At 50.7% G+C, this 62,890-nt stretch overlaps 3 protein-coding genes across 5 annotated transcripts; all 3 read right to left on the bottom strand.

Moving 5' to 3' along the window:
• Positions 1–5,187: 5,187 nt before the first annotated feature.
• CCL17 (C-C motif chemokine ligand 17) lies at positions 5,188–7,767 on the bottom strand. The gene is made up of 3 exons (XM_036835064.1): positions 7,698–7,767; positions 5,972–6,089; positions 5,188–5,339 (listed from the first exon to the last, which is right to left on the bottom strand). Exons 1-3 carry the CDS (start codon positions 7,765–7,767, stop codon positions 5,219–5,221), a joined length of 309 nt encoding a protein of 102 aa, XP_036690959.1. The 3' UTR covers positions 5,188–5,218.
• An 18,437-nt stretch (positions 7,768–26,204) lies between these two features.
• On the bottom strand, positions 26,205–38,292 carry CX3CL1 (C-X3-C motif chemokine ligand 1). Of its 3 annotated transcripts, XM_036834682.1 has the most exons (4): positions 37,894–38,292; positions 37,259–37,522; positions 31,279–31,399; positions 26,205–29,324 (listed from the first exon to the last, which is right to left on the bottom strand). In XM_036834682.1, exons 1-4 carry the CDS (start codon positions 38,066–38,068, stop codon positions 28,214–28,216), a joined length of 1,671 nt encoding a protein of 556 aa, XP_036690577.1. In that variant the 5' UTR covers positions 38,069–38,292; the 3' UTR covers positions 26,205–28,213. The 3 variants fall into 3 exon arrangements, with proteins under 3 accessions (XP_036690577.1, XP_036690578.1, XP_036690579.1); XM_036834683.1 differs by lacking the exon at positions 37,894–38,292 and having other exon boundaries at positions 37,259–37,726; XM_036834684.1 differs by lacking the exons at positions 31,279–31,399; positions 37,894–38,292 and having other exon boundaries at positions 37,259–37,360.
• Positions 38,293–46,415: 8,123 nt separating this feature from the next.
• Positions 46,416–50,313, bottom strand: CCL22 (C-C motif chemokine ligand 22). Its single transcript, XM_036832181.1, has 3 exons — positions 50,241–50,313; positions 48,899–49,022; positions 46,416–46,592 (listed from the first exon to the last, which is right to left on the bottom strand). Exons 1-3 carry the CDS (start codon positions 50,311–50,313, stop codon positions 46,508–46,510), a joined length of 282 nt encoding a protein of 93 aa, XP_036688076.1. The 3' UTR covers positions 46,416–46,507.
• Between the last annotated feature and the right edge of the window lie 12,577 nt (positions 50,314–62,890).

Here is a 62,890-nt window from a genome sequence, read left to right as displayed (position 1 = left end):
TTTTTTTTAAACTTTGGGTTTATTTATTTATTTATTTATTTATGGCTGTGTTGGGTCTTCATTTCTGTGTGAGGGCTTTCTCTAGTTGTGGCAAGCGGGGGCCACTCTTCATCGCGGTGCGTGGGCCTCTCACTATCGCGGCCTCTCTTGTTGCGGAGCACAGGCTCCAGACGCGCAGGCTCAGTAATTGTGGCTCACAGGCCCAATTGCTCCGCGGCATGTGGGATCTTCCCAGACCAGGGTTCGAACCCGTGTCCCCTGCATTGGCAGGCAGACTCTCAACCACTGCGCCACCAGGGAAGCCCCTGAACACGTCCTTTTAAGGCTTACTTCTCAACAAGGCCCCAGCCTCTTTGCTTGTCTGAGTGTCTCATCCCTGCAGTGTGCATGGTGGTTTTGGAGAAGGGGTCATGGCAATTCAACTATGGGGAAACTGCAGGTTTTCAAAGACTCTGCTCCCCTAAGGGCAATGTGAGAGGCAGGACGGCAGCAGACTAAGCCCCATTCTCTTGACTGGCTAAACCCTAAAGCCGGTTAGAGAAGGGCTCGATTTCATCATTCCATGGAGAAACAGGCCCAGGAAGGTGAAGAGATCGTGTCAAAAACCCACAGCCAGTCAGTGGCAAAGCAGAGACAGAATAGGTCCCTGACCCTCTTCTGTTAAAATGTACCCATGGTGCAGCCACTATGGAAAACAGTATGGAGGCTCCTCAGAAAACTGAAAATAGAATTACCGTATGATCCAGCAATCCTACTCCTGGGCATGTATCTGGAAAAAACTATAATTCAAAAAGGTACATGCACCCCTATGTTCATAGCAGCCCTATTTACAATAGCTAAGACATGGAAACAACCTAAATGTCCATCAACAGATGAATGGGTAAAGAAGATGTGGTACATATATACAATGGAATACTACTCAGCCCCAAAAAAAGAATGAAATAAGGGGTTTCCCTGGTGGCGCAGTGGTTAAGAATCCACCTGCCAATGCAGGGGACACAGGTTCGAGCCCGGGTCTGGGAAGATCCCACATGCCACGGAGCAACTAAGCCCGTGCGTTACAACTACTGAGCCTGCGCTCTAGAGCCTGCGAGCCACAACTACTGAGCCCACGTGCCACATCTATTGAAGCCCACGCGCCTAGAGCCTGTGCTCTGCAACAAGAGAAGCCACCGCAATGAGGAGCCCATGCACCGCAATGAAGAGCAGCCCCCGCTCGCCACAACTAGAGAAAGCCCGTGCGCGCAACAAAGTCCCAACACAGCCAAAATTAAATAAATAGATTAATTTTTTAAAAAAATGAAATAAGGCCACTTGCAGCAACATGGATGCAACTAGAGATTATCATACTAAGTGAAGTAAGCCAGACAAATACCACGATGTCACTTATATGTGGAATCTAAAATATGACAAAAATGAACCTATCTACGAAGCAGAAACAGGCATAGAGGACAGACTTGTGGTTGCCAAGGGAGAGGGGGCATTGGGGGAGGGATGGATTGCGAGTTTGGGGTTAGTAGATACAAACTATTACATAAAGAATGGATGGACAACAAGGTCCTACTGTATAGCACAGGGAACTATATTCAATGTCCTGGGATAAACCATAATGGAAAAGAATATAAAAAAGAATGTACGTATATGTATAACTGAGTCACTTTGCTGTACAGCAGAAATTAACTCAACATTGTAAATCAACTGTACGTCAATAAAAATAAATAAATAAATAAAATGTACCCATGGGATTTAAATGTATGTAGGTGACTGAATGCCATTAAAGAAGAATTTATTACTTACATTTCCTAAGAGAAGGGGTCATGCCACACCACGCAGGGCAGAAGGAGAAGCGAGGGGAAAGCCAAGGCCACAACCCTTATTGGGTTTCCATGGAAAAAGCAAGGCAGGGCAGGGTCAGCAGTTGAGGACTGCCTGTGGGAGTCATTCCAGCGGGCTTCAGGGCGTGGGCGCTGTCCCTCATTGTCTGGTACCCGGCCCTGGGTGATTTGGGGAAATATTCATTTGGGGAGTGAGTTATATAAAGGAAGTGGTTGGGGGATTCAGGATTGGTTGGAGAGTTTGCAATATGATTTTTGCATGCCTTCGAAAGCTGGATCACAGGGGAGGTGTAACTTGTGATGAATGGATGCCAAATAGACAAATACAGAATCTAAGAAAACACGGTGAGAACACCCCTGGCGCACTGCTCTCAGCACTGCCCACGTTGCATCTGGAATTAGTGGCCCTGCAATTCCCAGCAGTGGTTTTCCTTCTTCCTCTTCATCTCGTTAACCCCTGGCAGCGTCGTTTGTGGTTTCCTTGCCTCTGCTCCCTTAGGAGAAGGACTGGCCAACCGCAGACACCCTGACCCGAGGCCCTGAGCAGCTACAGTCGGATGTAGGTGACCCCAGCCCCTGGGGACAGCACTGAGGCCAGGGCCCTGGTGGTCAGGGACGTCAATCAGGCTCAATCTTTATTGGGAGCTGGAGCGCCCTCTGGTGGGAAACCAAAGAGCAGCGCAATTCAAAATTCCACTTCAAGGCCGGGCTTGAAGCCCAGTTATGTTATCAGGGCACCGCTCCTCTGAGGGCTTCTTTCTTGACGTGCCCCTCATGGGATTCACCCGGGGGCTTGTTGATGAAAATATATATGTCAAATGTCCACTATGCACAAAGCACTTTTCCCCCCTTATAAATGAGTCAGTAAGTACCGAGTTGCCTGACTCAAATACCTGCCCCAAGGAGCTCATCAGTGAGTCAAACATGCAAGTATCTATATTTACAGGGGACAATGTGGTAAAGCTGAGGTGAGAGCAGGGAGCTGGTGGAGGACACGGAGTGGGGCATCAACTGCAACCAAGGAGACCAGGGAGGGCTTCTTGAGGGAGGCAGCATTTGAGCTGAGCTCTGAAGGGAGACTGGATTTCAGACGTGGAGGAGGCAAAGCTCTTTTCAGGTGGAAGGAACAATGAGAGACCAGCGCCCCTCCCTACCGTTCTGTGTTCTCTGGTTCCTGCCCTGTCCTCTTTCTTCCTACCTCCCTACTAGCCTGTCATGGGAAGTCTCCCAGTCACGAGTCCTTAAAATGGCTTCTTCCCAGGGGAACATGGTGGCTGGTCCCATCTCCTGCATCTTGCCCCACCCACATTGCACCCTGACTCTGCTAGTAGACACTTGGATTCTGAATCCCGCATTTTGTTGCCAGCCCTGGCTCCACCTCTCCCCCACTGAGGGACCTTTAAGCCACCCCCCGGCTCGGTCACTCTCAGGGCCTCCCCCCGGGTAACCCCTTACCTCCTCATAGTCCTTCACTTATCCGAGTTCACAACATGGGCCTCTGAGGAATATTTCACTAGGAAAAAAAGGTTTTGATTCTTTTAAGGCAAGTTTTCAATGCAGTGGATTACATGCATGTTCTCTGAGTGTCTTTCTGGCAGGGCGAGGGATCTGGGCCCCAGCCCTTGTTCTCCTTTGCTGTCCCAGGGGCTCCTCCTTGCCTCCCCCTATTTTGAGATCATCTTTTTCTCACCCCTTACCCCATGTATCCAGATGACATTTTTCCACAAAGAATTCAGACTGGGCTGCCCCAAGGACTCTGGATCCAAGGCAGCTGTTCAAGGGATACTCCTTGGGACCAGGGCAGGGAAAGAGCCCACCTGTGGCTGAGGAGACCCTGGGTTCACAGAGAAGTTCACAGTTCATCACCATCATCAGCCTTATTAGTAGTAGTAGTAGTACTGTTGCTGTTTTATTCTTGTCCCTCTTCGAAAGTGGGCTTGGCTCTGACATCTGCCCTGCAATAAGACAACTGGCCACAGGGGGGCAGCAGAAGGCATAAGCTTTGCCTGAAAATAACTCAATTGCAGCCCCGCCAAACAACACAGGTCACAGAATCCCAGGAGAGAAGGACCCATTGCGCCTGCTCCTAGGCTTCGTCCCAGAGAGAGAAGCCACAGCCTACAGCTGGTCAGGAGAGTGAGGCAGAACTAGAATCCGAAGACCCTAACTTCCCCCACCCCACAAGGCTCCAGTCCTGAGCTGGGCCTCGACAGAGGGGTCTGGGGATGGGTCCTGGTCCACATCCTTCTGAGCACTATGGGGTCCCCAGGGAGACTCACTGAGCTCCCAGCCTAACGGAGGAGTCAGGACTACAGACCCACCCAGGAGTCGACGGGAGAACAACCCCCTCGGGCTGCCCCAGAGTCCCTGAAAGCTGGAGGAATCAGAGCAAGAGAGAGAATCGGGGGTAGCTGTTCTCAGGGACAGCTTCCTGGAGGCTGGCTTGGGCTGAGGCTGGGTGAGATGTCACCTGGTAGGGCGGGGCTCACACTTCAGGTCGGCAGGAACCACGGGGCCGGGCTGGGGCGGGAGACGAGGGCTGGGGGCAGCGGGGATGAGCGGGCGGCGCGGGGGTCTGGCTCAGGACGCGGTGGAGCAGCTCCGGCCCTGGGAGCCGGCCTGGGGGTGGAGCCGGGAGAGGGAGCTGGGCGCAGGTGGAGCTGGACTTGCAAAGACCGACCGGGGCTGGCTGGGCTGCGGGGTTTGGTGGGGGCTGGGAGGTGGGCGAGATGGGGAAGGGGCTGCGGGAGACCCTGGGCCAGGGAGCTCCCCAGCACTTGACAGAACCCTGGCCTGCGGAAGAATTCTAGAACCATTTGTGGAATTGGATCAAATGCTTAAGGCGAAGGGTGTCCTCAGCTCCGCATCAGCTGGGGTGTCACGGAGGAGAATGGGGCAGGCCTGGGAGGACTCCATGGGCAGATAAGATGGGAGAGAATCCAGACGGTCCTTCCCAGGTCCCCCTTCTGCCTGCGTGCAGCAGAGGGGAGGACCTGCTGGCCTCTTGTCACCCCTGCCCTGCTCATCCCACAGACCCCCTCAGCCCTACCCCTGCTCGGGCCTCCCCTCATTAAGGTGGTCTGCACACTCGAAGCCTCAGTTTCGGCTCGGGCCTCCCCTCATTAAGGTGGTCTGCACACTCGAAGCCTCAGTTTCCCTCTCCAACCTGGACAGGGCGAGACTACATGTTCTCTGCGGGCCCTTCCAGGGCGACAGGCCAGAGTGGACAGAACACGCTGACCCAGACTGGGGGAGAAAAACTTTAATCAGAGAAGGGGACAAGGGGCCTCTTTGTCCTCGTAAGGCCTCCACCAGACCCAGGGAGCTCGGGGCTGGGATAGTGAACGTGGAGGCGGAAAGACTCCAGATGGTCCAGGGAGCAGTCAGGACCGCTGCGCGGCCAGGTCACGTGGCTTTGTGGTGTTTTGCAAGTGCTTGACTGCCTTTTTCACCTGCACGTCCTTGGGGTCTGAACAGATGGATCTGCCGCGGAGAGTCACCAGCCTACACAGAGGGAGAAAACCGTGCGGGCGCTCAGGGCAGGAAGGCCTTCCAGAGGCCCAGGACCAGCCTCGCCCTGCACTGACGAGGACCCTGAGCCCGCAAGAGGGGCAGGAACTTGCCTGAAGTCACCCAGGGCATCAGCGGCAGCTCTGAGACTCCTGGCTCTGTCCTCGGTGATTCCTGACCCCCCCGGGGTCCCTGCCAGGCCTGGCCCTCCCAGGGAGCTGGGGCTGCATGACTTTGCCCCCCCCTCCTCAGACCGCCTGCACCCACCTAGGCCTGGGAACGAGGGGTGCCCGGGAGGGGCCCAGTGCTCAGGGCTCAAGCCCAGGGCCTGGGAAGTGACCACATGGGCCGCTGACCGCCCTGTGATATGGGGCTGTCCCATCTCTCTCAGGGCCTCAGTTTCCCCATAAATCAATGAAGAGCTTAGACCTCACAGCCTGGGGCCCTTTGGGGGCTCGCAGTGTGGGGTACGGGGGCTGCCCTGAGGAGCAGGGCCAGGGGGTCAAGGGACAAAGGCCCTGCTCTCTCCTCTCCTCTCCCCAGTGGCCCTTCTGGGAGCTCCAGGCTCTGCCTTCTCCCACACTCAGCTTCCAGGACAGGGGCAGGGTGGGGACAGGCAGACTCACACGATGGCATCCCTGGGACAGTCCCCTGGGGTCCGGTACCACCTCACCAGCTTCCTGAGAGGAATGGCCCCTTTGAAGTACTGCAGGCAGCACTCTCGGCCCACATTGGCTCCTCGAGCTGCGGGGAAAACAAAGCAGGAGCAGCTGTGTCTGCGGGTGTCTGCGTGGGGAGGGCATGTGCATGGCTATGGCTGTGGTTGTGGAGGAGGCGCTGTGAGGGTCTGCACGTGTGTGTGTGTGTGTCTGGAGTGGAGTCTGTGTGTGCATATCTGCATGTGTGTTGGTGTGCCTGTGTGTGTCGGTGGTATCGGGGTGGATCCGTGTGTGTGTATTTCTGCATGTGTGTGTCTGTGTGGTTGGGAGGGGTCTCTTGTGGGGGGGGGTCTGTAATTGTATTTCTGTGTAGGGCGTATGTGAGGGGTCTGCACATGTGTATCTGTGTGTGTCTGTGTGTGTCAATGCGTGCACGATTGTGTGCATGAGGTCCTGTGTGTGCTTTGGGGGGCCCTTTGAGTTTGTGTGTCTGTCTGTTCACGTATCTGTGTATGGGAGGGTTTGTGTATGCATGTCTGTGTGTGTGCCTGTGAGTGTGTGTCTGTATGTGTGCATATTTGTGTGTGTGAGATCTCTTTGTGTGTGCATGTGTGTATCTGTGTGTGTTTGGGGAGTCTGTGCATATATGTGTGTTTCTGCATGTGTGTGCATCCGTGTGTGCTCACACTCAGACCAGCCCCGAATCACCAAATGTTGACTCTGGGCCAGGCTCTGGGCTGAGCCTTTGCTACCGCTGCCCCTTCAGCCCTCAAGCACATCTGGAGACAGGTGCTGTCACTACCCCATTCTACAGATGAGAAAGTGGAGGTCCGAGGTGTGAACACACTTTCCTGGGACTCAGGGTCCTCATCTTTGCACAAGAAAAAATATCCAACACTTGCTAACTGGCAAGCTGGTAATCTGTGACTTCAATTAAGGCCGTGACAGAGTGTTTTCTAGGAAGCCTCTGACTGTCCTCTGACCACTTTGGAGGTGGAACTTGGTTTGACTAACACGGAGCTGACCAGGCCCAGCGTTTTACGAAGTGAGAGTGAACGTGCAGCCAACTCTGAAGATCACCCCATTAAGATAACCCCGAAGACTGCAGCTGTGTCACCATGTCACCACGCAGGGCGCTAACCAGCTTTATTTCTAAAGTAACAATCTTATCTCAGTCTTCCTTTCCCAACTGAGTATAAAAATCTCTCTTTTCACCTGCTCTGGGAACCAATTCTCCTGCCTTAATGCTGATCCTCTCATTGTATATAAGACCCATTAATAAAATAGACTCTAACAAATACTTGTGAGAATTCTTCCTTTTCCACTGTCAAAACACAACCACAGTCACTGCCTCACAACATTTGCAGTGTGAGACATGCAAGTACTTTGTTCCTCGGAAGCTGAGCCCCAAGTCCTGGGGCATCCTCCTCCTCGTCCTCATCTCCATCCTCTTCCTCCTCCTCCTCCTGCTCCTCGTCCTCATCTCCATCCTCTTCCTCCTCCTCCTCCTTCTCATCATCATCATTTTCCTTTGAATGCCTCCCTCAAAATCCTATTGCTGCCGGCCTCTCGCATCTTTGTAGGAATAAGTGGGGTGTAGGAATAATGTGTGTGTGCAGCTGCTGTAGCCTCAGTGCCCCCACTCCTCCTTGCCCTGTGTCCCTTCCTCCTGCTGCCTCTGATCTGCCCTCACCTGCGTGGGTGTCCTGCAGGGAAGCCCCCAGGAGGAGGGCGGCCAGGAGCAGCATCTTCAGGGAGGTCATGGTGCCGGGAGCCCAGGAGAAGGTCTCTGTGTGTGGGTCTCTTTGCTCAGGGGAGACCAGGATGAGCACCAAGTGCGGAGGTGACCTATTTAACGTCTTTGGGGATCTTGCCCCGCCTCCTGTCACCTCCCCCCACATCCTTCCCTAGACCCATGGAGTTCGACGCATTTGAGGTGATTCGGCAGAAGCCCAGTCTTGGAATATTTGCGGCTTTCCAGAGAATAGACACTCAGCTGGGGACAGAGGTGGGTTATGTGTGTCCGGGGGCCGTGACACACTTCTCCTTTCACAGGAGACATTTCTTGGTTCCTCAATTAGCAGAACCAAAAAGCCTCCATCCTAAGCTGCGTGCACCCCTGCTCTGAGGCTGGCGAGCCTCCTTCACGCACGGCGCCCTGGGCTGGAGGACGGCCAGGCAGGGGCCAAGAGGGGCTGCTTAACCTGGGCCCGGAGGGGCTTCAGGGTGCCAGGAAGGCCTCCTCAGGCGGTCGGCAGGCTGCACGGGCACACGGCGTCTCTCTGCAGGGAGAGCTCCGTCTCATTCTGAGAAAGGTCTGACGCCCAGACAGACTTGGTTGTGGGTCCTTCCCTAAGCTGGGCCCTGGACCACAGAAGGCCAGAGCCCAGCAGGTTTGAATCACCATGTAGTCCCAATCTGTAGAGACTGGGAAGCCAAGTTCCCTCTGGCTCCTAGCAGAGCCAAGTCTGCACTGGGCATGTGGTCAGGGTCCAGTCCCAGCCAGGCCCTGAGCAGAATTTCCACGAACCCCATGGGCTACAGCATCCCTGCATCAGGTCAGTCTCCTGGCCACCAGAGAAAATGGCCAACAGTCTGCTCAGGGCTTCCCCCGAACCAGATTATGGGAGTCCCTTAGCTAGAAGGAGAGTCCCATGCCCACCTCCACAGGCTGCATCTCACCAGGGCCACCCTGGACTTTGATTCTGACACGTGGGGTCTAGGCCTGACTCCACCCCGTCCCTGAGCAACCAGAGGCAGCTCAGAATGACACCCACCCACCCCTGCAACAGGGTGTCTGGTGCATCTGACCCTCTCAGGGTCAGCTCTGTGTTAATCACTGAGCCATTATTACCATTTCATTACCAGTGATGAAAACAACAGCAGGTGCTGTTGTTTTTGTTTTGTTTTGATTTTGTTTCTGTTTCTAATTGAAGTATAATTGACCTGTAACACTGTTAGTTCCAATAGTACAACATAGCGTTTCAATATTTCTATACATTACAAAATCACCAAAGTTATTACAATACTATTGACTATATTCCCTATGCTGCACATTTCATCCCAGTGACTCATTTATTTTGCAAACTGGAAGTTTGTACCTCTTAATCTCCCTCACCTATTTCACTCATCCCCCTGCGCCTCTCCCCTCTAGCATTCACCTGTTTGTTCTCTGTGTCTATGAGTCTGTTTCTGTTTTATTATGTTTGTTCATTTGTTTTTTGGATTCCACATGTGAGTGAAATCATATGGTATTTGTCTTTCGCTATCTGATTTATTTCACTTGGTATAATACCTTCTAGGTGCATCCATGTTGTCACAAATGGCAAGATTTCATTCTTTTTTATTTCATTCTTTTTTATATGTATATATATATACCACATCTTCCTTATCCATTCATCTATTGATGGGCACTTAGGTTGCTTCCATATCTTGACTGTTATGAATAAACATAGGGGTGCATATATCTTTTCAAATTAGTGTTTTTGTTTTCTTTAGATAAATACCCAGGGGTAGAATTGTTGGATTCCATGGTAGTTTTATTTTTAATTATTTGAAGAACCTCCATAATGTTTTCCACAGTAGCTGCACCAACTTACATTCCCACCAACAGTGCACAAGGGTTCCCTTTCCTCCACACCCTCACCAACACATGTTACTTGTTGTCTTGTTGATTATAACCGTTCTGAGGTGTGAGGTGATAGCTCATGTGGTTTTGATTTCTATTTCCCTGATGATTAGTGAAGATGAGCATCGTTTTCACGTGCCGGTTGGCCATTTGTATGTCTCCTTTGGAAAAATGTCTATTCAGTTCCTCTACCCATTTTTTAATCAGGTTGGTTTTTGTTTGTTTGTTTGATGTTGAGTTGTATGAGTTCTTTGTATATTTTGGGTGTTAACCCCTTATCAGATATATCATTTGAAAATATAATCTCCCATTCAGTAGGCTGCCTTTTTGTTTTGTTGATAGTTTCCTTTGCTGTGCCAAAACTTTTCAGTTTGATGTAGTTCCATTTGTTTATTTTTGATTTTGTTTCCCTCGCCTGAGGAGACCTATCCAAAAAAAATATTACTGAGACCAAAGTCAAAGAGTGTACTACCTATGTTCTCTTTTTTATGTTTTTTAAACAGCATATATGGTATATTTTATAAAACTGTACATTAAAAATGTAATCTATGCACACAGATAAAAAGTACAGGTTATATGCCAATACTGGTTATTTCTCAGTTCATGAGAGCATGAACTGAGCCTATGTTCTCTCCTAGGAGCTTTATGGTTTTAAGTCTTACATTTAAGTCGTTAATCCATTTTGAGCTTATTTTTGTATAGGGTGTGAGAAAGTAGTCCAGTTTGATTTTTTTGCACGTAGTCATTCAGCTTTCCCAACACCATTTATTGAAGAGGCTGTCTTTTCCTCATTGTGTATTCTTACCTCCTTTGTTGCAGATTAATTGCCCATATAAGTGTGGGCTTATTTCTGGGCTCTCTATTCTGTTCTATTGATCTATGTGTTTTTGTGCAGTACCATACTGTTTTGATTACTTCAGCTTTGTAGGGTAGTTTAAAATCAGGCACTGTTTGTTGAAACCCAACTCTACCAGGAACAGATCTCAGACTATAACCTCATCAGCCCTCATGGCTCACCTGTGAAAGGAAACCATGACACTGGACTAGATCATAGGAGGAGGTCATGTGCTCTTCCTCCTCCCCCAGGGCCACCTCCCCCAGGCTGGGCTGCTTCATTTCCTCGTTGGGGGAGTCCTCCTGTCCATGGTAGAACCACCCTGTGGGTGGGATGCTCTCTCGTGGCCTTGCTGTGTGACCTTAGGAAGCTCACAGACCCTCTCTGGGCCTCAGTTTCATTTCCTGTAGGGGGACTCAGGAGGCCCCACCAAGACTGTAGGTCTGAGAAAGATGGGGTCCTCCCTTAGTGGAGGACAATTTGTCTGCTTCTCTTTTTTTTTTTTTTTTGCAAAAGCGTTCTAATATTTCCAAATCTTTGCCAACACTTGTCACTTGTTATTTTTCTTTTTTATTTATTTATTTATTTTTCGCTGTGTTGGGTCTTCGGTTCGTGCGAGGGCTTTCTCTAGTTGCGGCAAGCGGGGGCCACTCTTCATTGCGGTGCGGGGACCACTCTTCATCGCGGTGCGCGGGCCTTTCACTATCACGGCCCCTCCCGTTGTGGGGCACAGGCTCCAGACGTGCAGGCTCAGTAGTTGTGGCTCACGGGCCCAGCTGCTCCGTGGCATGTGGGATCTTCCCAGACCAGGGCTCGAACCCGTGTCCCCTGCATTAGCAGGCAGATTCTCAACCACTGCGCCACCAGGGAAGCCCTGTCTGCTTCTCTTAAGGTCACATCGCCTGCCAGAGACCCCTATCCCCACCCACTCCTCAAGCCACAGCCCAGAGGGTTTTCTGCCCCCAGCCTGTCCCGCTGGCCGTTCCTCCTATCCCCGGGGCAGGTTTCCATTTGCACATGCAGTGGAGCAGAGGGGAGGATAGTGGCATCTTCCTGTCTGTGCACATCTTTGGCACCAGCTTCCTACAGATGAGGGGGCAACCTGTACCCCCCACAGAGGAGTCCAGCAGCCCCCCTCCTGCTGAGTCAGAAGAGAACAGGCCCAGCTGGGGAAGGGGTGCTGGTGCCCTCAGCCACCCTGGCTGAGGAGGGGAAGCTCTGGCCTGGAGACAGAAAGGAAACACAAAAGCCCAGAGGTGCTCGGGGAGGGCCTGTGTCCTGGAGGGCGCAGAGGGGGCATGTCTGCTGATGCAGCCCCTCCTGGATGGAAGTCTCTGCATCCTCTCTGCTCCCCATGCCCTCTGCCTAGTGGCTTCTGCCCCCCGTCTTGTGGACACTCCACCTCCCACTGGTGTGGTGGCCCCCAAGCTGTAAGCTTATTCAGCTTTCAGCTTTCTGGAGAACTGCTTGTCTCTTTCTTGGTATGCACTCCTGACACTGCGGTATTGAGTGTAAAAAAGGAAAATGGCTTGCGGCCAGTTTCGTTCCAGGTGCCTGCTCTGGATCTAAGAGCCCCTGGTTGTTCCCCAGAAGAAGGACGTGCTGCCCTGAGGGGGAAGTCTGTATCTCCAGAGAATGGCCCATAAGGCATGCTGATGCATAGATAGTGGCGCATAGATAGTGGCGACAGAATTATGTGGAAATACAAGGTTTACTGATTTATTGTCTAATATTCGTTCCATACTAAACCTATATATACATTCATGCTCTTTGAATAAACTTGCCTTGCAACCATCAGTTGTCTTGGCCCTTCTGACCCCATACTGGTGCTTTTCAGTTCCTTACCCCTCACCGCCAGGAACTTCTAGCTTTCTGCAGCCGGTCTGCGGCACACTGGGGCTCTTCTCTGTTGGACAACAGTAAACAGTTATGATGATGATTAGCAGCTTTATTAACAGTGAGGCCGCCCCAGCACCCACTGCTGGGGAACCCCCTGAGTGGGTTTCGAGTTTCCCTTGTTTCGCCACAGACTCAGAACTTTTCTCTGGAAGAACCCAAGTTGCCCTGTCCCTTCTAGGGAACAGGTTACAGGAGCAGGAGCAGAGGGTTCCGGACTGGCTGTGGGCGGGCGCAGCCTGCCTAGCCAGGGACGGGGAACAGAGCAGCAAGTGTGTCAGGGAGCCCCTGCCACGTGCCCAGCACTGTGCCAGGGCTATGGGGCGGGCAGAGGCCAGATGGCACCCATGCCCTTGGGGGAGTTCGCAGGAAGTGAGCATGGAGAAACAAGGCCTGGCCTCACAGGGGAATGTGCAGGTGAGGTAAAGGGCTGCAGGGCCTGGGTGCGGGGAGAGGTTGGCCACGTTGGAGGCCCCAAGGAGGCTGCAGCCAGTGAGCTGGGCCGGGCGGGTGGGAGGACTCATACCAAGAGGAGGGGTGGGCATTTCACATGAGGGGAGCACGGAGCAAAGGTGCAGAGATAAATGGGGGAAACAGCACGGAACCCTAGTGGGGAAGGTGGCCTGGATGTGACACCGAGACAGTAAACTCCGTGGTGACAGGAGCGTGTCTGCTTTCTTTACCACCGTGTGTGTCCCCAGCGCCAAGCACAGTGCCTGCCATACAGCGGGCTCGCAACGAGCCTTGACTCAGTGAGTACAGGACGGAAAGGCAAGCTGGTGACACGGCGTAGGAACCGGGGTGTGGGGAGAGGGCCTGGAGGGATGAGTGCATCTCTCAGCCTAACTTGCGAGAGACAGAGGTGACCAGGGACATTTTTGAGGTGGTTTCCTCACCAGGGATTAACCCACTTATTCCCCTTTGGTTCTCCCAGCTGTGAAACAAACTCCAAGGGACCTTCCAGATGAGTGTCCTGGAGGGTGGGCCTGTGATAAGGGTCTCAAAAGGCCTTTATGGTGCTATGTGGCCTCGAAGGTCTGTCAGGGGGATCAGGAATGCGCCCTGGAAGAGGGAGAGGGAGGGAGGCCGAGAGGGGCCGCAGGGGAGGGGGTGCTCCAGATGGAGGAAGGGGGCGGGCACAGGCAGGGAAGCAGGCCGGATACAGGCCTGCTAAGAGAACAGCATCACAGGGGAATTGCATTGGAGCGGGAGGAAGTGGCGAAGCTTCCAGAGGTCTCAACACCTCTGCCTCAAGCCGCCCAGACACCTGCCTATTCACCTGCCACCCCTCCTGCCCCAGCCCTGACACCGCTGCCACCCTATTCACCTGCCACCCCTCCTGCCCCAGCCCTGACACCGCTGCCACGGGCAGTCCCTCGAGGGTAAAACCAGCTAGCGGGGTCAACATGCCCCGCCCCAGATCTAGCTTGAAGGAGCCGGACCAGCCTGATTCCGGCTTCCTTTCAGGTGAAGGAGGGAGGGAGGGTTCCTGGCCCACCCCTGGCTCTACCACGGGCTGGGCGGGAACCAGGGATGCTGCTGTCACACCCCCCAAAACTTAGCCCCAAGCCACCGAGCAGGGACCGGGTTGCTGGGGTGTGGAAGCTCTTTATCATCTTCAAATTGCACAGTTGTCGCTGGGGCAGCAAAGTTGTCACTGTGGGTCACACCCATGTCAGCTGAGGCCCAGGGTCTCCTGCAGGAGATGGAGCGTTTTGTCTACTCAGTTCCATCCTCTGGCAGCTGAAGCTAGATTCGTCCTGCCCTGCCCTGCCCATGGGGGCCGAGGTGTGCAGGTCCCCAAAGTTATCTCCATCCTCCAGTCCCAAGATATGTCCCACTCCCCTGCCCTGAGGGCCTGATGTACTCACTGATGCACTGATGTCCGTTGTTCCTGACAGGTTGCGGGTCTGCTTGGTTCCTCGGGTCAGAAACGCAAGGGTCATCCCTGCCCTGGGGTCTTCCCCCACTCCCCTCCTACTGAGTCGGCCACCTAGACATGTCTTGAATCCATCTCCTTCTCACCATCCACATGGCCACCCCTGCATCTCTCTGCTGGACCACGGCCCCACACTCATCTCCCCGCTCCCAGCCTTGCCCTCCGGTCCATCCTCTCTAAAGCCCAGTGATCTTCCCTAAACACAAATGTCAGCAAGGCTCTCCCCTTGCAAAATCCTTCATTACCCTCAGGATGAGGTCCGGATTCCCCCCGACTTCTCAGCCTCAACTTTTGTGCCCAGCCCTGCCACCTACCATGTCACTTTTTTCCAGCCACATCGATGATTTTTCAGTTCCTTGAAAATGCCAGGCTCTCACTGACACTACTCAAGCCTTTGCACAGCCTGTCCCCTGCTTCCCATCTAGAACACTCTCTCTGCTCCCCACACCCCACCACCTTTCATTCCTACCCTCCTTCAGATCACAGCTTAAACTCTCACTTCCTTCCTTCAGCTCCAATTTTCCTTTGTGTCATCATAAGTCACTGACTTCCCCATTATGCTCTCTTTCCATTGCATTGTGATGGCTGGTTTATTGCTGTGAACTCCTTGAAAACAGGATCTCTCTCTCTTTTTTTTTTTTTTAACATCTTTATTGGAGTATAATTGCTTTACATTGTTGTGTTAGTTTCTGCTGTATAATAAAGTGAATCAGCTATATGTGTACATATATCCCCATATCCCCTCCCTCTTTCATCTCCCTTCCACCCTCCCTATCCCACCCCTCTAGGTGGTCACAAAGCACCGAGCTGATCTCCCTGTGCTATGGGGCTTCTTTCAGCTTGTACCTCCAGGACTAGCACCCAGTAAGTACTCCATAAAATATGCTTATTGAATGGATGAAGAGGTGGGTGGTTGGATGGATGGGTGAATGGATGGACGAATGAGGGATGGATGGATGGATGGATGGCTGGGTGAGTGGATGCATGGATGGGTGAATTGACGCATGGATGTGTGGATGGATGGATGGATGGATGGACACTTACACATTTCTGAAGTACAGCTTGGGCCCAGCTTCCATTCTATCTAGTGGTTCCTTCACCCCAGAACAAGTGACTTTTTAAATTTTTTTTTGGCTGTGTTGGGTCTCTGTCGCTGCGTGTGGGCTTTTTTCTCTAGTTGCAGCGAGCGGGGGCTACTCTTCGTTGCGGTGCGCGGGCTTCCTATTGTGGTGCGCGGGCTTCTCATTGCGGTGGCTTCTCTTGTTGCGGAGCACGGGCTCTAGGCACATGGGCTTCAGTAGTTGTGGCTCACGGGCTCTAGAGCGCAGGCTCAGTAGTTGTGGCACATGGGCTTAGTTGCTCCGTGGCATGTGGGATCTTCCCGGACCAGGGCTTGAACCCGTGTCCCCTGCATTGGCAGGCGGATTCTTAACCACTGCACCACCAGGGAAGTCCCAAGGACAAGTGATTTTTGATCTAGTGTGTCCCACCGGTTCATGAGATACACCTGAATCCTTCTGTCATGGATGAGGTGGAGGAACCCAACCAAGGCACTCTTTGACTCTTTTTCCATCTAGTTCACAGCTTCCTTGTGGGTTGTGGCCATTTCCTGCCTCTTGCCAAACCTAAATTGATTCAACTGTGGCTTTGATCTCATCCCTTCTTCGTTCCAGAAGGTCCTTCTTCGTTCCATTACACTCCCACCTCCTGGCTCCTCACAATCTCCCACCCCACGGTCCCCTTCCCCTCTGCTGATGACATGATCCCATTTCTCTGCTTCCATAAAACCTCTCCTTGCCCCCAACTCCCCTCCCTCCTAACCCCCAGCACACTGTCCTCCTAGTTCCCCTTTTATTCAGGACCAAACTTCTCCTATGTGTGGTCTACATCTCCCACTACCAATTTCCTCTCGACCCACGTGTGATTTAATTCTTAGACTGTGGCTTCTGGCACTGACACTCTGGGGAAGTGACTCTCTCTAGGCCTCTCAACATCACCCCCTCCATGGCCACTCCTTGAACTTCCCATCCCCTCACAGAGGGCAGTGTGGGGCAGTGGTTACCAGCAGGTGCTCTGGAAGCATTACCTACAGCCCCAGTCCTTCATCTATCTGTCCCTGGTTGTGTGACCCAAGAACAAGACTATGAACCTCACTGTCCCCATCTGTAAAATGGACATGTTGGTAGACTCTCCCTCATGGTATTGCTGGGAAAATGAACTGAGATGATATTTGTAAAGTTCTTCATCCCCAGCTGGTTTGATGAGTCTCCTTGTCATCACCGAGAACCCGCTTCCCTTCTTGACATTCCTCCCCATGGGATTCGACACATGGCTCCTGCCTGAGCTCTTTGTGGGCTCCTCTCCTCAGTAACATCCCTGAGCTCTCACCCCAGGTTGGGCGAGATTCTTAGCAGTTACGTTTATGGGTGAGTGGATGCATGGATGCATGGATGGGTTTACTTTGTCCTCACAACAGCCCTAGGAGGTAAGAGCTATTATTATCTACATTTTACAGATGAGGAAACTGGGGGCCAACCACGTTGGTTAAGAAATTGGTCCACTTCAGAAAGAGAAAATCAAATACCGTATGCTAACAAGTATATATATAGAATCTAAAAAAAAAAAAAAAGGTTCTGAAGAACCTAGGGGCAGTACAGGAATAAAGACGCAGACATAGAGAATGAACTTGAGGACATGGGGGGGGCGGGGAAGGGTAAGCTGGGACGAAGTGAGAAGTGGCATTGGCATGGACATATATACACTACCAAATGTAAAATAGATAGCTAGTGGGAAGCAGCTGCATAGCACAGGGAGATCAGCTCAGTGCTTTGTGTCCACCTAGAGGGGTAGGATAGGGAGGGTGGGAGGGAGATGCAAGAGGGAGGAGATATGGGGATATATGTTTATGTATAGCTGATTCACTTTGTTATACAGCAGAAACCAACACACCATTGTAAAGCAATTATACTCCAATAAAGATGTTAAAAGAAATTAATTAATTTAAAAAAAAAAAAAGAAAAAGAAACTGTTCCAAGGGTACAGAGCTAGCCTGTGGCAGAAGCATGCCCGGGGCTCTGTCCTAGGGTGTGTTTTCACCTCAAGCAACCCTTTCTCCCTCCCTGATGTCTCCACTCAGGTCTTTGATCTTGGGATGGATGCTTCCTAAATCTCTGTCCCCAGCCTCTGCCGGTGACAGATCAAACACACCCCCCTGGACTCCACCCCATCCTCTGGCCTCCTCTTGCCGGCACTGTCAGCTGCCTTAGCTCTCTCTGCCTTGCGATCTAGCCGGCTCTGTGCACGTCTGTCACCCACACTGACTGTGAGCCCCAGAGAGGAAGAAAGCTGTCCACTCACGGCTCACTCAGCCTCAAGAACCAGAAAGGCAGAACCAAGTTCCCTTTCCACCAACTTCCCTCTTTTCTGTTCAAGCCAATATCATTCCCTACCTCCCCATCTGCCTCACTGGTCTGAAACTTTGCCCTTGACTCATTCCTCGCCTCCAGCCCCCACATTGCATCAGGCACAGACTCTGCTCAGCGATGTCGTCAGGCAACGCTCAGCTTTCTCACTTCCTCTCATTCCCACTGGCTCAACATGAATCCTTCACGCCCAGACTGTATCAACGATTTCCAATCCTATTTCCTCCTCTCTGGTCTTCTAGACACCACCCACCTGCATGCTTATGTCTGATAGGTCTTTCTCAAGCGCTGCTCTGACGACATACTGCCCCCCCTCAAGAACCATCGATGGCTCCCTGCTTCCTTCTGCCTCCACTAGAAACTCTTCAGGCCAGTCTTTAAGCCCTACTGTCAATCTGATCCATCCCTCCCTAGTCAGTCTCATCTCACGGATCCCCAGGGTTCACCTTATACTCTGTGCCTGGGTTTGCGGCTCCTGTCCTCTGCTTTTCTAGATTACCCATCCCCTTCTCCGCAAACCAAATTCTACCCATTTCTCATATATGGCATGCCATAACGGATTAAGCAAGGGGGTCACTGTGGAGCCGAGGGGCTGGGAACAAAGACTCACAGTCAGGTAACCCGGGTTTGAATTTAGCTCTGCCATCGGCAAGTTGGGGGATTTCAGGCAAGTCATTTCCCTCTGAGCCTAGGTTCCACATATATAAAATGAAAATAATAATAGTAACTGCATTAGAAGGTTTGAGTTCGCATCAACTGCCTTAGTGCCTATATCTGGCAAATAGTACGTGTTCCTGACTTTAAATATCATCTCTATGCCAATGACTCCCAAATTCCTCCCGCCACCTCCAGACTTGTATATCAGCTGCCTACTCAACGTGTCAAACAGATGTCGCAAACCACCAAGTCCAAAACTGAATTCCCCATTCCCGTTCACTCCCACACCTGCTCCTCCTCTGTTCTTTGCCAGCCCCTTCCGTCCGGTTACTTGGCCAGAAACCTGGGTGCCATCCTTGACGCCTCTTTCTCTCACCCCCCACTTCCCATCTGTCCGGTGATCGCCTGGCTCTGACTCCAGAATCCATCCAGAGCCTATCATCTCTCCCCTGGATTCCTACACTGCCTCCTGGCCGTCTCCCCACCTCCATCCTTGCTCCCTACAGTCTATTGTCAGCACAGCTGCCACAGGGAACGTGAGTGTCCTCTGATCAGAGCATCTCCATGGCTTTCCATCGCACTCAGAGGAAAAACCAAGGACCCCACGGCAGCTACAAGGCCCTGCGTGCTCTGCACCCATCCCTACCCTGCTAACTTTGGCATGTTCTTCCCCTGGATACCTGTGTGCCTCGCTCCTTCACCTCCTTCAAATTTTACTTAAATGTCACTTTTCAGTGAGGTCTACCCTATTTAAAACTGCAACCCACCCCCACCTCTTCCTCTGCTCTATTTTTTCTTTTTCTTTTTGCTGTAATACTTACCACCCTCAAACATACTATACCACTGACTTACTTATTCTGCCTGCTGTTCATTGCCTGTCTCCTACCCGTATCCCCCTACCCCCATCCCCACTGGAATGTAAGTTCCACGGGACAAAGGCCTTTCAGTGAAGCATATCCCCTGGCACATAGTGGGCCATATTCTACATACTGGTAGAATTCAGTGAGTGGATGAATAATGGCTGATATTGTTCCGGGGGCAGAGTACAGAAGCACTTCTCACGCAGTCTCACTCTTACCGGTGATGGACTTGTCTCACTCTCTCTCGTGCCTGGGCTTTAGCACTCCATCTGGGCTCCTGCTCCAGCCCTGTAAAACAGTTCCTTTTATTCACTGCTAGAGTCCAACTCTCTCTTTCTGGGGAGCATTTGTCCCAGTTTCCAAGTTATTTCACAGGCAGGTCTTGGGTCTCTTGACAGCACTGGGACAATTCCAGGCTGTGCTGCCGAGTGACCGGTTCAAGGCACTCAGCCCTCAGGGAGCAATGACGGATCTTTCGTTCGGATGTCAGAGGTCTGCTGCAGCCTGCTCCGAGCCTGGCAGCCTGCCTGGAGGAGGGGTGGGTGGGGGTGGGGTTGGGGGGGGGTCCTTCCTATCCAATCTGACCCTCGTGCTCCCAAGAAAGGTTTGTTCAGCACCAGGGTCAGCGCTCAGAGCCCAGCATCCTGGAAGGAGAACATGACACCCTTTCTAAGGAGCCTGGTGGATCTGGTCTCTTTGAAAGTCTAGGGGTTTCCCCGCATTCCTGTCCAATCTCAGCCACTGCAGACAAGCCAACAGGGACAAGAGCAGCGGCGTTGGGCCATTCGACACGTGGCACAGTCCTGCGTGGATCATGGCTCCCCCAGTGAGGGCTGAGGGTGCAGAGGGGGTGTGGCCACTCCTGAGCAGGGTCCAGACCTGGGAAGTATGAGCCCCCAGAGGAGGCTAAGGCCCTGTTCCCTTTCCAGAGAGAAGCCGGCGCCTCAGCAGCCCTCCGGGCCCAGCCACGTGGGTTGTGGCTTGTCCTACCACACGCGGGGCTTTCCCCTCAACCCCACTTGCTTCAGCATCTCCCTCCTTCCTGCCTTGCCTCGTCCCATCGACTCTCCAGACTCATTGTTTTTTTTTTTTTTTTAGATGAAACTAAAACTACCTAATTTAACTCCAAAAATAATTTGTTATTTTTATTGGGATCACATTGAATGTATAGATGTCCTTAGGGAGCTGGGTATCTGTACCATCTACTCCTTGAAGTTTTTCTTAGCCTGTCCGACCTCTCCTCCCCCAGCCAGCTCCCCCTCATCCCTGCCCTCCCTGTGGGGTACAGGCTGGGGAGCAGGGTGACTGGCTCTCTCCGTGTCTGAGGTTGGGCTCATTAAGGATGTGCTCTCAGGGGAGATGGGGAGGAGCATGGGAATGAGGGCAGGGAAGGGATGGAAGCCCAGAGAAGGTGTGACGTCAGGCACAGCCCTCCAGGGAGCTTCTGCCTGGCCCCGCGGGGGCTCTAAAGTGAGAGTTAGAAGCAAAAGCAGCCAAAGGGAGTGGGGCTTCGGGCGGGACACCAGCACCATTAACCATACCCATGAACCCGCCACCAGGTAAGAGTCAATATTACTGCTCATGGTGGCCCTGTGTGCCTCTCCTGTTCCATCCCTCTATGCATTAGAGAAAACTGAATTGGGCATCCATTAGTCCCATGCATTTCTTCATATTTTACTAATATGTGTATGTCCCTAAACAATATATAGCACTGTTTATGCATGTTTTTACGCTTCATATTAACACTGTCATACTGTATCTGTACTTTCACATCTTGTAGTGTTGAACTTGAGAGTCATGTGTGTTGACAGGTATCCATGTATTTCTTTCTTTTTACATTGTATGTTGTTGCATACAATAACTATACTACAATTTACAAAAAGTAGAGTGGGGTGTCTGGAGTTGGACTGCCTGCTGTTGGTCAAGGTAAGTTCCCTTAATCGGTCTGTGCCTCAGCACTTCCATCTAGAAAATGGGGCTCCTATTAGTAGGACATCATCTGAAACCCGAGGAAGGGATTAAATGAGAAAACTCATTCGAAGGCACGCAGTGGCGTGTGACAGGGACAGTGAAGCCCCCGAAGAGGATGAGGCCAGTATCCTGTTCACCGGCGTCTCTGGCGATAAATGAATGACTCCTCCTCCTTCACCTGCTCCCCATCCCGCCCAGGGGCCCCACTGCTCCTGGCACCCTGGAAAGAGGACCCGGGCCTACGTACCTGGCCTCTCAGTGCTCACGCAGACGGGACTTCAACTCCATCACGTCGATGGCAGTCATGATGATATATAAAAACGAGGAAACGGGCCACACAGGGACAGTGAGAACCGGGGGTGGGGAGGAGAATGGAAGACCCGGGAAAATGGCCAGGCAGGCAGAAGCGCCCACGCTGAGACTCCTGAGATCCCAGGGATGCTCGGTTCCCCCTCCCCCTGCTCACCCCTCTGTGGGTTTGGGTGACAGTCAGAGCCTTGACCCAGTCCAGGCTTCCCAGGGGTCCTTGCTGGGCCTGAGGAGCAATTTCTTGACCAGGATAAGACGGCGGAGGGTCAGAGAGTTTCCGAGGTGACTTGAACACATCGTCACAGAAGGCCACTTTCAGTCTCTGACATCCCTTTGAGGCCGTTAAATATTTTCACCAGGAAATGCCTTGAAATGCACCTTCCCGCCATGGATGGGCGGGCTTTGAATAAATCAGAAAGGGGTGTGGCACAGGCACCAGGTCAGAGAGGGCCAATGGACACAGACAGCTGTGGGCCCTGGCCCTTCCCCTCTTTCTCTTCTTCCAGGACCTGTGGCGGTCACTGGAGCACAGAGGGAAGAAGACACACACGTGCCTGCTCTCACGGGTCTTACGGAAGCACCATGAAACAAGCTGGGTCACATGAGGGATATAATGGGCGCAGGTGAGGTGAGTACCCGTGGCAGGGAGCCTTCGTTAAGCTAAGTCAGGGAAGGCCTCTTGGAGGAAGTGACATCTAAGCTGAGACCAAAGGATGAGGAGGAGTTGGCCAGGGCAACAGTGAAGGGGGAAGTTATTCCAGGAAGAGAGAACAGCCAGTGCAATGGCTCAGAGGTATGAGAGAGAAGATTGACTTGAGGATGTTAAAAAAAAAAAAAAAATGTGTGCCAAAGGTGATGTGGGGGCACGGAGTGAGAACGGGGGAACCAGCATCAGGGGAAATGAGCCTGGAGCCAGCGGGCCAGTTGAAATCCTCTAGGAAAACAAAGACACGGAACATGCACTTGTCAGTCCCTAGAACTATGCTCAATTTCTGTGCCAACAGGCCTAGGTTACCCTGGTTGGGCTTCTGGGCTTAGGAGGTACGTGAAAGACTGGTTAATGTAGATCATCTGGCAAACAGCTGGTGCTCAATCATTTTAATATTCTTCTCTCTATTTACTCCCTTGTCTGCTGCAGTGATCACCAGCGTATCTGAGTCATTAGAACTCCCGAGTATCAGTGTATCTCAAAGCAACTACAAAACCCTTCTCCTTTCCAGCTCCACTCAGTGAGAATCCCAGATAAATCCATTGACAGCTGGTGGGCTAAGGATGAACTTCATCCCGTCTGCCAAGAGAGCAAGTGAAGAGAGGTGAGCTTGATAACGGAAAGCTTGTTTACCCCAGTTAAGGGAATGGTTCGAGCCTTTTAACAGCATCATGCACATTACTGACAAGTCACTCCTACTTAGACCAAGTAATATATTTCTTCTTCCTGATTGCTGCATCAATCAGGATAGGCTAGGTTATGTTGCAATGACAAATAGCCTCAAACTCTCAGTGGTTTAAAACCACAAATCTTTGTTTCTTCCACATAGATCTGCTGGGGCTCTTTCTGTGGCTGGAGGTTCTGAGTCATCCTCAGAACCTGGGACCTGGGGTAATGGACCTGTCATCTTCTGGAATATTGCCAAGTTCTGGACCCAAGGAACTAAAAGTTCTGAAGGCTCTCTCACCGATAATTAAATGTTTGAATCTGGTTTGACAAACTTTACTCCCACTGCCAGTTCAGAACTGGTCATGTGGCATCTCACCAACACCAAGGCGGCAAGAAGAGCAGCCCTCTTGAATGCCTAGGGGCAGCAAGCCAGAAAAACTCAGAGAGACTGATGTTGAAACTAACTTCCCATTCTGTCCAAGTCTAAGATGCAGGTGTCTTGCTAGTCTGCTTCTAATTAGTTGGGATTCGTGAGTTTTGACCTTGCCAAGTTCAAAAGCAATTCAGAGGAAAAAAGTTACACCAATTTGAACAGCATCTATTAGCTTAGGGAAAAAATTATGCAAATTACAAATTATTTTTATCTGCTTGCTGACACTATAACATGTCTTCATCTTACTTTACCGAAAACCAGGAAGACTGCTTTTCTTTATACACATCCTATAATTCTAAAGTCTTGTTTGGGTAACCAATAACAAAAGTGAATAGAAATAGGATGTTTCGAACCCTTTGGAAACATCTATCGCATGATCGTAGATTCTAATTTACCAAGAGCTCACTATGGGCACGTCATTTTTCTAAGTGTTCAGCAAGGATTATCTTATGACATCTTCCCCTACAAGGAGAGTTGTTATTATTCCTATTCTACAGAGGAGAAAATCAAAGCTCGGAAAGGTTAAGCAACTTGCCTAAAGTCATACAGCCGAAGATCACCATGTTACATTACACTCCTGTATGGCTAAAAAACAAGAGGCTCATTATAAATAATTCTGTTCTGTCCTCTGGGGGGCAACAGATCCCTTGAAGGTAAGAGAGGGGCATCTCTTCCAAAACATTCCCTGCTTTGGAATTCTCCTAGGTTCAGAGGCATCACCACCACCAGCCGATTTGGTGAGATTAATGAGATCCTGCATGGGTCTGGCCGTTGAAGTTTGCGGTCATCTGGGGAAAGCCAGCCTAGCACTAGATCTTTACTTTAATCCCAGCAGCTGAAACATTATTTATCCAGGAAAGCACATGACTGAGAAGAAGTAAATGGGGCACAGGTGGTCTCCTGAGCTATTAGTCGCACAGGGGCAGCAGGGCGTGTACACACACACACACACTCACGTATATCGTGGCTCCCAGATGCCTATTATTCAGCCTGTGCTGGAAATTCCCGGCCATTTGTGTCTGTGTTTTTCTGCCTGGCCTCACCCTTTTGGGGAATGTACAGAAAACAAAGGAGAGGGAAAGGGGAATAACAACAAAGGGCAGAGGGTGAGAAGAATGCAGGTAGCTACCACCCAAAGGACCCTGCAAACCTGGGAGGGGTGGGGGTGGGCTGGCCTGGTGCGGAGGGCTCTAAAACTTTGGCTAGGAGCCAAATCCCCTAATTTGGAAGGCAGGGCAGTGGGGGAGGGGGAGAGGAGGGGAGGAGGGGGGAAGGGGCAACGGCTTGAAGGTACAGATTCCCAGCTCTCCCACCCCAGCAGTCAGAATTCAGCGGAGCTGAAGTGGGGCTTGGGAGTCTGTACTTTTGACAATCTGTGGCTCACGCTTTCAGAAATAGTGATTAAGACTGAAGTCCTGGGCTTCCCTGGTGGCGCAGTGGTTGAGAATCTGCCTGCCAATGCAGGGGACACGGGTTTGAGCCCTGGTCTGGGAAGATCCCACATGCCGCGGAGCAACTAGGCCCGTGAGCCACAACTACTGAGCCTGTGCGGCTGGAGCCTGTGCTCCGCAACAAGAGAGGCCGCGATAGTGAGAGGCCCGCGCACAGCGATGAAGAGTGGTCCCCGCCTGCCGAAACTAGAGAAAGCCCTCGCACAGAAACGAAGACCCAACACAGCCAAAAATAAATATTAAAAAAATAAATAAATAAATAAAAGAGCCTTCCCTAAAATTAAAAAAAAAAAAAAAAAGACTGAAGTCCTGGAGAAAGACTTCAGGTCATATTCCAGCTCTGCTGCTTACAAGCTGTGTGACCTTGGGCAAGTCACGTACGCTTTGAAAGCCTTACTCTCATCATTTTAAGATGGGAGCCCTTGTACGTAAAGAACCTAGTGTATTGCCTGGCACATGGTAAACATTAAATAAACAATGGCTAGTTTAATAATAATAATAATATTACTATTATATCTCAGAGCCCTGATCACTCTATCCAAGATTTCAGAGGCCTCCAAGTCTCTATCAAACTCTGCACTAATTGTGGGGAATCGCTTCAGCTAAAGTTTAGCTCTGTAACTGAAAGAGAAAATAAAACACAAACACCCAGCATCCCTAGGGAGGTGCTCTGGACTGAGGGAGAATAAAATTTCCCCACTCTCCATCCTCTTCTGGCACATGAAGAGTTTAACCTTATCTGAGAATGTGATGAAAAGACAGGGACAAGCATTTTCATTTCAAAGCCTCTGTTGGTGTCTCATGTTGCTGAAAGGGTGGTATTCGGGGAGAGGTTGGGGGGCTGTGACTTTGCCTCCAAGCTCCTTCCTGGGGGTGGGAATGGGCAGAAGCGGGAAGGACTGGACTTGGGGTGGAACAGAAGAGCTACTGCGCACTGCTAAGGGCAGTACTAGAATCTGCAGGGTCTTCCCTGGCGGTCCAGTGGTTGAGACTCCGCGCTTCCATTGCAGATGCCGCGCAGGCTGCAGCCGAAAAAAAAAAAAAAGAAGAATTTGCAGCTGGCGCAGAGGCAGTAATCTCAGATTCTTGCAGGAACCTCCAACCCAAATGTCTATGGGGCTTGGCAGGTAGTAAAATGAGGGAAGCAGTGTGTAAGAAAAATTATGTGCCCATCATATTCTGTCTTTCCTTGTCCTACTTTTGATGAAGACTTGGGCTCAGAGAAAAATATCCTTAGTATAAGAAAAACAAGAGAACGGTGATGATAAATGGCAACTGACATGGCCACAGGACCACTGGACCGCCAGGGAAGTCCCACTTTCCCAGAGAGTCTTGGCCTCTCCTTTGTTCCATCCTCCCAGAGGCTCTGGTGCTGAGCCTGCCCTAGGAAAAGAAACTTTATTTGATTCACAAGACTTTTCAATTTTATTAGTAAAATACAAAATGGCACAGACATTGGTGATAGTGTTGGAAAAGCAAAATGATCAACCGACTCCTTCTAAAGTCCTCCCCAAATCGTCTTTGTCCCTGTCCTGCTTGGGGGAACTCACAAAGTCCGTGCAAGGGGGACACGCTGTCCCCAGCTGCTTTCTCACAGAGAGGAGCCCCTTCACGGGTGCCCGTCCCTTGAAGGCTCCCAGGCAAGAGGAGCCCCAAAAAGTGCATTCAGATCCGCCGTCTTCCTCTCTGAGCTGTCAGAGTGCCGCCAACCTGAGCCAGGCCCAAACATCCTGTGCCATGACCTGCAGGGGAGCGCAGGAGAGCCAGGTGGGCAGGGAAACACGGCTTCCCTCTCTCTGTGGACCGGTGCCCTGCGTGCTTCCTCTCAGCATCTGTCTACAAAGGAGCATGTCACCTGTACCTGGGGGAAGCCTAGCCCATGGGACACTCCTCTGGTGGAGGGCAAAGAACACCTTCAGAGACAATCAGAGGGAGGTGGGGAGCTGCCGCCAGGGGCCTGAGAGGTGAGGCCTGCAGGTCCGGCTCTGACTGCGGGGTGCTGGCCAGCCCAGTGAGCCTTTGGCCCCATTCAGGCCTGCACGAGTCTTCAGTGCCAAAAAGAGAACCTCTGACTTCATGCCCACAACTTCCCCTCCCCTGCCGGTCCCTCTCCGCAAGACAGAGTCCCTTTCAGAAGTAAACATGGGAACCTCAGCTTTCCCTGGTGGATTCTGATCTCATGGAAATTCCTGGTCCTGCCTGCGGGGGGTGGGGGGGGGGAGTGAAGGTGAGGTGAGAAGATCTCAGAGTGCAGAGGACAGTGTCTTCAGGCCGCAGGAAAGAAAGAGAAAATGCCTGACTCGGGTCCCTAACGAAGGAGCGAAGGAGCGTGGCTACTGCCTGCAGCTGCTCCCCGGCCCCTTCCTCGGAGCCCGCGGGCCTCCCCTCCTCCCTCAGCCTGTCACTCGTCACTGTCACTTCGTCTCAGAGCCAGCGGGGGCGGAGGGGGGGCCTTCAAAGTTGGTCTCTGCGTCTCAAGCGCCCACAGTGCTGACAACGGGGCAGGACCTCCAGGTCACAGCGTCCATGGAAGTGCCAGTCTCATGATTGGCAGAGACCATCTCTTCTGATGAAGGTTGAGAGGCTGCACCCAGGGTCTGCAGAAAGGGGTCTCTGGATCAACTAGTGATGCCTGCCAGGGGTACAGGCTATTGCCGCATATTTGCCGTCCCTCTCCCCTTTCACAGATGGGAAACCAGAGGTATGAATGCCTTGATGGATTGGTGGTGGGCCTGGGACTAGACCCGCCAACCTTCACGCTCATAGTCAATGTTCCTTCACAGCACAGATGGGGCACGGCAGCGGGTGGGAATCAAAGCCACCGGATAACTTCATCTCCCGTTCTCATGACGCCTACCTGAGGGCCGATCCTTCGCTGGGATCAGTCCCAGGAAACACCACACTAGCCTCATGCAAGAAAAGACAGGTCCCCGGCTGGGGCATGGGGTCTATACAGGGGGCAGGGGAGCTAGCACCGCAGGTGGCCGGGGTGACTGGCAACCTCAGCGGGACCGAGAGACACGATGAGGTCTGAGGGAGTGGGGAGAAGGAGCCTGGCCTGAGGCTCGTTTGTAAGAAGGGATGACTGTGGTACCCGCAGGGGTGTGGGTCAGAGGGGCTGGGCGTTCAATAAATAATTGTTCACTGGGGCTGGCACAGTATCTAAGGGATCCTCTAACCAGCCAACAGCAGAGGGGAGTTTTCTGACTTGGGACATTGGAGTGAGTTGTGGAGGCCACCCTCTCTGTCCGCAGTAGGTCAAGGATGGTCAAGGGCGGCCTCCAGGAGCTGGGGGCAGTTCCACCCAGAGGGTCCCACCTCCTTGCCCCAGTCATCCCAGCTTGGGCCAGACCCTTGGGTGAGGGTGAGTGTGAGGATGGGGGACCCCAGGCAGCTGAGTTGAACAACTGGATGCAGGCAGGTGGGCAGCTCACACTGGCACCAGGACGTACGAGTTACTGCCACAGCTCCGGGGAACGTAGCGAAGCCCCTCCACCATGTCTCCTGCCATCTTGTGGGGGCAGCCCTGAAGGCTCTGGTAGGCAAACATGGCCACCCCCAGGCAGAAGAGGAGACCGAGGAAGGCCAACAGCCCCACTGCCTGCCTTCGGGTGGCTGCCTGGGAGTCGGGGATGGGAGTGATGAGGACACCCAGCCTCTGGGGGTCCACGGTGGCGTGAATGGGCTCCTGGACCTTGGGGGTCCAGCTGCCAGAGGCCAGTGGATCCGTGCTGGGGGCCGCTTCAGAGGATACAGGGACCACGAAGACATCAGACGTGCTGCCAGGCCCCATGAAAGCGTCCGTGTGAGCTGAAGTGGGACCCATTTCTTTGGACCCTAGAGAGTTCTCTGGCGTGGGGTGCTGTCCCTTGATCCACCCAGGTTGGCCTTCGGGCCCAGTGTTGTCCTCTGGGACTGTGTGTGAAATAGTGGGGGCCTGGGTGGAGGGGGCCTGGGTGGAGGGGGCCTGGGTGGGGAGGGTCTGGGTGGAGGGGGTCTGGGTGGGGAGGGTCTGGGTGGAGGGGGCCTGGGTGGAGGGGGCCTGGGTGGGGAGGGTCTGGGTGGAGGGGGTCTGGGTGGAGGGGGCCTGGGTGGAGGGGGCCTCAGAGGCTTTCCCCTCAGCCTCGAGGTCTGCCCCAGGTTGGTAGGCGGTAGAACTCTGCCAAGACGTGGTGGTGGTGACGGCAGCCTTGTTGAAAAGCTCAGTTCTCTCGGGCCCTCCATCCAGAGTCTTTGAAGTGGAGGGGGACCTGGTCCCCCTGGAATCAGCCACTTCTGGTGGCAGTTCTGGGGAAGTCCCGAAGGCCCTCTGTGCCTCCTGGCTACTGCTGTCGCTTGTGAATTTGGTCTCTGAGGCCTCAGACCAGTCCGTGCCCCTGGTGGCTGGGCTGGTCCTGGGCTCACCCACGCCGATTTGCTTCTCGAATGTGCCGCCATTTGGAGCCAGAGCAGCAGCCTTGCGGTCTAGATGCTCCATGGCTTTCTGGACCCATTTCTCCTGTGGGTCAGCACAGAATAATTTTTCCTTCATGGTCTTCAGGCTGCAAGGAAGGAAGACAAGGGACCCAGTGATGCCCAGATGCCATGCAGGGTAGGGGTATCATGCACATGCGCTGCAGGTGAGCAGACCCGGCTAGAAATCCTGCCCCCACCACTTACTAGCTGTGAGCTATGAGTTCTTAGCTGGGGCAGCTCAGCTTACGGAACTTCCGCGTTCTCACCTGAGAACGGGAAAGAGAGCCCTACCTTCCGCGGGGTGGCCAACCATCCCACAAAAACTGGGACTGAGGGCGTTCTCAAGATGCGGGTCTTTTTGTGAAAATTCCAGCAAACTGGGACAAGTTGGTCACCCTACTTCTGTGTTATTGTAGAAGATGAAAATGATGTAAAGCCCCTCGTTGAGAGTAGGAGATCAGTAAAATAATAACAATGTTAATAATAATGTCATTAACATGAAGGTGGGGGCTGTGGGCTACAAGTTTTCTGATTGGGAGAAGATGTCACCAGTGTTCTCTGCCACCAGGTGTAAGACTGGCAAGCTTGGTGGTAGGGCCTCCTCGCTCTGGAAAGGACTCGATGTCATAACGTCCTCTTCCTCCTCTCCCTCAGTTGCAGGCTGCCCTCTGGACCTCTACCCTCCTCTCCTAGTGTGTATCCTCAGACTGAAAGGGCCCCTAGGGAGCTCCAACCCTATATATGGTGGCCCTGCTGGGACCCTGAGTGTCATCCAAATCTTGAGCTTCCTTTGAAGCTGCGTGTGGCTGGTTTACTACCGAGACCACAGCTCAGAGCTGGCGGGGACCGTTGCTCCACGCCATGACCTGTGCTAGGCACTTTGCCTCGTTAAACTTCACACCCATCGTGTAAGATGGCTACCACGTGCACCCCCATTCTACAGATGAGAAAACCAAGGCTCAGAGAGGTAATGTAAATGTGCCTGGCTCCAGTATGCTAGGAAGCCAGAGAGCTCCAGAAAGCAAGCGTGACCCTGTAGGCCCCACAGGTGCAGTGCTGCCCTAGTGCCATCATCCCCTCTCTGGAGCGTCCCACTTCCCCTTCGCCTACAAAATAGAAGCAAATAACGTGGGAGGGTCTGGGGGAAGCGAGTCTTGACAGGTGAGCAGAGAGGTCAGGCAGTAGCACACTTGCTCCTCTTAGTAACAATCAGTGGGAGGAAGTACAACTTCCTTTAGCTGAGCCCCTACTTCGAAGGCCCACTGGCCATTTCCTGTTGCCAGGACTCAGTGTCTGGTTGCGTCTGGCCGAGGCCACTTTAAGACCCAAAGGTCAGTCCTGGGGAAAGGCCTCAGGGCTGGGCGATTGGCAGTACTCAAGAAGGACCCCAGAGGAGCAAGCAGCCAAGATGGTCAGGGATCCCAACAGCCAGAGGGGAAGCTGGCTTGGCTTGACCCCTCCCCAAAGTCTCAGAGGGATTCTATTTCCCCATCTGTCCAATGGTGATAATAACCTTGGCCTCTCCTATTGCCAGCAGCTTCCGGGCACCCTGCCAAGCACTTTAGTTTCATTATCTCCTTTCAGCTTCCCCAAACTACCGATTTTACAGATAAGGAAACTAAAGTGCAGAGGGTAGGCAACATGACCAGGGCCACCCAGTCTGTAAGTGGTGAAGCCAGGATTTGCACCAGATCTGTTGGCGTCTGGAGCCTGCACATTCAGAGCACCGTGTTTTCATCCCCCATGAAATCCAGCGGGTTCGAGGGCTGCATAAACACCTTTTGGCCCAGAAGGAATCATCACCCTTGGTGGCATCTCCAGGCCACGGCCGTTCAGGAAGCCACAGCTCATCTTTGCCCTGTGGCACAGATATTAAGATTGGCGAGGAGGCCAGCAGGTCAGGAGCAAGAGGAGCGTTTGCAGAGGCCCTGGGCCAGGAGCCCAGCTTTGGGTGACAGGATGTGGACGTGGATTAGCGGAGGCCAGGGAACCATCCCCGGGGCCTGAAAGGAATTCAGAGGCCAAGAGGGCAGTACCTACATGATGGCACGTTTGCCGCATGATTCTTGATTTCGTTGGTAGTGAACTAGACGAGCCACGGGGATCTCCGAGGTCATTTTGCTGCACGTGATGTTACACTTCTTCACACCAAGGTGCTGTCCTGAGCCCACAGAGGCCCCCAGTCAGCAAGACTGTCCATGGGCATCTGGCTTCCCAGCCCCATGCCAGCTTGTCCCCGCCACGCACCCCCCAAACCAGAACCGATGCCCCACACCCTTGACCTCAGCCCCCTGTCCCGGGCCAAACCTCTCTATGCCTCAGTTTCCCCACCTGTAAAATAGAGACAGCAATAGAACCTACCTCAAGGGTTGCTGTAAGGTGATGAAAATGAATTCTTACTTATAAAGCTCTTATTGCCTGGCACATTGTGTTTAATTTTAAAAATTAAGTCGCTATAGTTGGTTCACCCAGGGGAGAGGAGTGTGAGACTGTCAAGGATCTGCCTGAGGTCGCACAGCCAGCAAGTGATGGAACAGGGTCTCCTGCCAGGCCTGGCTCCCGCCCCTTCTGGACCCAGGACGCTGCCCTTGCCCCCACCATGCTTTTACTCCAGTAAGTCACCTGCTCAACTATTGCCCCCTCCCATCCCTATCCCATCCATCCCTCTCCGCCTGATCCATATTCATGGATTTCCACAACCTCTGGGACACACCCAGACCTCCGTCCATCCACACCCCACGTATATACCCTATGACACACACGTGCACTCATAGCAACAAACACAATGACACATATATATATGCCCCCCCCCAAAAAACACATAAAGGCATACATGCAACCAGGCACACATAGCGGATAATATAATTTTTTAAATATATAAGTACAACCACCTTCTAAGGAGTGTGCTGAGCAGGTGATCCTTTGTTCTGCCATTAAGAGCCAGGATGATTTGGGAAGCAGTTTCTGGAGAGGAACGCAATGGGCCATTTGGAGTCCCGGGGCAAGCTGGCGGAGCAGGAGTAAGGAGGAGGAATGGAGATGCGTTGTACACGGAGTGGGGACAGAGTGAGGTGGGCGCGGGCCTGCAGATGGCTGCGTCCCACGTGGAGCCAGACAGAAACCCCAGCACAGAATGACGGTGACTCAACAGATAGTTGAGAACCCATACATTTTATATAAACATTCGAGTGGTTTGCATTGCATTTCCGCCTTCCCCTAAAATCTCCAGCAAAATTTACTCTGTTTGCTGTAAGCTGTAGAGGGGTAGGCAAAAAATGAGGAAGAACCTGAGTGTAAGATCTGGGTCAAGGTCATATGCAGCCGAAGCATGACCTCAGAGGGTTTTGCAAAAATCTAGAGGCCAGGACTTCCAGGGCAGTGGAGCTGAGGGAACAAACGTATTTAGCTCTGCAGAGCTAGGGAGGCCCCAGGTGACCCCCCCACCCCGGGTTCCACCAAAACACACATAGCTCACACACAAATACTTATGTGTGTGGACATGCAGACCAAACACGCTCCGCCTTCCCAAATACAGGCGTGCACACAGACCTTCTAGAATCTGCCACCCCTTCTCTCATCATTTCCCCTGCCTTGGCCCACCCTGCTTTGTGGGAAAGGGGGTGCAGGGCTTGCAGGGTGGGGCTGGGCCATTAGGGGGCAGCACTAGCAGCTCCCGAGGTGGTCGGGGGTGGGGGTGGGGGCTCCCTGCAGCTGGTCCCTGAGTCACCGGTAGCCCTTTCTCTCTGAGGAACCAGGATGTGAAAGAAGCTTTATCACCCTCCTTCTCCCACAACGGGACCTCAGAATGACTCAGCTGCAGCCTCCCCAGGTCCTGTTGAGTAGAGCCAGGAGCCGGCCCCTGGACTGGTGTGGCAGGTGACTTCCAGAGGAATCCCCAGAAGAATGGTGCCCCCGGATGACCTGGAGCCGGGACAGGCTGTCCAGTGGGCAAGAGGGATAAGCTCGGGCAGGTCAATTTGCTCTTCTGACTTGCTTCCACTGCCCACCTCCAGGGCTTAAAGAGCCACAGAGGCGGCCTGTCCTAAAGTCTCCACCCTCTGCCGTGGTGCCTGAATGGCCCTGACCAGGCTCTGTTCTTGGTTCTGCTTGAGAAGGTTGTATAACTAACTGGGGTGTCTTTTCTTCTCAGAACTGAAGTTTTCTTTTCTGTAACTGGAGATAATGCCTCCACCAGCCAGTCATCTATTACCTGTCTGTCAAATGAGTGTCAGGAGGACAGGGACCTTGTATGTTTTGGTGTCACAGTGTTTCCCAGCATCCAGCATAAGGTGGATATAAATATTCATTGAAGAAAATAATGTCTCAATCTACTTATCCCTTCACATACCTCCCCATCCATCTATCCATCCATCCATTTATCTGCCACCCCCTCGTCAATCCCCTACCCGTTCCCTGCCACCCACCTGTCTACCTCCCATCCATCCCTACTCACCCTGGTCCATCAACCTATCCGTGCCCCACTCACCCACCTATCACGCGTCCATCCCCTACGCATCCTACACCCCCTTCATCTACCCACCCCTCCATCTCTCACCAGCCCACTCACACATCCTTCATTATCCATCCATTCATCCATCCATTTCCTGATTCAGGCAACACTTGTCTGAGTTACTTTTGAGTATCTACAAAGACCCAGACCCTCTTGTCCTTAACCCTGAGCTCCTTCTCCCGAAAGTGCTGGTGCTGAGCTTGGAGAGAGCACCTCAATCCCAATAAATGCTATCAGATCGCCATGTTTACTCAGTCAACCAACAAATGCCGACCTGGCTCTTGCCAGGCCCTGTGAGGAGTAGAGGGATGAACAAGGCCCATCTCTGCCCTCAGAAGTCTCCCAGCCTGATGGACAGCTAAGACATAACCGCAAAGTATCAGAGCTTTTCTTAGTAGAACACCTACTCTGTTTTGGACCTTATGCTCAGCACACACACATCTGCTCTCATTAATTCCTGCAAAAGGATGATTTTTATCCCCATTCTAAAGATGCAGAAGCTGAGAATCAGAGAGGTTTAATGACTTGCCCAAAGCCACACAGCTGCTTAGTGGCAGATCTGGTTTTCCTCCCAGCCCCTAGACATCCACTGTTCTAGGCTGCCTTAAACACCAGGTAAAAACACCATGTTCCAGAACAGACCCCAAATTGTGCCAGGGTTTACAGGAGGGAGAGACCACTTCCAACTGCAAGTGATCAGGAGACGTTTCTTAGAGGAGGTGTACATTAGGCTGGACCTCAAGGACTGTTTGGAGGATAACAGGCAGGAAAAGATGGGAATGTTCCGGGTCTCTGGGTATTTGGGTGGTAGAGAAGGCTTGAGCCATTGCTCAGCTGTGTGTCCTGGACGAGTGACTGAGGTTCTCTGAGCCTCCATTCCCTTACCTGTAAAATGGACATGATAATACCTGCTGTGCAGGATGGTTATGAGAATGAAGCTTTAAAAATATCTGGGCCCTTAGAGCAGGGTTTTCTCAACAGCAGACACCACTCACATCTTGGACCACATAATTCTTTGCTATGGAGGCTGTTCTGTGTCCCGTAGGACACTGGGCATCATCCCTGGCCTCTCCGTACTAGGTGCCTGAGCACCCCCCAACCAAAATGCAACAACCAAAAACTGTGTCCAGAAATTGCCAAATGTCCCCTTGGGGGCCGAATCCCGCACTGAGGAGCGCTGCCCTGGAGACACCCATGTGTCCCCGCCCGGTTCCCTCAACGCCCCCTTCTTCCCTGACCCCCTACTTAAAATCTCAACACCTTCCCCACCAGCCCCGACTCCCTGCTTTTTTAAATCACAGCGCTTTTTTCCTTCTCACAGACCAAATCTGTTTATTTTGAGGATTGTCTGTCTTCTCCAGTTGATGCTCAGCACGCTGAGGGCTGGGATCTCTGGCAGTTTTATTCACTGATGCGGCCCCAGCACCTAGAATTGTGCCTGACACATAGTAGATGCTCAGCCAGTGAATGAATCAACAAAATGCACAAGGAAGCGCTTTGTGACATACAAAATCCTAACCAACGGAGACATAGAGGAATTTTAATTTAAGTTCGACTTGGGCCTGGACCTGACCCTCTGGATTTATCCTCCCCTGCCTTCCCCCCACCCACACCCTAACCAGGGGGGCAGACGACAGCAGCTTAATTCAGGGTTTTTTTTGCTCTCTTTCTTGTTGGAGCTTGAGTGGGAGTGAATGCGTCAGTGCTTGGGGAGAAAAATTCACTGCTCTGACTTGTATCTGCAGGTTCGTTATATAAAGCAGAGGAGCCTCTTGCCTGACACAGCCCTGCAAACCCACATTTGGGAACTGACGCAGCCACCCTGCACCTGCCAGGGCAGTAGCCACGAAGTCCCCAGCCCCCTTCCAGGCCTCTCTGGCTTGTGGACCACTCGCTAGTCCTGCGGGGGTTCCCAGGGGCTCTCTCAGAGCCACAAATGTCAGCATGGCTAAGGACTTCCAAGATGAGCCCGGCCCAATGCCCAGTCTTAAAGGAGGAGAAACTGAGGCTCGGAAAGGTTGAAATAATGTGAGTATCTCCCAGCAAAACCAGTGACCAAGATTGGGGCGGGAACCTGATGATTCTGAAGCCTCGGGCTGCTGGATAGAGCATCCAGAGTCCCCCCAGGATCCCCTCTCCATCCTAACATAGAAGACCTCCGCCCCCAGCTTAGTATAAGTAATCCCTCCTCCTCCCACTTTCAAAGCGTCCTCATTGGCATTAGAGCCTCACCACATGGAGGCAATAGCTATCTTTAAAGGTGCAGCAGCTGGGACCAAAGAAGGCAAGACCCCACTCAGGGTCAGGGCTATGGCAAAGCAGCCTCCATCGGAGCCCACGTCTTCCGGTACTCACTATCCCCAACACCTCGGAGTTCAGTGTTCTAGCCCAGGAAGCAGGAAGGCCAGCGGCACGAGGCCCACACCACCCCACCCACCTGCTCTCTGCCCCACTGGTGGGCTTTCCCCAAACAGAGGGACTCGGGGGACAGTTTGCTCCACGGAGGCGCTCTGGAAGCTGGAGACTGGTTTTCATTTTCCCAGCCTGGCTGTGTGCCCTAAGGCAGCCTCCCACCCTCTCTGAGCCCCAACCTGCCGGATGGTCCGGGTATTCCCTGAGGATGGGGCTGACTCAAACGGTTCTTGAAGGCAGTGTGATCCACAGAGGCGGTGAGCATGCATCCACACTCTCTCCTGCACCCACTCTGACCCTCTCCTGCCCTACTTGCTGGCTATGCATCCTCAGGCCAGTTTCTAAACCTCTTTGGGCCTCCATCTTACTCATGTCGGGTGGGATGGATACATCATGCCCTATCAGGTCCCAGGCTCCAGAAAGCAAGTGACTGGAGGTGCAAACATTTCTAAGCTATGCTTGTAGGAGAAAGGCAGTATCATGGGGGAGACACAGGCAGAGGGACTGGGGGCTACAGGCCAGAGCAACAGTGATGAGTCCAATTCATGAGCTGCAGTGACCTTGACCTCCACTGGTCCTGGGCCCCCTACTCCTGGGAAGGACTTGAAATCAGGGCAGGAGAAAGTCCCAGTGTGGCTTAGCCCGGGGCCAAGCTGAGACTCAGGAGTCAGGGCTGAGGGTTACATATTAACCCCGGGCACGGAGACCAGCCCACAGTCTGCCAGGGCTCCCACCCCAGGGCCCACCAAGAGCATCCTCGGGCTTCCCACAGCCCCACCTCCTGGCACCCTCCACACCCGGCATCTTGTGCTGCCCGCACCACCTCTCTGTGCTGCCACGCGGTCGCCACCTTGCTCACTGGGCCGGGCAGGGACAGTCTCTGGAGACGGTAAATCTTTCCAGCCGGAGGGGCAGTCCTGAGTCCGGGACCGCCACCAGGGAGATGCCCAGCCCCCTCCGGCATATCAGTCAGGAAGGGGCTGCCACGGATCTCAGCCTTACGCGGGCAGGGTCCGGGGGCCCTCATGGAGCCCGGAGGGGCAGAAGTGGGGCTGGGGGCTTCCCAACCCCGCTCATGCCTGAGTCCACCCCACTCACCAGCCAGCAGCACGATCAGATGGCAGAGGGCAGTCAAGCGGAGCAGCCGCGAGAGAGGCAGAAGAGCCATGGTCGAGGGGGTCCGGGGGGTGCCGGGGCGGGCGTGGGGGCCCTCGTCGGGGCTCGGTGCAGTCCTCTCACTGCCTGAGCTCTGCCGCGGTTTATAATGGGGCTCCACTGCCTCTGCCTCTGCCTCTGCCTCGCTCGCCCCCGCAGGCAGCAGGCAGGCGGTGGGAGGGGAGAGGAAGGGAGCGTGTGCAGTGACTGAATTCCTTAGGATGTTGCCAAGGAGCTGAGGCGCTCCCAGGCTCCGGGTGAGGGCTCCTGGGGGGGTAATGGGCTGGCTTCTCATACGGGGACCCGCCTGGGAGGCTGGACAAAGCCTGCTAGGGTTCAAAGGGCCTCCTCTCCTCCCATCTGCTGGGGCCACCTTCCTACTGGGAGCTGGCACACGCCCTAGGGTCCAACCTGGGGCCCTAGCTCCTAAGTGGGCAGTAAATCAAAGGACAGAAGACTAGAGAATGCTGGCTGCGGGCAAGCCAGGAGGACACAGGGCCCGTCAGCCTGGGTCTGACGAAGTCTCCTTTGGTCTGGGAGGTAGCTCTCCCACGCCAGGAAGGACCTCCAGCCCTTACCTCTTAAAGCCCCAACACCTGGGGGACCTTGTTCATCGAAGTATCCTCCGAGCCCAGCATGCAGCCTGGCAAACAGTAGGGGCTCCGTACAGCAAATGCCTGCTGAAAGAATGATCCAGCCCAACTTCATAGGGACAAATGGGCAAACTGAAGCCCAGAGAGGGGGCAGAATCATGCCAGGTCATAGAGGTCATCAGAGCAGAGAACCCACCTCCCGCTGCCACAGAGAAGAGTAGGTGTGAACAGGGCGTGGGCAGTTCAGGCAGGACACAGACAAGAGCCCCGGCCTCCCTGCTTCCAGCCCCCCGACCTGTCCTTTCCTCATTTGCACCCGCTTCCATCTCTGGCTCTGGCCCTCTGTGAGCCCACGGGAAAAACACGGCTGCCAGCCTCACCCCTGGTAACTCAGGGCCTCTCGGTTGGTCCTTAACTCGGCAGCATGCTTGAAAAAGTCCGGCCCCTCACGGGACCTCAGTTCTCCATCTGTACAAGGAGGAAGTTGGGCTTATCCACTGAGGAGGGAGCCGCGCAGCTCTGACTTTGTAGGTTCTCTCTTCGTTAGAGGTGGTGACAACAGGACCAGGCATAATCGGCCATCAGTTCCCACCAAACTGGTATAAGTGCTTGCTGGTATAAACGGGTGAAGCACAGCTGCTTTCATGGCGGCTTTCCCTGCAGGCAGTGGCAGTAATGGCCAAGACTCTGGAAGAGCCTAACAGGAGCCTAGCTCAGTCCGGGACGGGAGTTAACTGTGAACCCACTCCCATCTAGGCAAGTCTGGGCTGCCAGCCAGAGCAAAACCAGTTTGTGAGGCACTGTTGCAGGCTACGGAGCCAGTTGGTCTAGGCTGGGCTGGGTGGAGGGGTCACAGCTCCCAAGGTCAGGGTACCTCTCTCTCACCCAAGCACAGTAAAGCTGCCTAGGGTGTGGAGCTAAGAGCCTGGACCCTCCTTGACAGGGAGGAGCACCCCTGGCACTGGCCAGTGTCCACTCAGGCTCAGAGAATCTGTCGCAGCCCATGCAGATACGAAGCTAGTAACCTTCACATCCCTCGATGTATAGCTGTTGAGGCCCGGAGGGGGACAAGAAGTGAAACAAACTGAGGTCCAAGGCTTTCTGTTCTGCCCAAGTAGGAGCAGATGAAGAAAAGGGGGAGGAGGAAGAGGAGGAAGAAGAGACGGAGGAGGGGGAGGGCCAGGGGTAGGGGACAAGTGGGAGGAGGAAGGGGGGAGAAATAGGGAGGAGGGAAGGGGGAGAGGGGAGAGGCAAGAGGCAAGTCCTGGGAAGCCCCACACTTTATAAAGGACAAGACCCGGGTTGGGCCAGGTATTTGGGGGTAAAGACCCTTGTTCCCTTGGCCCCGGACTATGCTCCAAAGGATTTAGAAAGCAATGGCTTTGGGATCAGATGATCCTGGCTCTGCCACTATCTCTGTGTGATCTTGGGAGGCTTCCCTGCCCCTCTGAGTTCACACTTACTCTGAGATAGGCACTGTTTTAAGTGCTTTGTATGACTAATTCAGGAAATCATGACAACAAACCCAGGTGTAAGCAAAATACCATTATCATGGTCCATTTTATGGATGGGGAAACTGAGGCATGCAGAAGTTAAGGAATTTTCTGAGGATCACCAGCCAGGAAGTGGGGGAGCCTGGATTTGCCCCAGCCAGCTGGCTCTGGAGTCTGAGCTCCTGATCACCAGACTACACCACCTCCCTCCATCCCCACTTCGTGGAATGCTGTGAGAATTGAGTTTGTGCCCTTAAGGTGCCGGTTCAGAGCCTGGCACGAAACAGGTGCCAAAACACAGATATAACACTGCTTTTCTTTGTTCAGCCCTTGGGAACATCCCCTATCTTCTACTGGCCCAGCTTTCCCTCCCATAAAATTGGAATGGTCACCCCACCTATCTCATCAGGGTGTTAAGAACTAACTGAGTTTAGATTCAGTTCAGACACAGGAGCCAGGCTTTTAGGTTGGTGGGACCTGGAGACAAACATGACTCCGCCGCTTATGAGGGGTATCACTTTGGGCAAGTGACTTAACCTCTCTGAGCCTCAGCTTCCCCTTCTGTAAAATGGGGTGCTAAAGCCACCTCATCAAATCACTCCCTGGGGGAGTTCATAAAACTAAGGACTTTCAGAGTGCCTGGCACACAGAAACCATTGGTGTTTGTTATTCAGCCCTGATGTGTGCCTGGCACTGTGGTGGGACAGTGTTGGTGGGGGAGCATAGGCAAATAAGCCAAAGTCTTTGCCCCAAGGAGCCCCAGCTCACTGGCAGGGAGAAGATGCAAGTCCTACCAGAGATTCGAAGGCTGCAGGTCTTAGGGAGGGAGAGAAGCCTTTGTTCTTGTCTGGGAATCAAGGAAGGCAGGAATGAGAGACGATATTTCAATCAGAAGATGGACAGAGGGACTTCCCTGGTGGCGCAGTGGTTGAGAGTCCTCCAGCCAAAGCAGGGGACATGGGTTCGATCCCTGGTCTGGGAGGATCCCACATGCTGTGGAGCAACTAAGCCCGTGCGCCACAACTACTGAGTTTGCGGTCTAGAGCCCGCGAGCCACAGCTACTGAGCCTGCGTGCCGCAACTACTGAAGCCTGTGCGCCTAGAGCCCGTGCTCTGCAGCAAGAGAAGCCACCGCAATGAGAAGCACGTACATCGCTTGCTGCAACTAGAGAAAGCCTGCGCGCAGCAACAAAGACCCAATGCAGCCAAAAATAAATAAATAAAATAAATTTATTAAAAAAATTTTTTTATTAAAAAGAAAAAAAGATGGGCAGAATTTTGCTTTTTTTTTTACATTATCGTTTTGAAAAATTTGTAAACAGTAAAGAAGAAATGAAACAAAGAGCTTTCCTATCTCTACCACCAAGATTCAATGATTAGTGTTTTTTCATATTTGCTTCATCTTTCTTCTTCTTTTTTTTTTTTTTTGCTAAGCCATCTCAGAGTAAATTATGGTTGCCTGATACTTTGCCCTTTGAATTCTTCAGCATGTACCTCCATTGTATAGACATTGTCTTACATAAATAGAATACTATTATCCCACCTAACAAAACTAACAATGATTCCTATGTCTTGTAATATTTAGTTAATATTCAAATTTCTCCAATTATCCCAAAATGTATTTTAAGTTTCTTCTCCTTCCCTCCCTTTTTCTCTCTCATCCTTCTTTCCTATCTCTCTCTCTCTCTCTCTCTATCTACCTATTTATCTAACCATACATATCTATCTATCTATCTATCTATCTATCTATCTATCTATCTATCTATCTATCTATCTATCTATCTATTGAACCAGGGTCCAATCTAGGCTCATGCATTGCTTATGGTTATTTCTATTTATTCTACGATAGACCTCCTTTACATTTTTCATGACATTGACTTTCTGAAGAGTCAGGACCATTGTCTCACACGCTGTTCTCATTCTTAATTTATTGAATTATTTCCTTGTGATGTCATCTAATTTGTTCCTTTACCCTATATATTTCCTGTAAACTGGAAGTTAGATCTAGAGGCCTGATTAGATCTTAGCTACAAATCCTTGGTAAGAATCCATTATGAGTAATACTTTGTACACCAATCACATCCACCACGATGGACAGGTTATTCCACTATTCTTGAGAAATTGATGGCCAACCGCTAGATCTCTCCACTGCAGAAGTGTTATTCCCTTTGTGATTCACAAGTAACTTGCCATATGCAGACAGGCAGGGTTTTGACCGACCATTCCAGGCAGAGGGAAAACTTAACCAAGGTGGAAAGCACAGGACCTATGCAGGGGTTGGGGAACGGTCCAATGCCATTGGTTCTGAGGAAGGAGTGGGCAGGGAGGCTGCAGCTGGACACTTTGAAGCTGGAGTGAGGAAAGAGAATGCTGTTCAGGGGCAAAGGGGAGCTGGGGATCTTCTGAGCTGAGGAATAACTAGAGCAGCGCTGGGCAGCAGGCAAGTAGGTTCTCTCAGAGTCGGTGGGATGGTAGGGATGGGGGTCTTCCCACCCATACCTCTGCAGGCCCACAGATGGCTGGGGCCCAGCATGGGTGTCCCAGAGAGCAGGGAGCCTGTGTCGTTCTTGTGGAACATGAGAGATTCCCCCAGCATTGGAAGCAGAACAGAAACAACATGGGGATCAGGGTGGGGAGCCCTGGGCACCCCTGTGGGGTCCCAGGGTGGTAGGAGGAATGTAGTGGCCAGGGAGGTGGTCATCTCCAGGGCCCCTTGGGAACAGCCTTCCCTGTCCCAGCCAGTCCTGCCCAGCTCACCTTTTCTGACCAGTAAGGAGGGCTACCCCCATGCACTGGGCATTTCCTCTGTCTGTGCACATGCCTGGCCACACCCTCTTTTTTAGTGTGGTAAAATATACATCACGTAAAAATTAACATTTTAACCACTTCTAAGTGTTCAGTTCTGTGGCATTAAGTACATTCACATTGCTGTGCAACCATCACCACAATCCATCTCCAGAACTTTCTCATCTTGCAAAACCGAAACTCCGGACCCGTTAAACAATAACTCCCATTTCCTCCTGCCACAGCTCCTGGAAACCACCATTCTGCTTTCTGTTTCTATGCATTTGACTCCTCTAAGAATCATACAGTATTTGTCTTTTTGTGACTGGCTTATTTCACTTACCACGATGTCTTCAAAGTTCATCCATGTTGTAGCAGGTGTCAAAATTTCCTTCCTTTTAGGCGGAATTATATTCCATTGTATGGATAGACCACATTTTGCTTATGCATCCATCCATCGGTGGACACTTGGGTTTTTTCCACCTTCTGGCTATTTCAGAAAATGCTGCAATGAATACGGATGTACAAATATCTGCTCCTGTCCCTTTCAATTCTTTTCTGTGTATGCCCAGAGGTGGGATTTCTGGATATGGTTGTTCTATGTTTAATTTTTTGAGCAACAGTCACACTGTTTTCTACAGCGACTGTACCATTTTACATTCCCATCACCAATGCACAAGGGTTCCAATTTCCCTACACCCTCACCAACCTTGTCTTTTTTTTATAATAACCATCTTAATGAGTATGAAGTGGTATCTCATTGTGGTTTTGATTTGCATTTCCCTAACGATTAGTGTTGTTAAGCATCTTTTCATGTGTTGGGTAGGAAGAAATTTTCCTCTACACTTCTAGGTTCTCCTGGCTGGTCTAAGAATTAAATTGGCATGAGACAGATTAACAGGAGAAAAAAATCAAACAAAAGTTTAATAACTTGTATATATGGGAGAGGCCCAGGAAAACTGAGTAACTTGCCAAAATGGCTGAAACCTTCACGTTAAATGCCATCTTCAGCTAAAGACAAGAGGTCGCTGGGGGTAGTGGTTTGGGACTTCAAAGGGGAGGAAGACGATCCACAGGGAGATAGAAAAGCGAATGTTTGGTAAATAAATGTTTGCTGGGTCATGCAGAGACAACGGGACACAGAGTGGACCCTGATCTCCAGACGCTGCCGAGTCCTCCCCACCACAGTTCGCCCCATATTCTTTGCAGATACCTCTGGCGATAGCTCTGTAACTGTGACCAGTCCTTTATCTAAATTCTTTCAGGCAGTTAAGGCGGAAGTAACAAGGATAACTTCCCGAGTCTTCTGTTTCTTAAAAATAATCAGCCTAAATTAGCCCTCATGCCAAAGAGACACATTCTGGGGTGGCAAATATTGCTCCCCTACAATGTGCCTGTTAACCATCCAAGTCTTTGCCCATTTTGTTATTGGGCTGTCTGTACCTTCTTATGAGATTCTCACATCTACATGCACCATGTGCTTTTATCGCCCCCTATTCACAGAGGGAGAAATTGAGACTCAGAGGGACCAAGTAACTTGTTCCAGACACGCAGCCAGTGAGAGTTCCTATATCTGTCTGAATCCGTGACCTGTGCCCTTCATCATACTTCTCCATGCCTCCCAGACAATGTTCTATGTGTCTGTAGCTTCAACCCTGGAAATCCCACTGTGAGAGCCAGATCCAAAAGGGAACAAAGGCCACTTGTGCCAAGATGTCCACGGAACAGTATGCACACCGAGGAAATAATGAAGATGCACCAAGGGCAGAGGAGTCCTTTTTTGTTGTTGTTTTGGCAGAGTGAGCTGTGTCCAGGAACTTCAGGGAAGCAGGCCCATTTGAGGGTCCAGGGAAGTTAGCGCCAGATGAACTGGGTTTGGAGTGCTCCCCAAACCCACTCCCTCTTCCTCCTGGACACACAGCTTGGCTGTACTTCCCAACATCCCTTGCTGTCAGGGTGGTCATGTGACTAAGTTCTGTCAATGGCACATGGGCAGAAGTGATGAGCCCCTCTTCTTGGCCCAGCTCATAAAAAACCTTCCCACAAGCCTCTATTCTCTTTTCCCGTCTGCTGGATGAGGGAGAGGAGACCTGGTCCTGGAGGTGGGCAGGGCCATGAGAAGGAAGCAGCCTGGGTCCTTGAATGACCACATGGATGGAAGGTCGCCCACAGACCAGGAATGCCTGATAAGACTTCGTGTGAGAAGAAAAAAACTTCTATGGAGTTGAGCCACTGAGATTTTGGGGGTTGTTTGTTGCAAGTAGCATTTCCTGACTGATATACTCTCCTCTGCCTCTGTGTCCACCCTTGAAGTGGGAAGGTTGAGATTGGGTTATTGAATGAATGGATGAATATGCTGCTCAAAGATCTAGACTTGAGGACTGAATGAATGATTTCATCAGCTCCTCCTGACAAGTGGTCCCAGGGTGGACAAATGTCTGGGGTTCCTGGCTGACACCTGCTCAGCTACTTCCCAGGTCCTCATGTCTAGCTGGGATTCCCCACCTTCTCACAGGGTGACCCTGGGCAAGCCAGCTCACATATAAATGTCAAGGGCTTCCCCACTGGGAGAGAGGGGCCATGGGTCCCCTGCCCCACCTCACAGGAACAGCACATGCCAAGGAACAAAACAGACATTGTTGTAGAGGATTTATTTTCCAGAAGGCTTGAGGGGCAAGGGCAAGGGCAGGACAGGAGCGGAGGGAGATTCCAGAACAATTGAAGGCCCTGTGCGTGGGCAGTGGCCAGGTTAACACTTCCGGTGCCTATAGTGGGCAAATGACCTTGGGCTCCCGGGGGGACACAAGCCCTGGAAGACACTGAGTTTCATGGCCAGCAAAGCCATATTTTCTGTGACTTGGATCTGAGCCCCACAGCAATCCCATAAGGTAAGTATTCTCACTCTCAGGTGAGGCTCAGAGAGGTTAGATGGTCTCCTCAGGGTCACACAGCAACAACCACCCTGCCATACTATACCAGGCTCCCTCGGAAAGGAACAAGCACAGATACCTGGGGAAGCCGTGGTCCTCAAAGAGGTGTAGATAAGTCCTAAGTCCCAGTCCTTAGCCTGGCCCCAGCCACCTGAGAACAACCTCCATCCAAGGCTCTTTCACTTAACTATACCCCACACATTCCTGGTCCAAGGACCAGGAAATCTCTGCCTTGTCCCCCTCCCACACATTTCTTAAAATTCTTCCAGTCATCCATTTGGCTTTTTAAGCATTTGCCCTCTTTTCTTATACAAATATAACTAGAGCTTATAATACCAAGCCAAGGGTACTCATTCACCCCATAGCAGGAATTTGGTTGTCAGCTATTTGGGGAAGGAGGAAGAGGAAATTCGGGTCTCTGAAGAGGTCAGGCCTGGATGTTGGAGGTTGGAGAAGCAGTAAAAAACCCAAGGGAAGCAAGAAGTTTAAAGAGGTAACATGGGGAAGAAAGGTGAAGCTGAGTAAATTTGAGGCTTCATAATGAACCCTGCCAGCCCTTCTCTAGATGACCTTGAGTCTCTGTATTGATGTGTGAGAGCCCTTGAGAGGTGGGAGACGGACATTACTTTTATTGATTCAATCTGCAGCCTCTTATTGAGCACTGATTCTGAGCCAGGCCCTGTGCTCTGTGCCAGAGGCCGGGAGACAAAAGTAGCTCAGGTGTGGATATTGGTCCAGCTGGTGGGGCTGGAGGACAAGCTCCCAGTTCCCGAGAATTCTGGGCAGACTGTGATCAGGGCTGTTAAAAGGGGGCAGAGGGCCAGGGGAAGTCTAAAAAACGACTCTCAATTACTGGCTGCTTAGGTTGAGTGATGCCCTGGAGGGCTGGTGGGGTTGGACATGTGCAGAGGATGGGGAGACATTCTGGGTGTCAGGAGCAGCTCGGGAAAAGAGCCAGAAGTGGAAATGTATGACATGGGTTGGGAGAACAGGGAGCCGGAGTCCAACATGCATGAAGGGAAATGAGGCAGGGCTGGAGGCAAAGGATAAGACCCAGATCTGGAGGGCAGGGATGCCAGGCTCAGGAGCTCTGACCTCAGCCTAGGGCAAAGGGGAGCCATGGAAGGATTTTGAGCAGGGGAGTGACTGACCAGGACTGTGGACCCTCTGGCTTTGGTGGGGCAGAGGATGGGTTGGAAGGGTAAGTGGGGAGATGAGAGTGACAGTTGGAGGCTTGACTGGGAGTGACAGCTGCAGAGATCAAGATCAGGGACCGCTGAGAGGGTTGTTGGCACAGGGTTGTGTCGGGGAGCAGCTGTAACAGCAGGGAGGTGGGGCTCCATGAGCCTTCCTGGAGGAGCCAAGGCCACGGTCTTCAGGGCAGGGCCTGCCTCATTGGTCCAGCCTCTGGAGAGCTTTCTTCACCCAGGGCAGTCTGGGATCAGCACAGATCTCTCGGTCCCTCACGGTTAGCAAGCTGGAAGGCGGAGACACCAGGGAGACAAGGAGGCCCCATTAGCATGCAGCAAGGATGCCACAGCCCCGCTGCAGAACCTTAGCAATTATGAGTCACCTGCTGTAGGCAAACACATTTCTTAAGAAGGAGAGGGGGAGATAAGCAGCAAGGACTTCCCATACCTTCAGCCCCAGCCATGAGTGCCAGGTCAGGCCAGGAAATAGAATGCCCAGGAGTCACATAATCTTTGCTGACATTGCTTTGGAAGAGAGTATTGGGTAGTGGCCAAGAGCATGAACTTTGGAGCCAGCCTATCTGGATTAGAATTCTAGCTCTGCCACATGTTAGCAAGTCCCTTAACTTCTCTGAACCTCAGTTTCCACATCTGTAAAATGGGCATGATAATTCTGGTCCAACCTCATGGGAATTTGATGAAGATTTGTTGAGTTAATATAAACTGGAGTGCTCAGAACAGTGCACAGCAGACGGTAGGTGATATATAATTGTGCCAGGACCTGGCCTGAACTTTTAACATTGATTTCCTTAATAAATCCTTACAACAACCCTATGATCCTCCAATATTCTATCTACTTCATAGGTGAGGAAAGTGAGGCCCAATGGGGTAAAGCAACTTGCCTAAGTGCCAGAGCTGGTAAGACCTGACTCATCGTGCTTGCTGTGAACGAGCATCCCTATCCAGGCCCCTCTGAGAGACCTGAGCACAGAGAGGGGAGGTGAACAGTAGCCCAAGACCACATGGCAGTAGTGGGCTAAGGCTTCCACTTTTGCCAGAGCTGCAACAAACACCCCTGATCTGCACACACACACACCTAGATGACCAACGAACAGAAAGAACAAAGAAGGCAGCAAAGCAGCGTTGATCTTGGCCACATGGACAGCCTGCCCTGGCTGCTTTGTGACACTGGACAAGGCTCAGACCCTCTCTGAGCTTTGATCTTCTCATTCATTGAGTCACATTCTTTCTAGAATCCCTTCTGGCTCAAGATCCAATAATCACATGTGTACCATCTCTCATTGAGTATCTATTATATGCCAGGCATTGAGTAGTACACCTCCCACTTACTATTATTGTGCCCTGTGATGCTTGAGAGGCCCCATAACTTGCTGTGCACATTTATGCACCTGTAAAAAGGGGATTGTAACAATACCTACTACGTAGGGTTGCTTGAAGGATTAAATGAGTTAATGTTTATAAAGCGTTTATAACAGTGCCTAGCACTTAACAAGCACTCTCCACATGTTTGATTAAAAAAATAAATGAAAGTGATCACTCCCGCTATACTGATGGGGAAACTGAGGCCCAGTATTGAAGTGACCAGAACTGTGGCAGACCTTCCCGTTTCAGCCTTCTTGTGTTTTACCCACAGACCCCTCTGAGGGACGGAAGATGAGTGAGAAGGATGAAGATGAGAAGATGACAGGGCCCCAAAGGGGGTCTTAAGTCCCCAAGCTCAAACACCCCCCACTCTGTGGTCTGGTAGGCAGCAGGCTCTGAGGAGCCAGAGCAGCAGACAGAGGGGCTGCCCCAGAAAGGACAGGTCCCGTCACCCAGCCAGGGGCAGGGGCAGGGGGAGGGGGCGGGGGCAGGCTCCCGGCCGAGGAAAAGGAAGCAGAGAAGCTGAGAGAAAGCAGCAAAGGAGAATAAGAACCTTAGGAGAAAGCCCTAAACAAGGACCCAGGAGTCCTGGTTCCAGCCTGGGCAACCTTGAGCAAGTCACTTCTCCCCTCACCCTGCCCCGAGCCTGTTTCTCCATCTGTAAAATGGAAAGAATAGCACCTTCTTGTAGGATCATTGTGAGAATTAAACAGTCATGCTCAGAACAGTGCCTGGCCCTGAGGAAGCACTTAGTGTCAGCTCTTAATACGCTCCTGGTAAGAATAGGCTGCCTCACATAACTGACTCCCAGGGCACTGGGGATCCAAGATGCTTCTGATGGGAGCATCTTTGCTGACTCAGTGGAACCAGGCATACTGCCCGTACCCTGAGCCCTACACTCTACAGCAGCTCTGCACTATCTATCTGCCTTGCCGGCGTGGAGCGGCACCTTCTGCATCCTCAGAACCTGGCACGCTGCCTGGCACGTAAGAGGTGCCTGATAATATCTGTTGAATGATAACATGATTTTTTTCTTGTACACCCAAGCCTCAGCTGAGCCATGTAGTTCAGCCAAGTGCTCCCAGCCGACATCTGGATGCCCAGCTGCATTCCTCCATCCCTGGGTGCACCCCACCCACGTGCACCTGGAGCCTCCCAGGCCACACCCATCAAGCTCTCCAAGGTCTTGCCTCCCCGGCTTCCTACTCACACCACGCCAGGCCTCCGGCAGGAGTCCGAAGTCCAGTAGTAATATTTCACCAAACGCAGGGGCAGGGGGTGACGGATGTAGTCCCGGCAGCAGATGCTGTCCTCCACGTTGGCACCGTAGGGGCCTGGGGGGGAAGCGTGCTCAGAGGAGTCACAGGCTGCTCTCCCTTGGCCCTAACCTCTGACCCAGCTTTTCTGTTCTCATGTGGAAGGTTGGTGTCCAGAGGATTCTGGGCCCTCAACGTCCCCACTCTTGGGGCCTCTGAGAAGCCACTAAGTGCCCAAAGTCTACACTCTGCGTTGGTCACCTCAAGGGAGAGGGATTCAGAACGACCGAGCATCAACAATGCCCTAAGCTCTAGATGGGACCAGAGACGCTGAACAGGAAGGAGCCTTAGAAGCTTGTTATTCAAGTTGAGGTCTGTGGACCCACACCGTCAACATCACCTAGGAACTTGTCAGAAAAGCTCAGGGCCTAGTCCCAGCCCTGCTGAATCAGGGGGACATTTTGAAGAACTTCCCAGGTAATCTGAGAACTTCCCTTCAACTCACATCTACTCTAATCCCCTTCATGATGCAAATGGTGAGGCTGAGGTCCAGAGATGGGGGAGGACTTGCCCAGATCACACAGCATGACCCTGGAGAGTCAGGACAAGGGCTCAGGCAGAGTCCAGGCACGGAAACCCGGGTTCGAGTCTTGCTCTGCCCTGAGTCGCTTAACATCTCTGAGACCTAATTTCCTCCTCAGACCCAGGGAGTAATAATAGTACCTACTCTATGGGGCCTGTAATGCAGGGAAGGCGCTCAGGAACCCCATAACTGAGCAGTTATTGTTCCTAGCTCCCTGACTCCCAGTCCAGTGCTCATTCCCCTCCCCATCGTAGGGCAGAAGAGTGTACATTGGGGTGGAAAGAGAAGTCAGGAACCCAGTGTTGAGGGCAGGTTCGGGAGAAAGATGGGGTGGTGAGAGGGCAGGACTAGTTTTCCAAGGGAATATCTCTTACCCCTGCTCCTGCCTTTACCCACCCCAGCTGGTCTCCTTCAGTGGCTCCCTGTCCACATCCCAAGGCCCTACCCTTGAGTGCTCTGGAGTAGGAGACCCTGGGCCATGCCCACTACAACCCCGAGCCCAGCTGAGATAGATCCTAGACTCCAAGCCTTCAAGACTATCCATTTAACAGATGTGTAAACTGAGGTCCAGAGAAGCAACGGGACTAGCCCAAGAGCCAGTGGCAGATTGGGGTCTTCTGCTCTCAGTTCAGTGCTCTTTCTACCACATGAGGAAGATACCCCAGTATCTGACCTTGACCTCTGCAGAGAGCCCTCCCTCTTCCCAACCTCACCTGCCTCTGTTGCTTGAAGTATCATAGCAAGGAGGATGAGGGCAGCCAGGAGTGGGGTCTGCAGGCTGGCCATACTTTTGTCCTTTGTGTCCCAGCTCAGGTGTCTACAATCGCCAAAGGACAGGAAGCTCTGGTATTTAAGTGTTTGCTACACCCACAGGCCTCAGACACTCTTAGTCACCGGTGAGCCCAGAATCTCTGACATTCACATTATGAAAGAAGAACTCCCACTTCCTCCAAAGAGAAGGAAATTCTCTGTGGCCAGGAACCACTCAAAGGGGACCCCCACACTGACCTCCCCCCTGGGTCCCAAGAGACTTGCAAAATCCCCCTTGAGCTGGGCCTCTTGGAGGCCTGTGCTCCCTGGGGTCTGCTGGCTGTGTGGCCTTGGCCATGTCACTGGATGTCTCTGGGACTGAGTTTACCCATCTAGAAATGGGGGAGATGGTTTTACAGTCCTATGTATTTACCCCAGTGGTTGTTTGTAAATCAAGTGAGAATGTGGACAGGAGCCAAACAGCCCTAAACCCTCACCTGGAACTGAGGCCCATCTTGATGAAGCCTTCAACACTGATCTGTCTTCAAAGGGAGAAGCCTATGAACCCATTGGGTTAGCTTCTCTGCCCCATCACCGGTGTCCTCTAGGGCTTCTCACAAAGTCTCAGCTTGGGCCAGTTCATGGTCCACTCAACAGCTGTAAACAGCTTCCACACATTTCCAACTTGCCTGTTCTTCCTTCGCAGCTGTCTCCACGCTCTTCCTCACCCACCCCCTTCTCAATCTACTGCCACGTCCCACTGATTCTACTACCTCAGTCTGTCTCGGATCTGTCCCCTTATCTCCATCCCCACTGTCCCTGCCCAGTCCAGGCCACCCCCACCTCAGGCTCAGATGCTGGCCCCTCGTTCCCCTCTCCACACTGCAGTGACCAGAGTGAGTAGCCCGGATTCAAAGCTGCACATGCCTCTCTCCTGCTTCAAAACCCTGCTGTGGCCCCCTGAACCCATGCTCCTGATTCTGGCCCTCAAGGCCTCCATTCCGGACACGACCCCACCGCCCCCGCCCAACTGGTCTCCCTCCCCTGAGGAATCACATCCACAGTCCTCATAGTTTCTCAAAGAGGTCTGTGGTTTGTCCCTGGCCGTGAATGCCCTTGCCACTTCTCTACCGTGTAAACTCCTACTCGTGCATCAAGAGCCATTTGAAATGTCACCCTCTAGGTAAACACACCCCCTCAGGACTCCAAAATTCTCTGAGGTGACCTAGAACGTGGACTTGAACAGACTACGTCAGGTTTCCTCTTTCTCAGTCTCCTCCCAGAAGCCAAACTCCAAGCTCTTAGAAGGTGGGGCCTCCCTTTATTTGTCTTGGCATTCCAGGGTCTACCAAGAGTGGGGTACATGGTGGGTGCTCAGAACACACCTAGTGGAAGAAGAAACCCAGGCTCAGAGGAGGAGGGGCCTTGCCTGTAAGTGGATAAGCCATCCTGGAGTTCAGGACTCAGCACTCCATTTGTAGAGGGATCCATCCACTCATTCATTCATTCAACAAATATTTATTGAGCCCTTGGTCGACAGAATAATGAACCCCCCCAAAATGTCCATATCTAATTCCCCAAACTTGTGAATATGTGACCTTACATGGTAAGAAGGACTTTGCAGGTGTGTTGAAGTTAAGGCCATTAAAACAGAGACTTCCTTGGGACTTTCTTGGTGGCCCAGTGGGTAAGACTCCGTGCTCCCAATGCAAGGGGCCCGGGTTCGATTCGTGGTCAGGGAACTAGATCCCACACGCACGCCACAACTAAGAGTCTGCATGCTGCAACTAAGAAGACCGCATGCCGCAACTAAAGATCCCACATGCCGCTACAAAGATCCCACGTGCCGCAACGAAGACCCGGAGCAGCCAAAATAAATAAATATTAAAACTAAAACAAAAACAGAGGGACTTCCTGGATTCTCTGGATGGACCCAGTGCAATCACAGGGTCATTATAAGAGGGGCCAGTGAGTGGGTCAGATTCAGACAGGAGATGGGATGACAGAAGCAGAAGTCCAAATGATGTGACGCTATGCGCCCGAGAAGGTGGGAAAGGCAAGGAAACAGATTCTCCCTTAGAGCTTCCAGAAGGAACACAGCCCTGCTGACACCTCAGTTTTACTCCACTGAGACTGATTTAGGATTTCTGACCTGCTGAACTGTAAGATAATAAATTGGTGTATTAAACCACCAAGTCATTTGTTACAGAAGCAAGAGGAGAGCAATACAAGCACCTGCCACGTGCCAGGTACACTGCCAGGATCTGGGGACACAACAGTGAATAGGTCCCTGCTCTCATGTTTACCTTGGAGACAGACAATAAATAGGCAAAAAAACCCAAAAAAAACAAAACCAAACAAGGTAATGTCAGGCTGTGGTGAGTGCCGTGAAGAAAATGAAACAGAAAAATAGACAGTGACAATGGGGAAGCAGGTTTGGGTAGTCAGGAGACGACTCTTTGAGGGCTGACATGCAAGCTGAAATTCAGAAGATACTAAGAAACCTGCCAGGGAGGAAGGGACAAGTGCAAAGGGTGAGAGGGCTGAGCAGCTGGGGCAGAGGGGGTCGGGGAGCAGGGGGCAGCCAGATGGGAGGGGCCTGCAGGCAGGGCCGGGCAGGGCCTGTTCAGCTGCAGTTCCTATGAGCCTCCTGATGGATGTGCATTGGAGGTGCACAGCATCGCCTTGGAAGTCCTCTTGTCAAAAGGCGTTACCCAAAGCCAGTCACAGAAGGACAAATACTGCATGATTACAACTCTGTGGGGTTCCTAGAGGAATCAGACTCATAGAGACAGAAACTAGAATGGTGGTTACCAGGGGTTGGAGGGCGGAGGGAATGGGGAGTTAGTTTTGTGGATTTTTTTTAAATTTATTTATTTATTTATTTATTTATTTATTTATGGCTGCGTTGGGTCTTTGTTGCTGCACGCGGACTTTCTCTAGTTGCGGCGAGCGGGGGCTACTCTTCATTGTGGTGCGCAGGCTTCTCATTGCGGTGGCTTCTCTGGTTGCACAGCATGGGCTCTAGGAGCGCGGGCTTTGGTAGTTGTGGCACGCGGGCTCAGTAGTTGTGGCGCGCGGGCTCAGTAGTTGTGGCGCACGGGCTTAGTTGCTCTGTGGCATATGGGATCTTCCCAGACCAGGGCTCGAACCTGTGTCCCCTGCACTGGCAGGCGGATTCTTAACTACTGCGCCACCAGGGAAGCCCCGGGGAGTTAGTTTTTAATGGATACAGAGTTTTGGTTTGGGAAGACGGAAAAGTTCTGGAGATGGATGGTGGTGAAGGCTGCACAACAATATGAATGTACTTAATGCCACTGAACTGTACACTTAAAAATTATTAAAATGGTAAATTTTACATTATGTATACATTATCAGTTAAACTACTCTCTGGTCCAGTGATCATGATCCTTGGTATTCACCCAAAGGAGTTGAAAACTTATGTCCTCACACAAGCCTATATTATAGCAGCTTTATTCACAACTGCCAAAACTTAGGAGCAACCAAGATGTCCTTCAGTGGGTGAATAGATAAAATGTGGTACATTCAGACAATGGAATTATTATTCACTGCTGAAAAGAAAAGAGCTATCAAGCCAGGAAAAGACATGGAGGAACCTTAAATGCATGTTACTAAGTGAGAGAAGCCAATCTGAAAAGGCCACAAACTATATGACTCCAACTATATGACCTTTTGGAAAAGGCAAAGCTACGGAGGCAGTAAAAAGATCAGCGGTTACCAGGGGTTAGAGGGAAGAAAAGATGAGTAGGTGGAGCACAGAGGATTTTTAGGGCAGTGAAAATACTGTGTATAATACCACAATGACGGATACACATCATTATATTTTTGTCCAAACCCATACACTATACAACACCAAGAGAGAATAAACCATAATATAAACTATGGACTTTGGGTGATTATGATGTGTCAAAGTAGGTTCATCATTTGTCACAAAAGTAGACTCAGGTGGGGGAGGTTAATAATGAGGGAGGCCACGCCTGCCTGGGGACAGGAAGCATGTGGGAGATATCTGTACCTTCCTCTCAATTTTGCTGTGAACCTAAAGCCGCTCTAAAAAATTAAGTCTTGAAAGAAAAACAAAAAGAAAAGGTGTAACCCAGAATCTAATCAAGCCTCTAGTCCTAACTTCCAGTTTACAAGAACTACAGGGGCTAGAGGAAGATGAGTGATCCCGCAAGAAAACAGACAACTCCAGAAGGTGGGGCCTTCCAGGTCTCCTACAAGATGACTGTGTGGGGATCAACAAATAGTCAATGTTCTTTTTTTAAAAATGTGGATTAGGGACATTGAAGATTAAAAGAGATTGAAGAGACATAACAGCCAAATATGTACAATATGTAGATTTTGATTGAATCCTAATTTTGAAAAACAGTTATAAAAGACCTTTTGGGGACAAATGAGGAAATTTAAATATTAGATGATATTAGGGCTTTATTGTTGATTTTCTTAGGTATGATAAAGACTTTAAAGGTGTGTAAGAGAATGTCCTTGTTCTTAAGAGATGCACTTGAAGTATTTAGGGGTGAAGTTCATGATGACCCTACTTTCAAAGAGTTCAGGTTCAGAGGAAATATATGTGTGTGTGTGTGTGTGTGTCTGTGTGTGTGTGTGTGTGTGTGTCTGTGTGTGTGTGTGTGTGTCTGTGTGTGTGTGTGTGTATGTGAGTACATATAGATGTGTGTATGTAGAGGGATATATGTGTGTGTGTGCATATACGTATGTATATGCATGTATGTATTGCCTATATATGTGCATGTGCATACGTGTGTATATGCATGCATGTGTGTATTGTATACATGTGCGTGTATGTATGCACATGTGTGGTGTGTGTGTATGTACATGTGTATATGTATGTGCAAATGAGTTGTACGCATGTACGTGTATGTATGTGTATAGGTATATCATATCCCAGAGAGAGAAAAGGAAAGACAAAGCAAACATGGCAAGATGTTAACAATGTTGCAGTGAGGTAGTGAATCATGGAACTGCTCTAACAACTTTCCTGAACATTTTAAATGTTTCATAACAAAAACATGGGGAGAAAAGAAAAAAAATATTTTTTAAATGTGGAAGTCATCTTGTAAAAATGGGCTGTCACTGGAGGACTGCAAGTGAGAGACAGAACTGGTTTGACGGTTCTTCATCTGAACTCGGGGTTTCCTTACACGGGGCCCTCATGGAGGCCCCTCCAGGGGGTGGGCCCAGGGGCTCCCCCCTGGAGAGCACCTGCGTCCCCAGGGACTTGGCAGGGCCCCAAGGCTTTCCTGCTGGCTCAGCCTCTGCTACCCAGCACCCCATTTCCCTGGGGCTTGTAAAGACGGTGAGCCACACGTGCAGCCAGCAGGCCTTTGCTCCCCCAGGGCCCTTGGCCTCCCTGGTGCAGAAGAGGCAGGTACTGCGTTCAAGGAGCCCTGAGTTACCAGGCAGGGCTCAAGGGACCAGCTTTCAAAGAAAGGAAAGGGGAGTTTCTCTCTCGGGGCTGAAGGCGGGGAATCACGGGCAGTTGCCAAAGAAGGGGATGTTTTCCCTCCTCTTGTCAAGAGGTTGATGATGCCCTATCCTTCTGTCCTTCTACAACACTAGCAATGCATGGGAAGCTCCCAGATCAAATCCTCTTTCCCCCAAACTTCCTTCTTCTTTTATTTAAATTAATTTTTGTTTATTAAAAAATACGTAAAGGTGGAAACAACCCAAGTGTCCATCGATGGATGAATGGAAAAACAAAATGTGATAGACACACACACACATTGGAATATTATTCACCTTGAAAAGGAAGAAAATTGTGACATATGCTACAACATGGATGAACCTTGAGGACATTATGCTAAGTGAAATAAGCCAGTCACAAAAAGAAAAATACTGTATGATTCCTAGAGGTATCTGTGAGGTACCTAGAGGTAGTCAAATTCATAGGGATCAAAAGTAGAATGCTGGTTGCCAGGGGCTGGGGGAGGAGGGAATGGGGAGTTATTGTTTGATGGGACAGAGTTTCACTTTGGCAAGATGAAAAAGTTCTGGAGATGGAATGTGGTGATGGTAGCACAACAATGTGAATATACTTAATGTCACTGAACTGTACACTTTAAAACAATTTAAATGGTAAAGCTTATGTTATGTATATATTACCTCTATAAAAATACACTTAGTTACATGTAAATGTGGATTTACAGAAATGCATAGCTTATATTTGGAAAGATATACGAACAATCCATTACATTAGTTGCCCTTAAGGAGGGAAACGGGGTAGTGGATGGGGGCAGCTGCTCAGAGGAGGAAAGACTTACTTTCCACCAAATACCTTTTTGAATGATTTGAGATTTTTTTCCATATGCATGACTGACCAATTCAAAAAGATAAAATTTTAAATTCATGCAGCCAAAAAAAGGGTAGACTGAAAAGTAATTTTCTCACCTCTGACCTCCCAACCACATTTCATTTCCCCTTCTCAGAGGCAAACGAGCTTAATGATTTCTTATTTTTCCTTCAGAAACAGTCTATGCAAGCGCATATATAAAGGCATTCCTTTGAAAGAAATGGGAGAAAGGAAGGAATAAGGAAGGGTTCTTTCCAATGGCCGTCTGGTTTTTCACTGGACCTACCAAACTTCATAGAGCTGGTCCCCTTATTGATGGATGTTTTGGGTTTTTCCGGTCTTTTGCATTTACATAAAAATGCCGAAATAACCTTCCCTGAGCATACTCACGAGGGAGAATGCAACTGGTGAATAAATTCCTAGAAGTAGTGTCTGGGCTTTTGCTTCCACTGAGAGGCAAAGAGAAAGCCCCTGCCCTGAACAGCTGCCTCAGAGCTTCCCCTTTTCAGCAAAGGCGAGGGGCCCCAGGAGAGAGCTCCACGTGGGGCTGTGAGGACCACGCCAGGCTCCTGATTTCTGAGCAGCTAGGAGCCAAAGTTTTCTGGGGGACATCCTGCCATCCATCTACTTGGCAGGGAGGAGATCAGCACCCCAAGGTTGTCCCACAAATGGAAGGAAGGATGAGCACTTTTATCTGAGGGCCTGGGGTGGCAGGCTGACAAACCTGGGCCTTTGTGAGCAAAGAGAATTGGTTAAGAGCCCGGCCAAGAGGCAGCTGAGTCCAGACCACCACCTGGGCCAGACAAGTGGAGTGGGAGGCAACAGGGAAATCCTGGGATGGAGAGAGAGGGGTGGGGAGGAAGAAGTAAAAGACTTTGGGGTTAATTGGCCACAGTGGCAACCACTACAGTAATAGGAGGAAGAAGAAAGAGGAGGAGGAAGGGGAGATGAAGAAGAAGAAGAAGAAAAGATGACAGCAGCCCATTGGTACTTACTGAGCACCAGAGTGCCAGATGTACTGTGTCTTGTGTTTTACACCAACTGTCTCATCATCTTCCCACAGCAACACTTAGAAGGGGCCACCATCATTATCCTCATTTTTCAGATAAGGAAACTGAGACTTAGATTCCACAGCCAGTGAGTGGTGGAGCCTGAATCTGCGCTCAGGTCTGATGCCAGAGTCCAGGTGCGCAGTAACCACTCATTGTTGCAGCCATGACCAGACTAGGAATAGAGGCACCCGTGCGAGTAACAAGCCCCGTTAGACGGGCTCGTTAGATGGCCTGAGAGTCCATCTCAGGTGGGTACAGCCGGGGTTACTGTAAGTCCTCTCAGATGAGGAACCAAGGCTCAGAGAATGGAAGTCATCTGCTGGGACCACACTGGATTTGATCCTAGGTTTTTTGGTTTTGTTTTGCTTTTCAGCTGCACTGTATGCAGGATCTTAGTTCTCTGACCGGGGATCGAACACACGCCCCCTGCAGTGGAAGCGCAGAGTCTTAACCATTGGACCACCAGGGAAGTCCCTGGTTTTGTTTTTTAATTGAGATATAATTCACATACTATGAAATTCATCCTTGTAAAGGATATATATAATTCAGTGGTTTTTAATATATTCACAAGGTGTATATCCATTTCTGCTATCTAAATCCAAGATATTTTCATCACCTCAAAAAGAAACACAGTACCCATTAGCAGTCACTTTCCATTTCCCCCTCTCCCCAGACCCTGACAACCACTAGTCTACTTTCTGTCTCTATGAGTTTGCCTTTTGTGGACATTTCATATAGACGGAATCATGCAATAGGCGGAATTTTGTGTCTTTCTTTCACTTAACCTGTTTTCAAGGTTCATCCATGTTGTGGCATGTATCAGTACTTCATTCTTTTTTATGACTGAATAATATTTCCTTATGGATATATCATATTCTGTTTATCCATTTATCCACTGATGGCCATTTGAGTTGTTTCTACCTTTTGGCTGTTACGAGTAATGCTGCTATAAACATCTGTGTACAGATTTTTCTGTGAACAGATGTTTTCAACTATTTTGAGTATATAAGTAGGAATAGAATTTCTAGGTCATACAATAATTCTATGTTTAACTTTCTGAGGACCTGCCAGACTATTTCCAAGGAGGATCTACCATTTTATGTTCCCATCAACAATGTATGAGGGTTCCCATTTTTCAGTTTTCTTGCCAACTCTTGTTATTGTCTGCCTTTTTGGTTATAGCCATCCTGGTGAGTATGAAGTGGGATGTCATTGTGGTTTTGATTCACATTTTCCTAATGACTAATGATGTTGAGCATCTTATATGAGTATTGGCCATTTGTATATCTTCTTCAGAAAAATGTCTATTCATATCCTTTGCCCATTTTTAAATTGGGTTGCTTATATTTTTGTTGTTGTGTTGTAGCAGTTTTTTACGTATCCTGATATTAGATCCTTATTTTCTCCCATTCTTTGGCCTTTTTTTTTAAAATTAATTAATTAATTTTTATTTTTGGCGGTGTTGGGTCTTTGTTGCCGCGTGCAGGCTTTCTCTAGTTGTGGCGCACGGGGGCTACTCTTCGTTTATGTGTGTGAGCTTCTCATTACGATGGCTTCTCTTGTTGCGGAGCACGGGTTCTAGGTGCGCGGGCTTCAGTAGTTGTGGCATGCGGGCTCAGTAGTTGTGGCTCGTGGGCTCTAGAGTGCAGGCTCAGTAGATGTGGTGCATGGTCTTAGTTGCTCCGCGGCATGTGGGGTCTTCCCAGACCAGGGCTTGAGCCTGTGTCCCCTGCATTGGCAGGTGGATTCTTAACCACTGTATCACCAGGGAAGTCCCTGGCTTGTCTTTTTACTTTATTGATAGTGTTCTTTGGAGCACAAAAGTTTTAAATTTTGATGACATCAATTTATTTTTTCTTTGGTTACTTGTGCCCTAGGTGTCATATCTAAGAAACCATTGCCTAAGCCAAGGGCATGAAGATTTATCCTTATGTTTTCTTCTAAGAGTTTTAGAGTTTTAGCTCTTACATTTCCATTTTTGATTCAGTTGGGGGTAATTTTTGTATCTTATGTGAGGTAGGGGTCCAACTTCATTCTTTTGCATGTGGCTATCCAGTCCCAGCATCATTTGCTGAAAAGACCCTTCTTTCTCCATTGAATTGTCTTGGCACCCTTGTTGAAAATCAATTGCCCCTAGATGTATGATGTCATTTCTGGACTCTCAGTTCTAATCCACTGACCTGTTTATCCACCCTTGTGCCAGTACTACACTGTTTTGATTACCATACTTTATAATAATACACTCAGGTTCTTTTTTTTTTTTTTTCAAGTGAAATCTTTCAAACATACAGAAAATTAAAATAAATCTGAGAACCCACAACCTAGATTTAACAGCAGTTGATATTTTGCTGTGTTTTGGTTCAGCTTTTGTTTTTTTTCATTAGAAGTAAAATAGTTTAGATACAACCAAAGCTATCTTACTCCTACCCCCACCCATTTCCCCTCCCTCTGTCTCCATGGGTAACCACAAAACCATCACTCTGAAGCTGCTGGGGGTCTTTCCTTGGATGCCATTATCCTATTATAGCCTTATAATATATTATAGCATTGTTTTGTGGGTCTTAATATTTTATGTAAGTAGCATCGTACTGAATGTAACCTTTTACAACTTGCTTATTTCATTCAAGTTTATGTTCATAAGATTTTTTTCCATGTTGATCCATGTGGATCTAGTACATTCATTTTCACTGTTGTGAAAATGAACTAGTTCTATTTTGAACTAATCTATTGTTTATTTATCCATTCCCCTGGCAATTGACATTTAGGTTGTTTCCAGATGTTGACTGTTACTGAGAGTTCTGTAATGAATGGACATCCTTGCCTGTGTCTTCCTGTTCTCTTCATCTTTTTGCTCACTTTTTTGCTCTAAGCTGGGTTCTCCCCTGAGGATTCTGCTTTCCCTGTGGATTCTGCTTCCCTTGCAGCTTTCTTAGCAGTCGCTGTTCTCTCCCTGAGGACCATCACACCACAAGACTGGGATAGGATAGGCATCCTCTTTGCTATTCATAGCTACTTCCAAGCCAGCCATTCTTCCTCTCTTCTCCCTAAAACCCCCAGATTCTTTGACATGCGTGTCACCAGACTCTCCATCCATTACCCACCCCTTGTTGCAGCCATGTACACCCCTAGTCACTCCCTCTCCTTCACTGATAATTTTAGCTCCCAGCTCATAGTCATTCCCTCTAGCATGATTCTGTCACAGTCATGGTGATTTCAACAACCAGCCTCTCAGTTCCATGACCATCTCTCCTCCAAAAAACTTATCCTCCACCTACCTCAGCCCCTCACTTCCAAGGTCACATCTTGACCATATCATTACCAGTACCTGCAGTTGCATAATCTCAGTTTCACACACCCCACTCTCTAACTACCATCATCTCTCAGCCCAGCTCATCATTTTGAGTACCCAATTTCAACTATCCTTCCACCGTACCCAAACTGATCCTATCTCTTTTCCCCACTCAGGTCCTTGCTTCTCTCCTAATTCAACTCAACTTCCCTGGTCTTTCATTACAAGCATCATTTACCTATACCTTCAACTCTCTTGCCCAAATAACTTCAACTCCCATTCTTGCTACCTCATGACAAATCCAAGACCAGGTGGAAACCCAACTCTTCACCCACTGCGCCTGCACCAGTGCAGCTGAACATGGCTGGAGAGAAGTATCCAGTCATGCTAACTGAAAATTCAAGATCACTGATCTCTTGAGGTCCTTCCATGCTGCCCCAAAGTCCTGCTACATTTTCCTGGCTTGTTTGCTTTCCCATTCTCCTACACTATTTCATTCTTTCTTCTCTCCACTCAAACCTTTGACCCCTTTTCCTTGATCCTCACTCTCAACTGATGACCCTGATTCCTATTTCCCTGAGAAAAGAGAAGTTACCAGAAGAGCACACCCGCCTGCAACTACTGCATCTACCCATGGACATGCATCTTCCTTTCTCCTGACTAATCCCCTCTCCTACTCAAGGACACTCCTCCTCAGTTCTCCCATTCTTTCCTGCATCATCAATTTCCCCCTCTCTACTCTATCATTCTCATCTGCGTGCAACATACCATTATTTCCCCCATCTTAAGAAAACAGTGCCTTGACCACACATCCACCTCCAAATACTGCACTTTTATAGTAAGACTCAAAAGAATAGTCTATACTTGCTGTCTCCAATTCCCCTTGTCCTAGGCTCTCCATTCCCATTCTGATTCCAAAGATTCCTTTGGAATTCCCTGGGATGGCAGATTCATGAGAGGAAGATCCACTTCAGAGAGGGGAGGGGGAGATGAAGCTCTGGAGCACACTGTATTTTGAAGGTATTGACAGAGACATAAGAAAATATTTTTGGTTTATGGGGGATGGAGAAATTGTTAAACACGTGAAGGATATAAAATGTCTTCTGTGGTTAAAAAAAAACCTGTTGGAATTAGGTAAACTAACATGTATTAGATGATGGAACACTAGATGCTGAAACAAACAAACCCCAAATTACATAATGGTTCAGACATGATAAAAGTTGACTTCCCACCACACAGAGTCCAAAATGGGTATTCCTGATTAATGGGGCAGCTCTTCTCTTAGTGATGATTCAGGGACCCAGGCTCCTTCCATCTGTGGCTCTACTATTGTCAACAGGTTACTGTGCTCATCTGCAGGAAGCCAAGGAAGGGAAAATAGAGCAGGGCATGAAGCATGGGAGGATTTTATGGTCCAGGCCTGGATGTTGGGAGGCATCAGCTCTGCTAACATTCCATTGACCAGAATTCAGACACATGGCCTCACTTAACCACAGGGAAGGCTGAGAAACTATCTAGCTGACTGCCCAAGAAGAAAAGGAAACGGGCTCGATGAAGAGTCAGCTAGTCTTTGCAAATGATGGAAGTCCTCCAAGGGCTTCCAGTGAGCAGGCAAGAAAAAGATGATTCATCCTCCAGCATCTTATCCTGAATGAAGAGCTTGCTCTGGCCTGGATTCGGAGAGGAAGTCCCATTGTAAAACCATATTTGCTTTTTTCTAGGAAGAAATCCCTTAGAAAAGCAAACAATCCTAACATTCCATTTATCTCTTCTGCCATTTGATATGTTTTCTGGGTTTCCAGTTTGGTTTTTCAGTGTTCCATAAAAACAAGAGGTACCTTAAAGCCTGTAGGGTGTGACTAGCGTGGCTATACCCTAAGACTGGGACTCTGGCATGGCTCCACTTCCAACTGGCAGCAAGAGCTTGCCTACCAAGCC

The sequence above is a fragment of the Balaenoptera musculus genome, chromosome 19, assembly GCF_009873245.2.
Source record: "Balaenoptera musculus isolate JJ_BM4_2016_0621 chromosome 19, mBalMus1.pri.v3, whole genome shotgun sequence".
Classification (NCBI taxonomy): Eukaryota; Metazoa; Chordata; class Mammalia; order Artiodactyla; family Balaenopteridae; genus Balaenoptera; species Balaenoptera musculus.
Note: the sequence above shows the minus strand (reverse complement) of the source record. Positions and strands in the feature narration are given on the sequence as shown.

What these genes read in the sequence shown, in the direction of transcription:
- CCL17 (XM_036835064.1), bottom strand. Translation starts at nt 7,767, where the DNA reads ATGACCTCCCTGAAGATGCTGCTCCTGGCCGCCCTCCTCCTGGGGGCT. An exon ending in CCTGCAGGACACCCACGCAG is followed by an intron (nt 6,090 to 7,697) that starts GTGAGGGCAGAT and finishes TTTTCCCCGCAG; the next exon opens with CTCGAGGAGCCAATGTGGGC. An exon ending in TGTCCCAGGGATGCCATCGT is followed by an intron (nt 5,340 to 5,971) that starts GTGAGTCTGCCT and finishes CCCTCTGTGTAG; the next exon opens with GCTGGTGACTCTCCGCGGCA.
- CX3CL1 (XM_036834682.1), bottom strand. Translation starts at nt 38,068, where the DNA reads ATGATTCTGCCCCCTCTCTGGGCTTCAGTTTGCCCATTTGTCCCTATG. An exon ending in TCTGATCGTGCTGCTGGCTG is followed by an intron (nt 31,400 to 37,258) that starts GTGAGTGGGGTG and finishes CTGTGGGCTCAG; the next exon opens with GACAGCACCTTGGTGTGAAG. An exon ending in TGCGGCAAACGTGCCATCAT is followed by an intron (nt 29,325 to 31,278) that starts GTAGGTACTGCC and finishes CCTTCCTTGCAG; the next exon opens with CCTGAAGACCATGAAGGAAA.
- CCL22 (XM_036832181.1), bottom strand. Translation starts at nt 50,313, where the DNA reads ATGGCCAGCCTGCAGACCCCACTCCTGGCTGCCCTCATCCTCCTTGCT. An exon ending in ACTTCAAGCAACAGAGGCAG is followed by an intron (nt 49,023 to 50,240) that starts GTGAGGTTGGGA and finishes CTTCCCCCCCAG; the next exon opens with GCCCCTACGGTGCCAACGTG. An exon ending in TGCCGGAGGCCTGGCGTGGT is followed by an intron (nt 46,593 to 48,898) that starts GTGAGTAGGAAG and finishes TCCGCCTTCCAG; the next exon opens with CTTGCTAACCGTGAGGGACC.